Source organism: Pseudophryne corroboree, assembly GCF_028390025.1.
Source record: "Pseudophryne corroboree isolate aPseCor3 chromosome 3 unlocalized genomic scaffold, aPseCor3.hap2 SUPER_3_unloc_2, whole genome shotgun sequence".
Taxonomy (NCBI): domain Eukaryota; kingdom Metazoa; phylum Chordata; class Amphibia; order Anura; family Myobatrachidae; genus Pseudophryne; species Pseudophryne corroboree.
Genome location: NW_026967508.1, coordinates 2,294,508 through 2,366,596, shown reverse-complemented (window position 1 = coordinate 2,366,596; position 72,089 = coordinate 2,294,508). Strand labels below are relative to the sequence as shown.

Sequence of the window (72,089 nt, the reverse complement as noted above, 5' to 3'; positions counted from 1 at the left end):
GAGAGACAGAAGGGAGATGTCTGGGGCTGGAGTAATACTAGGCACTAGGGCATACCTCCCAACTTTATTCTTGTCAGAAGCGGGATGGGTGATGCCGCGATTGTAAGTCATGCCTCCCCTGCCTATCACTGAAAGGAGCATGTCCAGCGCTCTGTGAGCTGCTGGCATGCCCCGTCTCCCTCTGTCACTCGTGAATAGACGGGAGCCTCCCAACTGCCCCCCCCCCCCTTCCTCGGGACACCCATTTTTTGGGGACTGTCCCACGAAAATGTCTGCTGCAGCAGACACTGGGGGCTGGATGTTATGCACACCAGTGCCTGCAGGAATGTACTGGTGTCAGAACTGTTATGCACTCCAGTGTCTGCAGGAATGTACTGGTGTTTGAACTGTTATGCACACCAGTGCCTGCAGGAATGTACTGGTGTCTGAACGGATAGGTATGCAAAACAAATGAACTCACAGACAGACTGGGGAATATGACATAACGTACACAGAAGGTGATAGGGTAACAAAATACACACAAAGTGAACAGAGAAGCCCAGAGGCTAAGGAACTGGGTGTCTCCCTAGTATTAGTAATGCTCAGATGGGAAAAGCAAGATGTTGTGTTTTAATACGTAGAGAACCTGAAATGCTGTTGCTAAGGGCAACAGCAAAACCCTAAAGGGTTACCAACGGGTGTGGCAGTAAACTCCTTGGTCAGAGATGGAATGATAGACACAAGGAGAGTCTCCACAATCCTAATTCTCACTTGCAGTGTACAGGTTCAGCTTACTGCCACTAAACTGACACCTGACACCTTGCACTGTTAAAAAACAGGTTTTAGGCAGGCAAGTCTTAGAATACAGCCGCAAACTTGCTAAGTTCACAGAGTAGTAAAAGAACCCCAGCAAGCTAAACGACTGACTCCAGTCTTACTGCTAGGTCTGGATTGGCAGAGTGTAGTACCAAATCCCCAGGCCTATTTGCAGTAAGCAACAAGAAATACAAAGCTACACAGTACTGGCTAACTTTCAGGAACTGACTAACCAACAAAGATTCAGCAGCATCTGCTTAACCTGAGAAGAGGCCTTATAAAGCAGGTGCTGTCCACGCCCACTCAGACCTCACAGACTGTGAGCACAAAAACCAGCACCGGATCCCCTGCCGTGCACAGAGCCTGTAACCACTGCACAGCAAAAGACCCGAACCGGAGTATCAGCTGCGCTCAGGTTACTCCGCTAGCACTTGTCTCCCGGTTGCCATGACGACGTGGCAGCACAGGGCAGGAGACCCTAACAGTACCCCCCCTCTGACGAGGGGTCAAAGAACCCCTACCACCGGGTTTATCGGGGAACTGCGAGAAGAAAGAGCGTATCAGTCTGGGGGCATGAAGATCACAACTGCGCACCCACGACCGCTCCTCCGGGCCATACCCCTTCCAGTGCACCAAAAATGACAGCCGACACCGAACCATCTTGGAGTCAAGAATCCTTTCAACAACAAACTCCCTCTGGCCACGTATCAGAAGAGGGGAAGGTCTTCCACTGGAAGAAGGATTACTAATTGCCCGTTTTAAAAGGGAACAATGAAATGTTTTATTGATACCCAAAGAACGGGGCAGATCTAACTGAAATGCCACCGGATTGATAACCCTGGTGATCTTATAAGGGCCGATGAACCGGGGGCCTAACTTATGAGATGGCTGTCTCAACTTCAAATTCTTGGTAGACAACCAGACGAAGTAACCTAATTTGAAGCTGCAGGGTCTTTTCCGCTTATCAAAAACCCTTTTGGTCACTAATGACACAGACACAAGGGCTTTCTTCACTTTCCGCCAAATACCTCTAAGGACCGAAACCACAGAGGAACCACCAGGCGTGGAGTCCAGGGGGTCAAAAGAATTGGCCTTAGGATGATGTCCATACACACAAAGGAAGGGAGAGATCCCTGTAGCAGAGTGAGCCGCGTTGTTATAGGCAAACTCCGCCATGGACAGATGAGCAACCCAGTCAGTCTGACACTTGGAGACATAACACCTGAGGAACTGCTCCAAGGACTGGTTCACCCTTTCAGTCTGCCCATTAGACTGCGGATGGTAGCCTGACGACAAGCTGACAGAAATCTGGAGATCGGAACAAAATGCCCTCCAGAATTTGGCCACAAACTGGGATCCGCGGTCAGAGACCACATCAAGTGGCAACCCGTGGAGACGCACAACATGCAGCATAAATAATTCAGACAGGCGTCTGGCCGATGGCAGCCCAACCAGTGGAACGAAGTGCGCCATCTTCGAAAACCTGTCAACGACAACCCAGATGGCTGTCATCCCCGAGGATTTGGGCAAGTCCACCACAAAATCCATTGAAATGTGGGTCCATTGCTTAGATGGGATAGAGAGTGGATGTAATGGGCCAACAGGAACCCCTCTAGGAGTCTTATTTCGGGCACAGATGTCACATGCCCGAACCCACTGATCCACATCCTTAGCCACCGAGGGCCACCACACCGCCCTAGATAGCAACTCCCGAGTTCTGGCAATACCCGGGTGACCTGCCGACTTCTTGGCATGGAATTCCAGGAACACTCGCTGTCTTAACCTAGGAGGCACAAACAAAAGACCTACCGGAAGGTCTGGAGGAGCCTGCTCCTGTGCTCTAAGGACTAATGACAAGAGGTCCTGGGTAATGCCCACTTTAATACATGATGGGGACACAATGGGCAACGGCTCCTCGGTGGTCTCCTGGATTGGAGCAAAACTCTGCGAGAGCGCATCAGCCTTGATGTTTTTTGACCCAGGGCGATATGTTATCAAAAAATTAAAGCGAGCAAAAAACAAAGCCCATCGTGCCTGCCTGGCATTGAGACGCTTCGCTGACTCTAAATATGCCAGATTCTTATGGTCGGTGAGAATTGAGACCACAAACTTAGCCCCCTCAAGCCAGTGTCTCCACTCCTCGAGTGCATCCTTAATAGCCAACAATTCCCGGTTACCCACGTCATAATTCATCTCGGCAGGCGAAAATTTACGGGAAAAGTAAGCACAGGGATGAAGGCGATTATCAGACACTCCCATCTGAGAAAGCACTGCCCCAATACCCATCTCAGAGGCATCCACCTCCACCACAAAAGGACGCTCTGGATCTGGGTGTCGCAGCACCTTGGCCGATACAAATGCCCTTTTGAGACGGGCAAAAGCCGCTTTAGCCTCACAAGACCAGTGAGCAACATCCGCCCTTTCTTAGTGAGTGCCACCAAGGGCGCCACTATAGACGAAAATCCAGCGATAAATCGTCTATAAAAATTCGCAAAGCCCAGGAAACGCTGAAGCGCCTTCAAACTAGTGGGCTGCACCCAATCCAGGACTGCCTGTACCTTGGAACCCTCCATTTGGAAACCTTCTGGGGAGATAATATATCCTAGAAATGCGATTTGCTGAACTTCAAATTCGCACTTCTCCAGCTTCGCCCCAAGCCGGTGGTCTCTGAGTTTCTGGAGGACTAAGCGTACATGCTTCCGATGTTCCTCCAGGGAATGGGAGAAGATTAGGATGTCATCTAAGTATACAACTAAGAATCTATCCAAATATTCCCTGAGCACATCATTCATGAAATCCTGGAAGACTGCCGGGGCATTACAGAGCCCAAAAGGCATCACCAAATATTCATAATGCCCTGAGTGGGTATTAAAGGCAGTCTTCCATTCATCCCCCTCTCTTATTCGGATTAGATTGTACGCACCGCGTAGGTCAATCTTAGAAAAAATGGTGGCAGTACGAAGCTGGTCAAACAAGACCGAAATGAGAGGCAGTGGGTATGAGTTTTTAATCGTGATACGGTTCAATTCCCTGAAGTCGATGCAGGGTCGCAACGAACCGTCCTTTTTACCCACGAAGAAGAACCCCGACCCAACTGGAGACTGTGAAGGTCTGATAAATCCCTTAGCCAAGTTCTCCTGAATGTACTCTGCCATAGCCTGAGTCTCAGGACGTGACAGGGAGTACAACCTGCTCTTGGGAAGCTTAGCATTTGGCAACAAATCAATGGCACAGTCATAGGGGCGATGGGGAGGTAGTACCTCTGCAACTTTTTTGGAGAACACGTCCGCAAAATCTGCATAACACCCTGGCAATCCTGGCAAACTTAGCTGCGAGAGCCTGACTGGAAGGCTCAAGCAACTCCTGAAACAATCAGTACCCCCAACTAAGAATCTCCCCAGAGACTCAGTCAAATTGAGGATTGTGGGCCCTTAACCAGGGTAACCCCAACACCAATGGGGCAAAAGTACAGACAGTCACATAAAAGGACAATTTTTCAGAGTGTGTGGCTCCAATAAACAAAGAAATCTGGCTAGTGCAAGAGGTAATTTTACCTTGGGATAATGGTTCCCCGTTTAACCCACAAATCTCAATTTCCGATGCCAATGGTACTAAGGGAACAGAGTGTTTCAGGGCGAATTAGCGGTCCATAAAAACCCCGTCGGCCCCACTGTCCACAAAGGCCTCAGTCTTGACAGTTTGACCGAGGATCTTCAAGGTCACCGGAATGATAAAAGTCTTCTTGGGAAATTCTGACTTCTGGCCTGACAGGATATTTCCCATCACCCTCAGGCCCTGAAGTTTTCCAGCTTTTCTGGGCATGATACTACCACATGACCTTTATTCCCACAGTACAAACACAACCCCTGCTGTCTCCTCCGCGTCTTCTCACGCGAGGAGAGGCGGGTAGCCCCAATCTGCATAGGCTCCTCGGAAAATTCCTCAGAGTCTGAGGTTCCCTTGGGAAAGAAGGAAATCTCAGTCTCCCTTTCAAGCCTACGCTCTCTCAGCCGTCTATCCACCCGGATGGATAACTGCATGAGCTGATCCAAGCTATCAGGCAAGGGATATTGTACCAGTTGGTCCTTTATCTGGTTAGAAAGACCTCTTCGGTACTGGTGTCTCAGGGCTGGGTCATTCCACTGGGTATCATGGGCCAACCTCCGAAACTCCGTACAGTAAACCTCAACTGGCCTTCGCCCTTGGTTAAGGATCGAAATCTGAGCCTCGGCTGAGGCCGTCTTGTCAGGGTCATCATACAACATGCCCAGTGCCGTAAAAAAAGCATCAACACTTTTAAGCGACGGACAGTCAGGATGCAACCCATATGCCCAGACCTGTGGGTCTCCTTGTAGCAAGGAAATCACTATGCCCACCCGCTGAATCTCCGACCCAGAAGACTGAGGCCTAAGCCGGAAGTATAGCTTGCAGCTCTCCTTAAAACAAAAGAACTGCGAGCGATCTCCAGAAAAACGATCCGGGAGATTTACTTTCGGCTCCTTAACCCCTGAAGGTGCTGCTGCTGCGGGAGCTCCGCCAGCGGCCTGGGAGGTGTGCATTTTAATGGACAAATCATTAAATTGTCGAGTCAGGACCTGCACCTGATCGACCACCTGTTGCAACGTATTTTGAGGGGTATGCTCCATATTCCCACAAAATGTCAACAGGAGTATTTGGCTGCTGAATATGTTATGCACACCAGTGCCTGCAGGAATGTACTGGTGTCAGAACTGTTATGCACTCCAGTGCCTGCAGGAATGTACTGGTGTTTGAACTGTTATGCACACCAGTGCCTGCAGGAATGTACTGGTGTCTGAACAGATAGGTATGCAAAACAAATGAACTCACAGACAGACTGGGGAATATGACATAACGTACACAGACGGTGATAGGGTAACAAAATACACACAAAGTGAACAGAGAAGCCCAGAGGCTAAGGAACTGGGTGTCTCCCTAGTATTAGTAATGCTCAGATGGGAAAAGCAAGATGTTATGTTTTAATACGTAGAGAACCCGAAATGCTGTTGCTAAGGGCAACAGCAAAACCCTAAAGGGTTACCAACGGGTGTGGCAGTAAACTCCTTGGTCAGAGATGGAATGATAGACACAAGGAGAGTCTCCACAATCCTAATTCTCACTTGCAGTGTACAGGTTCAGCTTACTGCCACTAAACTGACACCTGACACCTTGCACAGTGAGACAGGTTTTAGGCAGGCAAGTCTTAGAATACAGCCGCAAACTTGCTAAGTTCACAGAGTAGTAAAAGAACCCCAGCAAGCTAAACGACTGACTCCAGTCTTACTGCTAGGTCTGGATTGGCAGAGTGTAGTACCAAATCCCCAGGCCTATTTGCAGTAAGCAACAACAAATACAAAGCTACACAGTACTGGCTAACTTTCAGGAACTGACTAACCAACAAAGATTCAGCAGCATCTGCTTAACCTGAGAAGAGGCCTTATAAAGCAGGTGCTGTCCACGCCCACTCAGACCTCACAGACTGTGAGCACAAAAACCAGCACCGGATCCCCTGCCGTGCACAGAGCCTGTAACCACTGCACAGCAAAAGACCCGAACCGGAGTATCAGCTGCGCTCAGGTTACTCTGCTAGCACTTGTCTCCCGGTTGCCATGACGACGTGGCAGCACAGGGCAGGAGACCCTAACACTGGATAAATAGAATAAGGGGCTATATTGAGCTGGAGGAGACACTGGGGGGCTGGAAAGATAAGGGGGTTGGCTGGAGCTTGAGTAGACACTTGGGGGGGGGGGGGGGGGGCTGTATTATACCACAGTCCTGCAGATTATGATATAGTATATAGTACATACTTGCCTAGCTGACCCTCTCCATGAGGGAGAAAATGCTCTGTTCCTGGACGTTCCTGGTAATGTGTGATTGCCATCACCTGTGGTGAAACACCTTTCTTATCAATTAACTAGCTCACCACAGGTGATGGCAATCATACATTACCAGGAAAGTCCAGGAACAGAGCATTTTCTCCCTCATGGAGGGGGTCAGGTAGGCAAGTATGATATAGTATAATCCTCACCTCAGCTCCTGCAGGGTACAGCCCGAATGTCTCAGTCCCTCACACAGAACTTTAACTCTGCAGTCCTGCAGATCATTACATGCCAGGTCCACTTTAATTAGAGATGGATTTGTAGCAATAAGAGACCGTAGATCATCAGAGCAGGATGAGGTCAGACCACAACTGTTCAATCTGTGTAGATATGAAGTTACTCTTATTAGAGAAAGCTACTGTACGGCATACTTGCCTACCTGACCCTCTCCATGAGGGAGAAAATGCTCCGTTCCTGGACTTTCCTGGTAATGTATGATTGCCATCACCTGTGGTGAAACACCTTTCTTATCAATTAACTAGCTCACCACAGGTGATGGCAATCATACATTACCAGGAAAGTCCAGGAACAGAGCATTTTCTCCCTCATGGAGAGGGTCAGGTAGGCAAGTATGCTGTACGGGACTATAGTTTGACTTATTAAAGTCAAATTCAAATGACTCATTTTTTTTTTTTTATTGACATTTTTTCTATGGTACAGGGCTTAAATGAAAATCCTGCTGGTAACACTGTTCTGCTGTAGTGAAAGCTAGCCCTTCTTCAGCTGGCTCCTTGTTCATTCTACAGAACACAGGTACATCTGGCACTTTTGGCAAACGTCAGAACGGCCGATGACCTGATGGATCGGTCTGGCTGAACGGCACACATAGAGACCGGGGCTGGCCGAGAAGCTCCACTTTCTGGCACTCTGATCGGCCGCCTGGAATACAGAGAGACGGGGGCTTGTCGTATGACCAGGCCCCAGTGACTCATGGCATGCCCCCTTGAGTCTTGACCATGCCCCCTTATTATGTGTGGAGTTCCGGGGGCCCATGCAACTTGCAGAAATCCAGGCAATTTCCTGTTCTGCTGGGGATGGGAGAAATCTAACATTTTGGATTTCCCCAACTCCCCAATTCTGGCCGAAAAATAATCAGTTATAGGTGAGTCAGGGATTTTAACGTGATGTTTTTCCCCAATCTTCTGACAGATCACCAATCATGAATGGGCAATCTGCAAATTGGATCACTGGTCTTTAGAACAGGGGATTGGCGCCATAGATGTCTGGCCGTATTAGCTGTTATATCAGATTGCGTGAGACCTGCTAAACTAACATGGACTTAAGCTTAGATAGAATCTTCAGGACTTCACATAGAACATGAAAAATAGAAGTACACAATCCATGTTCAACATTAACAAGACGTCAGGCATTCTAAGCACGGCAGAGTTTATACCACGTAGATCACAAAATAGTTGGATCTCCAGTCATCACTCACAGGAGTTTTGTAAGTATGACACGCACTTACCGGATGCTTGTACATTTGTGTGAAGCAAGAGACAAAACAGAAAACATGTTTGGTCCCATTTTATATTCTTTGAAAGTAATGGCGTGCAAGCTCTTGCTATTCATCAAACAGTAAACTTAAGTTCTGCAGCTGATGTAGTCAACGTAAAACATAGGTGGTCATTCCAAGTTGTTCGCTCGTTATTTTTCTTTTGCAATGGAGCGATTAGTCGCTAATGTGCATGCGCAATGTCCGCAGTGCGACTGCGCCAAGTAAATTTGCTATGCAGTTAGGTAATTTACTCACGGAATTACGAGTTTTTTTCTTCGTTCTGGTGATCGTAATGTGATTGACAGGAAGTGGGTGTTTCTGGGCGGAAACTGGCCGTTTTATGGGTGTGTGCGAAAAAACGCTACCGTTTCTGGGAAAAACGCGGGAGTGGCTGGAGAAACGGGGGAGTGTCTGGGCGAACGCTGGGTGTGTTTGTGACGTCAAACCAGGAACGACAAGCCCTGAACTGATCGCAGATGCTGAGTAAGTGTGGAGCTACTCAGAAACTGCTAAGAAGTGTCTATTCGTAATTCTGCTAATCTTTCGTTAGCAATTTTGATAAGCTAAGATTCACTCCCAGTAGGCGGCGGCTTAGCGTGTGCAAAGCTGCTAAAAGCAGCTTGCGAGCGAACAACTCGGAATGAGGGCCATAGTCGGGTCATTAATTTCGAGACTCAAAAAGCGAGGCATTACTCTCCCAACCAAACCTTCATCCTGAGCCTCGTATAAACAGGAGAGTTTTTTTTTAAATGACATTGAGGTTTCTTCAGCCATTCTTCCAAAACCTGTTTCTTCCTTAATGCTACACCTGACCCTGGGCATCTGGTAGTTCTTTGCATTTGAATTTCACTCGAGAGCCCGAACAGGAATTGTACGGTTAATGTTAAGTGTGGGTCATGTTCTGAGCACAGGAGTAAATGTGCTGGTGCAGCGGATGCATCGCCGCTTTTAGGTTTATCTACCAGCAGGTAATGGAGAGCGGCAAAAAAATCCTGGACACTCAGGTGGATGAAACTGTAGCATGTTTGGGTCTCAACGTCTCTTTGGAAAATGTTCCTGTCCAGAAATACAGACTCGGGTTCTGGATTGAAGAGTCCGTGTCTCTTCAAATTGACAATATTTTGTGTTTTGGCTCCCTCTCATTACGATGTTTCTTTATGAGAAGCAGTTTGGTGTTCCTGACCTGCAGATTAACAGGCCTCAAGCAAGAGTCTTCAAAACGTTGATATTTTCTCTTCATAAAAGCCAGGTATTCCATCCTGCAATCTGGTTAGCATAAACAAAACTTTATTAATATCTATTGTAACAAACTATACAATACTTACATTTGCAAAATGCAGAATGAACAAGTGTGTATACTGTAATATGTAAGTGATGATTGTGTGAATAATTGTGAAATTTGTCAACAGAATGACAAACATAACATCTTTCACTTCAGTGTCCACAGGCCCACCCTCAGGCGGTACATCTGTAAAGGGCCCAGATCTCCTAGGAGACCCACTCAGTGCCCCGGACCTTTCACTTTTTCCTTTGAGCTGCTACACAAAATAATATTATAGGCATACTTGCCTACTCTCCAGGAATGGGTGGTTGTTATGCACACCAGTGCCTGCAGGAATGTACTGGTGTCAGAACTGTTATGCACTCCAGTGCCTGCAGGAATGTACTGGTGTTTGAACTGTTATGCACACCAGTGCCTGCAGGAATGTACTGGTGTCTGAACGGATAGGTATGCAACACAAATGAACTCACAGACAGACTGGGGAATCTGACATCACGTACACAGAAGGTGATAGGGTAACAAAATACACACAAAGTGAACAGAGAAGCCCAGAGGCTAAGGAACTGGGTGTCTCTCTAGTATTAGTAATGCTCAGATGGGAAAAGCAAGATGTTGTGTTTTGTCAAAGTCAGAAAAATATCTCTATGCACACTACCATATTTGCACCTCACACAGGTCCGTGCTGCGCATGCGTGCGCTCTCCCGTACGTGCGCATACTCACAGTCGCGGGCACCCGCAGGCGCACGGTATGCGTATTTACGGTAGAGTTTATGTGATCGTAGCGTGCGACTCAATCGTTACATATTTTCACTATATAATGTATTTTGTAGATCATGGTCCCTTTGATAGATTCTGAAAGTTTAGGTAACATAGCATGTTCCTGAACAGAGAGATCCCTCTTTGTATTGTACGAAGGGTCTAACAGGGGTCATACAGTGGTGTTTGATACCCATCGGAAGAGTATTTAAATAGCAATATTCCGGTGTTGGTTTGGAGCGGATTAATCGCTCGTGCGAATAGTTATGGACATAAGAAGTTTATGTCCATTTACTATTATTTGTTCTTATTTAGTCATGCGGCGGGAAACTCAGTGTCCCACCCACCTGAACAGTTGGAAGCAGTCACAGCCCACCTGTATGAATCAACCTATGACCTTTTGTTATAATGCGAAGCCGAATTCCTGTGTCCAATGAACAATGAGATTGTAGGGACCATTGAATTGCATTGTGTGTGGGGCATAAATAGGCAGGCCGACCATATCCAGTTCACTCTCTTCAACGGTTCTCATTGCTGATAATCGGGAGCTGGATATCGAGGCGCATGCGATCGTTTCCCCTTGTGCGTAAGTGTTTCTCCGCAACTATATTGATCTTCTTGTTATTGTGGGCCAATTTCTCTCTCTCTCTCTCTCTCTCCTCCTCTTTTTTTCCTATTTTCTCTTAAATAGTAATTGTATTATATTTCCTGTGTAGTTATCTGGTTAGGTAGTCTATGTTATATTGTAGTGTATGATTTGTATTTGTATTAATTCTTTTGCAAGTATATCATTCAAAATATATACATATTAGGCGTTGGACCCTAAGCCCAGGTATCTGTGTATTTCTTATAGTGTTTAGTATTCCCAGAGCGTCGGTGACGCTCAAACAGCTTTTAAGTTAATAAGGTTACACTAGGTTGCATCTACACCCTATCTCTACACTAAGGTTTTACAGCATATTTCATTGTTTATGGTTTAGATATAAAGGTTTAACATTGTGAGCGTCAGCGCCGCTGGTGATCTCCTCGTGGTCCCGAGCGTCCGCTACGCTATAGCGAATCATTACGTTAGTCAGCAGCCAATAGCGTGCCTGCCAGTGATCTCTTGGCCGTGAGCGAACGTGACGCTTGAGCGTCTCGACTACGGCCAAGCGATTGTTACGCAACGTGCGTACCCTTACGGTACTTCATACGTAAACAGCGTACAGTGTTCTTAGACCTCATAAAGGGTTTTATATAAGATAAATATTTAGCTTTATCAATTGCGGGCTCGTCCTGTCCTTCACACATCTGCACTAGGTAATTTCAGCAGACATTATCCAGCAGCAAAGGGCGGGAGATCATATTCCTCGTAGTGCTGTTTGGATAAGCTTCTGCTTCTCTTAGTAAAGGGTGCTGAAGGAATCCGGGAACCGGAGGTAAGAACAACACGCTAGTCTCTTTTAAAACTGTTTATTTTTCTGTCTTGCGTACACACGCACGCACACATATATATCTGCATTTCTTTTTTTTCATTTGTGTATTTTCGTATATCACTCTCCTGTTTGCCAGTTTTATAGTTGATAAACGTGCTAAGAGAGATTTGCCGCTATTTCATAGTTGAAGAGTAAAGGTAATATAGTTAACATATAGACAAACACAGCTGTGCCTGAGAGACAAGGCGAAGTCAGTGTGGTGCGTGGTAGATGATAAAGGATCATCTACATTGATAAACGTATAAATTGTGTTACGGTGGATCTTTGCTTTGCGTACACGTGTCTCTAACAAAGGACTGAGATTTGTGTACGCAATCCAAGGGCCGACGCACGCAGCGTATATTACGCAACGGAGCGTACGGGTACGCCCACGTAACTCAAATCACAAGCGTTAAAAAAATTTTCAACACGATAAATAGCGCAACGCGGTAAATAACGCAAGGCGATAAATCGCGCAAATCTATTTTAAAATTCGAAATTTAAATTAATAGATCCTTCTCCTAATTTGTAACACATCTGGTCTAAAGAGAAATTTCTGCGCAGAAATAGAAATAGAAACAAAAGTGTATATGTGGTGAGTGAGTGTTTGTTTTTACAATTTTTGAGGTTGAACCACAAGAAAAGTCGAGTTCTCGTGAGGTACATGCGTGTAAGTGACGTACATGGTGGCTAGGGAGGCATCCCTGGTTAAAACATACAATTTGAGCATTAGAGTGTAGCAGACCAGGAGGTCATACTGTAACAGACCAGGAGGTCATAGCAGACCAGCAGGTTCAGGTACAGCAGACAAGGAAGTCCGCTATACAGTCCACAGGCACAACACCAAGAAAGGGTTGGTGCAACACCCATATAGGCCATACAAGCTCTGGCTGAAGGAATTCGCAGCCGCAATTTTCGATTCCACTGGTCGCTCCGTACATAAGATTAGTTGCTTATGTGCTGAACGATTGTACCGCACGTAATTGTGTACATTAGTAAACCTGACCGGTACTATTTGTGTATGAAGGTCATAAACGCTATTTGTACATTCTAACGTGATTTGTGTAATTTTTTTTATTTTAAGGGAGGTTCGCTGCTCACTCAGGAACTATCCAACAACCAATAGTTACTGGAAAGAGTAAGTGTTCTTCGGATCACCCTCACAGGTTCCAGTAAATAGAGGTTCAGGTCGCAGGGGCCCTAGGTCGAGTACGCCAGCACCATATCGGTGTGATCAGGTCGTATTGGTCGGCGTGGGCGAGTGAGTGGGGTACTCGGTAAACCGCCACCGTCAGCCTATTTTGAACATTTTGGTTTGCGTAAGGGTTGGTTGAATAAAGCAACACCTTCGAACTATGGGGGCCACTTGTTCAGGTAGGGGGCGATCAACCTCGGTTCGGGTTGATTCAGTGAACCGACCAGTCGGGTCGGCAAGATACGTAATGTGTGAGAAATACGGAAGTCACACAGAAGCTTTATGTGATGAATGGGAGAGAATGACGGTACATGACGGGGAGAAATTCCCAAGAGTAGGTAGCTTCAGCACAGAAGTGTTAACGAATTTAAGGAGAAGGATATGTCTCATTAAATCAGCCAAGAGACGAATCAAACATTATGATTATTTACAGTTGTGGCAACAGGAGGGTGACATACAGAGAGGATTGGCTCAGGCGGCGGGATCTGGCTCGATCAGAAAACTGATAGCCACGGCCCCACCGCCACCATATATATCGGGAGAAAAATTGGTTGCGGAGAATGACGCATTAAGGTGTAACAAACAAACACTTAGCAACTGTGTAAATGTTAAAGATAATGTTAACCAATTAACCAATGCAAGTATTAACCCGTGCAAGTTGTACCCTGTTTTGAACTTTCCTCAGGAGTGTGATCAAGAGGACGAATCGGCAACAATTTCAGCGCTCTCTCTAGCAGCCACCATAGCAGAGACCACTGTAGGCACAGCTCAACCCCCGAGATTAGTAACGAAAGCCCCTAGCGGAGGGATAGGTGAGGTCGTATCAACGGGTAAGTACGCACCATACACTATGCTGAAACTATTTCACCACAGCCTGTAGAATCTACACAGGATGAGGTTGTTAGAGTTAATCCTGTTAAGGTAATAGTAGTTCCAAATGGGAAAACAGACACTTCAGGAGTCACTCCTGTTAGGAACATTGCCATGTACAGCCCATTTTCCCGAATGGAATTAAGGACCATAGTGTCGGAATTCCCTGACCCTAGAAAAGACTTAGTTGCCAGCCAAAAATACATCAGAGACCTAGGTAACACGTTAGAGCCCAACAATAAAGACTGGCAGATATTGCTGAGAGCATGTTTACCCTCCAATGTCGACGCAGCTCAATTTTTAGCTGACTGTGGATTAGATCAGGATGTACCTCTTACAGATGTATACAACAAAGACAATGTAAAAAGAATAAGCTTACAGTTAAAAGAGTATTTCCCAGCCGTAGTTAAATGGAACAAAATATTCTCCATTAAACAGAAGGAGTCAGAAACAGCTGCAGAGTATTTTCACAGAGCATTATCAGAAATGGCAAAATACACAGGCATAGAGGACATTAAAACAAACATAAACCATCGAGAAGTAGCAGTATCGGTACTGATGGATGGTTTAAAAGAGTCATTGAAGACTAGGATACAGACCACACAACCATGTTGGCGAGGTCTGTCTGTGGCTACTTTGAGAGAGGCTGCTATTGATCACGATAGGAACATCACCAGACACAGGGAACAACAAGGTGATAAGTTAATGGCAGTAAGTATACAGGCCCTGACCACAAGGCAGCCTTTGTTTATATCACCAAACCCTGTGGGTAAGTCAAGTGTGGTTACTTGTTATTCTTGTCATAAACAGGGACACATGGCACGAGATTGTAGAATGAAGAATTCACGAAATTCATACCAACCCCCTAGACAACGACACGACACACGACATTGGGAGCAAGGTCCGCAGAAACGGAGTTATGAGCCACATACAGGGGAAACAAAAAGATACCCCCCGAACAGAGACTGGCAAGCCTCTGGTAGCTCCCAATTAACTCCATCACAAGTAGTTGCTGCCAGCGGGATTCAGGGAGGTCACCATACCCAATAGGGGTGTGGCCATACCTGTAATCTGCAGCCAGTAAAATTGATTGCAAGCCTTGGAAGTGAACCAGAAATTGCAATCAATGTAGCTGGTAAATCATTAAACTTTCTTGTAGACACAGGGGCGGCCAAATCAGTGATAAATTCGACAGTGGGCATGAGAACCACTGGTAAGACAATTCCAGCCATAGGGGTAACGGGAGTAGTCCAGCACTACCCTGTTAGCAAACCAGCCGAGATTACAATAGGGCCTTTACATACCAAGCATTCCTTTTTGCTGGCTGCATCGGCACCGACTAATCTCCTGGGAAGAGACTTACTGTGTAAAATGGGGTGCGTCATTTATTGTACTCCTGAAGGTGTATTCTTGGACATACCTGAGAATCACGCTCAGGAAGTGCGAGACATGTTAGACTCCCCGTCAAAATTAATATCACATACCATTATGACAAATAGGACTCCCTCCCAAGTAGAAGAAATGACATCTCAGATACCAGAGTCACTTTGGACTAAAGATGGACAGGACACTGGATTAATGGCAAACGTAGCTCCAGTAGTTGTACAAGTAAAAGATGGTAGGATAGCTCCAAAAATCCCACAGTACCCTCTGAAACCAGAGGTGGAACTAGGAGTGTATCCCGTAATAGAGCGCTTGCTACAACAGGGCATTCTGGTAAGAACGTCCAGCACTGCCAATAGTCCCATCTTCCCTGTTAAAAAGAGTGGGGGGAGGGGTTACCGGCTAGTGCAGGATCTAAGGGGGATTAACAAAATAGTTGAGAGTCAGTTCCCCGTAGTGCCAAATCCAGCTGTCATCCTAATGCAAATCCCTCCCACTGCGAAATTTTTCACTGTTATTGACCTCTGCTCCGCTTTCTTTTCGGTACCTCTGCACCCTGACAGTCAATATTTGTTTGCATTTACATACAGAGGAGTCCAATACACATGGACTCGATTACCATAAGGATTCATAGATAGTCCAAGTATATTTTCTCAGGCTTTGCATGATTGTTTACAGTCTTTCCAACCAGTGAGTGGATCAGTATTAATACAGTACGTGGATGATCTACTACTGTGTTCTGATTCATTGGAAGCATCCCTGAAGGATACGAAACAGCTCCTGTTTCATCTTTCAGACACAGGACACAAGGTTTCCAAAGACAAGTTGCAATTATGCCAAACTAAGGTAAAATATTTGGGACACTGTTTAACACAAGGACTGAGACACCTGACCGCTGATAGAATTCAAGCAATTAGAGACATGACTCTGCCACAAACCCAGCAGCAGATCAGAACATTTTTAGGAATGTGTGGGTATTGCCGTAACTGGATCCCAGGGTTTTCCATCCTAGCGTTACCCTTGCAGGAGATGGTCTCCTCAAACAAACCTGATCGGATTTCGCATACAGACGAGTCTGAGACAGCATTTGAGAGACTTAAACAGTGCCTAACGCAGGCACCAGCATTAGGTATGCCTGACTATGGGAAACCCTTTGAACTATACGGAACAGAAAGTGCTGGTTGCGCGGCAGGCGTACTAACCCAAAAGCACGGTGATGCCAGCAGGCCGGTAGCATATTACAGCGCTCAGCTAGATGCGGTAGCACGATCCCTCCCCACATGCTTGCGAAGCGTTGCTGCGATAGCATTGCTAGTAACGAAAAGCGAAGACGTCGTGCTAGGTCACAACCTCACAATTCATACACCACATGCAGTGTCAGCCTTGTTAAATTCTGCCCAAACCAGACACGTCTCATCAGCGCGGTTTACAAGATGGGAATTGGCACTAATGGCCCCCGTAAACATCACCATAAGGAGATGCAGTGCATTAAATCCTGCAACATATCTCCCAGGTGTGCCTGGACAGGCACAAAGGGTGGAGGATGAGAGTGGTGGGGAAGGAGAATTTAACACAAAGGAAGACACTCATGATTGTATGGAATATTTGACCCAAAATTTTACCGCAAGGCCTGACATCAGTGACAACCCACTGGAAGACGTAGAACTTACGTTCTACATGGACGTTAGTTGTCATAGACAGTCAGACTCGGGAGACTTGTGTACTGGATACGCAGTCGTAGATGACCAAGGCACCATAGAAGCGGAACCGCTAGGCCCACCTCACTCAGCCCAGGTTGCTGAACTGGTCGCCCTAACCAGAGCATGTGAATTGGCTAAGGGCAAATCAGCCAATATCTACACCGACTCTAGATACGCATTCGGGGTAGTCCATGATTTCGGAGCCCTATGGCGCCTCAGAAATTTCATGACGGCAGCTGGTACACCGGTAGCGCATGCAGCTCACATAAAAAGGCTTCTAACAGCGATACAGGAACCCGACAGAGTGGCTGTTATCAAATGTAAAGCACATACATATAGCCAAGACCCAGTATCACTTGGTAACAGCCGAGCAGACGAAGCTGCTAAATTAGCAGCTGCTACCCCCAGACAGACAGACACCACACAACTGATGGTATTTAATACCATCAACACACAGAAGTTGTGTGAGATGCAAAATTTGTGTTCCACACAGGAAAAGGCAGTCTGGAAGGCAAAGGGATATGGTCAGGAGTCCTCAGGACTCTGGACGGATGGACACGGTAAACCAGTGGCCCCCAAAGCATACCTTCCATGCTTAGCTGAGGCAGCTCACGGGCTGACTCATCTGGGCAAGGAAGGGATGTGCAAGTTGGTAAGAGCATATTGGTGTGCCCCAGGATTTTCTTCTCATGCGAGTAAAAGGGCAATGTCATGCCTTACCTGTCTGAGAAAGAACATCGGAAAGGCAATACCTACAGAACCATCTCATATCCCACCTGCCGGCGGCCCTTTCCAGGTAATACAGATTGACTTTATTCAATTACCCCCTTGTCGAAATGTGAAATATGTACTTGTTTGTATAGATGTTTTCTCAAATTGGGTCGAAGCATTTCCGGCGGCCACAAATACCGCTATGTTTACTGCTAAGAAAATTGTACAGGAATTTGTATGTAGATATGGTATCCCTAGAATTATCGAAAGTGATAGGGGTACCCATTTTACAGGTGATGTCTTTCAAGGAATGTGTAAATTGATGGGAATTGATAGCAAGCTGCACACTCCATACCGTCCACAGGCGAGTGCGAAAGTGGAAAGAGTGAACAGCACTATTAAAAATAAACTGAGTAAAGTGATGGCAGAGACAGGATTGACATGGCCAGAAGCTTTACCCATTGTACTGTACAGCATCAGAACCACTCCCAGGTCCCCTCTTAATCTGTCTCCCTTTGAGATCTTGTTTGGTCGACAACCGCATGTTATGATTAACCCTCAGGATGATTTGAAGTGTAACAATGAAGTGACTGTAAAATACTTGATTAACATGAGTAAACAGTTGAGGAATCAAAATGATAATCTGAAGTTAGTGATTCCTGATTTACCAGATAGTAATTGTCATGACATTGAACCTGGGGATTATGTAATGATACGGAATTTTCTACGCTCAGATTGCCTTATTGACAGATGGGAAGGACCATACCAGGTCTTATTGACTAGCACTACAGCATTGAAGGTTGCTGAGAGAGAGACTTGGGTTCATTCGTCCCACCGTAAAAAGGTTGCTGATCCAGAGAGGTCCCGTGATAAGGAACAGACGGTAGAGGTTGTATCACTGGAGTGTCTGTTCCAGGAGGATTAAGGCGGCACCTGAGCATTGAAAATCACAAGACCAAAAGCAGTTGTCGATCCCCTGTTCCCTTTTATTGTTTTTCTCCAACTTCCCATCCCCTCTCCTTCAAATTATTTTTTTCCCCCTTCTCATTCTTCTCCGTTTCCTCCTACAAGATGGACTTGCCCCAAGAGACTGTGATCCGGATTGTCCTGTTGACCATGATGTTGACCAGAGCAGTCTGTTCCGGCAAGAGTACCATGGAGGTCGAGAGAGGTTCTGGAATGGGTTCTGATGACAGAGATGGAGGCGTAGTTTTCCAAGAACAACATAATCAACAAGCAAAGGCGAGTATCAGAAAACGATCCGATAGCATTGACCATAGAAGGAATTGTGGAGGATTGTTAGCTGAAGAAACTGTATCTGTCGGCTCTGTAACAATGTCATTGAGGATGGGTGCATAAAGAAATGCCAATCCAGTTTTAATATCCATATGGACCGGCATCCATTGAGTGACTATCACTCCTTAGTGGGTAGTGTGTTAAATAAAACAGATTGTTGGGTATGCTCTCAAGTACCTCAAGGTCATAGCAAATCAGGGCTAGTACCATTTCCTTTAACGTTAGGGGAGGTACTTGAGTTAAGTGGTGGGAGACCGGTGGACAGGAGGTTTAATATCTCCAGCCCTCCTAGTTTGAAGCTCCACCAATACCATGTGGATAGGTCCCTATTATGTTTTAACATCTCCAATCCCCGAAAGCCGGGAAATTGGGAAGTGTCATGGAGTAATCAAACCATGACCTTTTCGCATAGAGCAGATAGAATGCCTACAGATACAGAGCTTATACGCCACATAGCCAGTAGAGGAAAATCTTTCCGGTATAGGTATACCTTAGGAAATAGGATTACGAGAGTTGGAGAGGTATCACCAGGATACTGTGCACATATCGTACAACCTGATACGTGTACTAAGCAGATGGAAGAATTAGGGTTAGGAGATTTCACATGGAAGGTGTGTAATATGGTTATGTCCTACTCCGTCCCATATGTTCTCCCCGATGATGCATATTTCATATGCGGGAGAAAGGCGTATAAGTGGCTTGCCCCAAACTCTGAAGGATTGTGTTATATTGGAAAAGTACTGCCTGAAGTAATGACTGTATCACATGACAAAATGAAAGACATACACCGTGTTGCCCAAACTCCTTATACTCACACCCATTACGAGCACGTAGTTAAACGGCACCTGATAGAAAGAACAGAGCATCCGGCCTCTGACATGATCCATGAATCCACCGGGATTCAGTTTCTAATCGCGTTAGATATCACTCGCACCGCTAGAGGAGTGTTGAATTATAAATACATATCTGCGCTTGCCAATTTGTTAGATAATATCACTGAAATGTATGATGACACGTTTAGGTATACTGGAAGGGAACTTCAAGCTTATAAAACAGAACTGGTACAGCATAGAATGGTTCTTAATTACCTCACAGCAGTGACAGGCGGATATTGTGTCACACTGGCAACACAATATGGCGTGAAATGTTGCACATATATTACGAATAGCACCGAGGACCCGGTCGAGGTCATAGACCAAAAGATGGACGATATTCTCCAACTGAAGTGGGAATTTCGCAGAAGACACAATCTCACTCTTGCTGCTGTAGGTAATGAGCTGACTGGTTGGGTGTCATGGTTGAACCCGCGAAATTGGTTCTCTGGTTTAGGAGACTGGGCTCAAGGAGTCATAATGGATGTTGGGAAGTTTCTCCTATGTATCTTAGGTGTTATCATAACGATTGGTTTGATATTTAGATGCGGTCAGGCTTTAATGAGGTGCAATCGTCGTACTAGGGTAATGAGTTTAAGGAGCAAGGAAACTGTAATTCCAATGGACTTGATTTATGACCCAAATGTAGAAACAATGATGTGATGAAAATGAGATTTCTACGGTCCGTTTCTTTCACCTGTTTTTCCGTTTCCTCCAAGGTAAAAAGACCCACTTGGACGAGGAATTTGATGAGCCGATATACAGACAACAGAGGGATTAAAGAAGAAGTTTTGACAACCTGATACACAGATTTTTGATGAACTATGCCATGGATCCCCAGTTTCCCTAGAAATTTTAAAATTACGCTAGCCCAACACTTTTGTAAATCTATGGACATTGACAGCTTTTGCTCGCACCTTATGGGCAAAAGCACAAAGAAGACTGCATTCAACAGACACCAAACAAGACCTCAATCGACGAATGTACATTTACCTGACATAGAATACCACTGCATTTACCGTAATTATGTCTTTTCTTCATTTCGACAACCCTCAGGTAATAACACACATAGTCGATAGGGAATACAGGCACAGATATCAGCAATCACATATCACCCCCATTCATGTATCATCAACTAAAATGTGCTCCCCCATTTTGTTACAACCAAAGCCGAAAAGAGCTCGGTAAAGTTTGACAGCCCATCCACAGACCCGTACCACGGGATAAGAAGGAATTCAAATGTATACTTCGCAATACCTCGAAGCTTGATGTACCACACGTACGGCACGATGATACATGACCCCCCAAACATGGACTCATACACACATGCTTCTGCTATCTCACTAGGTCATACCCTTTTCCTACCTTCTCCTCTCCTCCCCTACCCAACCATGTAAATGTATTAACCCCTGACATATATTTTTCTCTTTTGAAATGTTTTAGAAGGTGGCAGTTATTATTGACTGCCAAAGGGTGGACTGTCAAAGTCAGAAAAATATCTCTATGCACACTACCATATTTGCACCTCACACAGGTCCGTGCTGCGCATGCGTGCGCTCTCCCGTACGTGCGCATACTCACAGTCGCGGGCACCCGCAGGCGCACGGTATGCGTATTTACGGTAGAGTTTATGTGATCGTAGCGTGCGACTCAATCGTTACATATTTTCACTATATAATGTATTTTGTAGATCATGGTCCCTTTGATAGATTCTGAAAGTTTAGGTAACATAGCATGTTCCTGAACAGAGAGATCCCTCTTTGTATTGTACGAAGGGTCTAACAGGGGTCATACAGTGGTGTTTGATACCCATCGGAAGAGTATTTAAATAGCAATATTCCGGTGTTGGTTTGGAGCGGATTAATCGCTCGTGCGAATAGTTATGGACATAAGAAGTTTATGTCCATTTACTATTATTTGTTCTTATTTAGTCATGCGGCGGGAAACTCAGTGTCCCACCCACCTGAACAGTTGGAAGCAGTCACAGCCCACCTGTATGAATCAACCTATGACCTTTTGTTATAATGCGAAGCCGAATTCCTGTGTCCAATGAACAATGAGATTGTAGGGACCATTGAATTGCATTGTGTGTGGGGCATAAATAGGCAGGCCGACCATATCCAGTTCACTCTCTTCAACGGTTCTCATTGCTGATAATCGGGAGCTGGATATCGAGGCGCATGCGATCGTTTCCCCTTGTGCGTAAGTGTTTCTCCGCAACTATATTGATCTTCTTGTTATTGTGGGCCAATTTCTCCCTCTCTCTCTCCTCCTCTTTTTTTCCTATTTTCTCTTAAATAGTAATTGTATTATATTTCCTGTGTAGTTATCTGGTTAGGTAGTCTATGTTATATTGTAGTGTATGATTTGTATTTGTATTAATTCTTTTGCAAGTATATCATTCAAAATATATACATATTAGGCGTTGGACCCTAAGCCCAGGTATCTGTGTATTTCTTATAGTGTTTAGTATTCCCAGAGCGTCGGTGACGCTCAAACAGCTTTTAAGTTAATAAGGTTACACTAGGTTGCATCTACACCCTATCTCTACACTAAGGTTTTATAGCATATTTCATTGTTTATGGTTTAGATATAAAGGTTTAACATTGTGAGCGTCAGCGCCGCTGGTGATCTCCTCGTGGTCCCGAGCGTCCGCTACGCTATAGCGAATCATTACGTTAGTCAGCAGCCAATAGCGTGCCTGCCAGTGATCTCTTGGCCGTGAGCGAACGTGACGCTTGAGCGTCTCGACTACGGCCAAGCGATTGTTACGCAACGTGCGTACCCTTACGGTACTTCATACGTAAACAGCGTACAGTGTTCTTAGACCTCATAAAGGGTTTTATATAAGATAAATATTTAGCTTTATCAGTTTTAATACGTAGAGAACCCGAAATGCTGTTGCTAAGGGCAACAGCAAAACCCTAAAGGGTTACCAACGGGTGTGGCAGTAAACTCCTTGTTCAGAGATGGAATGATAGACACAAGGAGAGTCTCCACAATCCTAATTCTCACTTGCAGTGCACAGGTTCAGCTTACTGCCACTAAACTGACACCTGACACCTTGCACTGTGAGACAGGATTTAGGCAGGCAAGTCTTAGAATACAGCCGCAAACTTGCTAAGTTCACAGAGTAGTAAAAGAACCCCAGCAAGCTAAACGACTGACTCCAGTCTTACTGCTAGGTCTGGATTGGCAGAGTGTAGTACCAAATCCCCAGGCCTATTTGCAGTAAGCAACAACAAATACAAAGCTACACAGTACTGGCTAACTTTCAGGAACTGACTAACCAACAAAGATTCAGCAGCATCTGCTTAACCTGAGAAGAGGCCTTATAAAGCAGGTGCTGTCCACGCCCCACTCAGACCTCACAGACTGTGAGCACAAAAACCAGCACCGGATCCCCTGCCGTGCACAGAGCCTGTAACCACTGCACAGCAAAAGACCCGAACCGGAGTATCAGCTGCGCTCAGGTTACTCCGCTAGCACTTGTCTCCCGGTTGCCATGACGACGTGGCAGCACAGGGCAGGAGACCCTAACAGTGGTAGGCTGCTGAAAATCAGGTGGAGCTCCCGGTTTCCCACTAAAATGGGCAAGTCTCTTGGTGCCGGCCGCTGCAGCTAGATAACCGCTTACAGAGTGAAGTGGGTGGTCCCTGAAGCTGATGACATGTCATCGTAGCCACGCCCCCCCCCCTTCCCCGCTGTACACGGCCGGTAATCTAGGCATTGTATAGAGGGGGCATGGCCACAATGTGATCATGGCCATCATGCCCGTGTACTGCCTCCAATGCCTTGCCTCACTCCATATGACACGCCATGCCACCCTGTTCTGCCCCCCCCCCACCACCACCACCAACACCACCACTGTGCTGTCCAGAAAGTTGGCAACCATGATTATAATCTGCATTCTGAGTCGGACGTAGAGACAATGGCGGATGCAGATGACCGTTTTTCTTCTGCGCATGGATTTGGATAGATACAGCAGTACCGATTAGAAACTGTATAGGCAGTGTATAGGGGATCCCTGGATGGAAACTAGGAGGTAACAGAGGGGTGGCTAAACAGATGCACACTGATGTTGTGTATTAAGTGTCACTTAAAGCAGCTGCGTACACAGATGTCGAACTAAGCACACCCTGCCATATTCAGATAGATACTCTGTACCTTAGTTTAATGGTGCAACTAATGATGCATCCAAATATGCACCAGCCGATAATTATCCACCCCAACGCTGTGAGTGGTCTTCTCAGTTCTTGCACATTCGGACGCAGGACTGCACAGCATGGCAAGAGACTGAAGAAAGTGAAAGAGGCAGGCTGCAGTCCTTGTTGAATATCATAGGGCATTTCTATTGGCTGTGCAGGGCCGCATCATCAGGATGGGGGACCTGTCTGTTTCATTTATCCTGGACCCCACAATTTTGATTGCAGCTGTGAGTGTCTATTTCAGGACATAACCCATCCATGCCTCATCTATGGTTGATAGTAAGAAAGATAACAATATAATCTCCCCCCCCCCCACCCCCACCCCAGAGGATACTTATCCGCTTTTTCAATATTGTCTCCAAGAGCTAGCAGATGGTGACCATGAGGTGGGAAGTGCCGTGTATTGCGTCACCATGACCCTACCCCCTGCTGTACAGTGATGCTTTTTGTGGTACTGTGCAGCAGGGAAGAGCCATTATGACACAAATGCTTCATTAGGCAACAGGACTCTCTACATTGGGGATGTGGGAGCCTGACTTACTCTCTTGGGAGACTGGTAGAGCACTTGGAATGTCTGGAGCGTTCCTGGACATCCCAGGAGTTTTGGAAAGTATCCTCACATATCCTTCCCCACAAATGTACCTGGGGGTTTAAGCTTCAACTTCAACTCAGTCTGAACACTAACAATAAGTGGTGCTATGAATAGCTTGTGGCCTCGCAGCACTGAGGTCTTGAATTCAATTCCCACCAAGGCAGCATTTATGTGGAGTGTGTACAGTATGTTCTCACCATGTTTGTGTGGGTTTGTACTGTGTACTCCGGTTTCCTCCCACACTCCAAATACATACCAGTAGATTACTTGGCTTCTGACAAAATTATATATGTGGTAGGGAATATAGATTATGATCACCATTGGGGCGGGGGCTGATGTTATTTACTAAATGATCCTTCAACTTTAGGCCCAGTATTTCAGATATTATCAAGGACACTCACTTGCCCTCTGAATTCAGAATCTTTATACATGAAGGGGCAGAAGATTCCATTGTACCACACGTCTAGAAGGAATGACACTGCAGATTACCTGAGACATAGACATAGAGGATTTTTAGGAAATTAAATATTTCTATTCAGATTATTATAATTTTTTTTAAGATGTGAGTTTTCTGCAATAGTGAATTTGCCCAAACAATTGTCCTTATCACTATTAGAGAATCACTCAGTCATGTTAATCACTGGATAATCATATTTATGCCACATCAGGTACAGCGCATACCATTCAGCAGACACAAGGGAAGTGATACTGTGCATTTGGCCATACACAAATCTCTTATGGCGCATGCGTTACACTGAGTGGACCTAATTCATGTTTCTATGTGTGATAGCCTGGCAGCGGCAGGTCCATCATTGATTTTAAAAGCATTGCACACCAGGCCGTGTCATCACATAAACAAGCAGTTTATTCACAGTTCAGACAGAGTTATCACGACAATAACATTTAATTTCTTGCTCTCCTCTCTCCAGCGTACTATTCATATGGGTTACATCAGGTTACATTTCTTTTCATTTGCTTCACTGGCAATACCAGCATTAACAATGATGTGACAGCATTACAGTACAGTACATACCAGCGCAGTCTCTGGGAATCAGTAGTGCGGCTTCCGCAAACTGAGATTCATCTCAGTGTGCTCTCCCCCATTCGCTAGGGGCTCTATCTAAACGGGATATCTAATGGACACGTTACGGGGGGGCCTTCCACCAAACGTGGTTTCCTACTACTCACCCAAGTAGTCCTCTCCCGAAGACTCACACTTCCCGTCCTGCTTCTTGGGTACTCCTGAAGTTGGGGATCCCCTTTGTTTCTTCCACCGATTGCTCATGCTGTTTCTGCTCTCACACTGAAAATCTGGATATCTTTTGCTCTTCCTAGCAGCACCTACATGCTGTTCCATAATGTCAGGGACTGTGGAGTACCATGCTTGTTCCACAGTCCCCAGACTGCGTTTCTCCTGGACACTAGCCTGTGTCCTCCATATCAGTCCTCAGCTCACACTGCACTGTGTATTTTCCTTGTCCTAAAAACCTCCTACACTTCCTGTCGTAACCTCCTACATGTGGCATTGTCTGCCAGAACTGGCTTTGAGGCCATAAACTCCCCCACTCACTGATAAGAATTAAATAGCTTTTGGAACTTTCCAATATCTGCTAACATTCCAGTATGCCACATATGCACTTGCCTATACTGCTACGATTTTGTAGGCATTGGGATTGCCCACCAGAGTAATCTCAAACTAATTTGCAGCTGCATACACCTTTGCAGTCTATATGCAAAAACAGGGAACAACGACTATAAGGGTAAACCTATGGCTACTGTGATAAAGAAGCTGTGTAGTGGTAGGACACACTACTGGGGCAGATGTATTAAGCCTGGAGAAGTGATAAAGTAGTGAGAAGTGCAAGGTGATAACGCGACAAGCCAATCAGCTCCTATATGTACATTTACATATTGGAGCTGATTGGCTGGTGCATTATCACATCACTGCTTTATCACTTCTCCAGGCTTAATACATCTGCCCCACTGACTGACTCTAGATTTCTTCACCACGGTTTCAGGGGCTGGCTGGGCAGGGGGGCAGGCTGCCATCCAGCGTCGGACTGGGGAATGAAGGGCCTACCGGGGGAATGCTGTTGTAGGGGCCCATGCTTAAGGGTGTGGCAGAGGAGGAGGAAGGCCCACAGGTAGTTGGGCCTACCGGCGGTTTCCCCTATTCTCCTGTGGGCCAGTCCGACTCTGGTGCCATCTGCCCCCCGGGCCAGTGCAATTTAGGTGTTCCAGGGCCACATGACTGCAGATTCCCTGAGAGAAACTGGGCCGCTTGCTTGAGTCTGCCCCCAAGGCTGAAAGTTGCCAGCCAGCCCCTGACGGTTTTATTGCATCAGGACGACTGCAGACCAGTTACTCCCTAGTCACCGGCCAGTCTTTCCGGCATCGGTCATACAGACAAATGACCCACATGTAAATAGATTACATTCAAATGTTTAATATGTATAGTGTAATAGAAGAGAAGGGATAGATCTTGCTGCTCTTACCTCGGCTTGTCATACTCTGTATAGTGATTTCCTAATTCACATCATTTACTCAATATTCTAACTGTGCACCCTTCCCGGTCTCTGTTGTGCAAGACATATTTATTCTAATCAGGTGGCCTCCTACATGTAATCACAGGTATAACAAAACTGCTTACACATACATACAGTCACACCCAGATGTACAAAATAAGGCGTTAACAGAAACGGAAAAGTCCGACCTGCACTTAGTATAAACATGAGTTAATGCAGAGTGTCCCAGTTATATTAAGGCAAACACCAACAATAAAAACTGCACGCTAATACCAACTTGTATCTATAAATATATTGATCCTATATCGTACTCTTAAAAGAGTTACACGATTTTGTCCAAATGCGCACGCGTCATGGTCGCCACTGCACTTTAGTAGTAAGGATATATTCTCAAAGTGATTGACAGGCAGGGACTGCTTGGAGTAGGTATCGGAGTGTGTCACGGCTGTGTTGGGGGGGTTTAAGGCTACAACCCTGATCCCATACATAGCTGCAATGTCTCCTGGGGAGAAAGCTGACGATTAACTGGGATCAGAGGAGATAATTCCGAGTTGACCGCTAGCTGCACAAAAACTGAACTTCTGCACATGCGTGTGCGGCGCAATGCGCACATGCGACGTACTGTTACAACGAACTAAGGCCCTCATTCCGAGTCGTTCGCTCGTTCTTTTTCATCGCATCGCAATGAAATTCCGCTTAGTACGCATGCGCAATATTCGCACTGCGACTGCGCCAAGTAATTTAACAAGTTATTTTACTAAGAAGAAAGTATTTTTACTCACGGCTTTTTCATCGCGCCGGCGATCGTAGTGTGATTGACAGGAAATGGGTGTTACTGGGCGGAAACATGGCGTTTTAGGGGCGTGTGGATAAAAACGCTACCGTTTCCGGAAAAAACGCAGGAGTGGCCGGAGAAACGGGGGAGTGTCTGAGCGAACGCTGGGTGTGTTTATGACGTCAAACCTGGAACGACAAGCACTGAACTGATCGCACAGGCAGAGTAAGTGTGGAGCTACTCTAAAACTGCTAAGTAGTTTGTGATCGCAATATTGCGAATACTTTGGTCGCAATTTTAAGATGCTAAGATACACTGCCAGTAGGCGTAGGCTTAGCGTGTGTAACTCTGCTAAATTCGCCTTGCGACCGATCAACTCGGAATGAGGGCCTAAGTACTTTCACACAGGGTCTAGCAAAGCTTTTCAGTCGCACTGGTGGCCGCAGAATGATTGACATGAAGTGGGCGTTTCTAGGTGTCAACTGACCGTTTTCAGTGATCGCAAGCACTGAGTAGGTTTTGAGCTACTCTGAAACTGCACAAAAAAAATGTTGTAGCCGCTCTGCGATCCTTTCGTTCGCACTTCTGCTAAGCTAGAATACACTCCCAGTGGGAAGCGGCATAGCGTTTGCACGGCTGCTAAAAACTGCTAGCGAGCGATCAACTCAGAATGACCACCATAGTCCAGGTCAGAGATGGAAGACCCTGGCAGTGACCAAGATGATGGCCCAGCTGCAACCACAGAGGGACCTGCAAGACCTTCCTAGAGCCCCATGCCTCCTCACAGCAGCTGATGTATCAAGCAGTAAAAACAGTGGCCCGGTGTAGCGGTTGCCCATATCAACCAATGAGTTTCTAATGATCAGTTTATAGGATTTACATGATAAATACTACCTCAAAGCTGATTGGTTGCTCTGGGCAACTCCACTCTTTTCACTGCTTGATTGGTCAACCCCATGGTGAAGTGGAAGCACTCCTAAATGACATCATAGCTGCGTTGCTAAGGATGCAGGTGGAAGTCTTAGGAGACAAGGCATCGCCAGAGGATACACTTATCCAGAAGATGGGCAAAGATAGGGTGCGACTGTCTGCATTGGCCAGCGAATAGTTTCCAGCTGAAGGAAGTTATCAGTTTGTTGACACTCAATGTTGACAAGCCACATGACACCCATATTCTGAATGAGCACTATTACTTGTTGTATTGTCTAAGTAAAAATAATCAAGTTTTGAACCCCCATAACCTCATACGCGTGTCAGTGTCCGGAGTCTTACCGGTACGCTGGGGCCGCGGGGCATCGGCGGAGGTGGGCTGCTGCGCCGGGTCCGAGGGCAGCAGTAGCGGCGGTGAGGGGGCCCGCTCGTGGCGGCAGGACGCCGCTGCAGCAGGTCGCTCTTGCTGAGCCGTTGCTAGGAGACCAGGGGCAGTGATCTGTGCGGCTATGCAGAAAGGTCTGCATTACTGGGCACTGCCTTGTTGGAGACCAAGTTTGAGGCATAGTTCCTGTTTCTTGTTTCTTCCAGCCAATCCAGGTGAAGTTCTCCTTATAAAAGGGGGCTGGTTTAGGACAGGGACGCCAGTGCTTCAAGTTACAACCCTGTTGTAGGTGCTTCAGCCTGTGCTCCCAAGATTCTTGCCGTATTCTGGTTACTCCTGACCCTGCTTGGCCGGTTCTCTGTTGCTGCTGCAGCCCTGCCGTTCCTAGCCTCCTGCTGCCTGTTGAAGCGCTCCTGGAAAACCCGGTCCAGTAAGACTCTTTGGGCACGGTCGGTTCCGGGTCTTCTGCCTCGTCTTTCTATCCACACTCCACAGACCTTCATCTCCAGCCACGCCTTTAACCACCATCCACAGTTCCGCAGTTTATCATCTACAGCCTCGTCTTTCAAGCCACAGTCCTTTGTCTCCAGCCACATCTTAACCACCATCCACAGTTCCGCAGTTTATAATCTACAGCCTCGTCTTTCAAGCCACAGTCCACAGTCCTTTGTCTCCAGCCACGTCTTAACCACCATCCACATTTACGCAGTTCATAATCTACAGCCTCATCTTTCAAGCCACAGTCCACAGTCTTTTGTCTCCAGCCACGTCTGTAACCACTATTCACAGTTCCGCAGTTCATTATTCACAACCTCGTCTTTCAAGCCACAACCCGCAGTTCCTTGTCTACAACTATATCTTTAAGTCATCATTCACCAGCTACAGTTCTCTACCTCAGCCCTGTCCATAAGAACTACAATCCACTGACTCTTAGCTCCGCCTACGTTCTTCATTGCCTCTTGTCCCATGAGAAGGAACTATATTCAACCCCCTCGTCTCGTTCATCCACAGCCAACTACCTCCTTGGGCAAGTCTCAGCTGCCGGATCCTCAAACCTCGCGACAATACGAACAGAGGTGTGCTGTCATAAGTCCAATTGAGGACCAATAATATAATAACCACATTCCCGCTATCCCTGCCGCACATTTATCTATACTGATATTCATCAGTTCACTTTTAATCTGTTTCTACAAGAGACTATATTTTAAACCAATTTAATAAAAGGTAATTTTTATATTTCCACAATATTACAGACTCATACAATTTCAGTATGTCTTCTTTTTTTTCATGAGTGCACCAAACAAAAAGTCTTCTTTCTTTTCTTTGTTTGTACTTTAAGTTAAATATTGACTTTTTGGTGCACCACCAGCAGGGTTAATAAAGACAGCCTAGTCATATAATGTTACGAATGCTGGTTCTCTTCTTATGTACTTGGTCATTTTATGACTCATTTCTATGCTGACTGGTGCCGCGTCACACCTGTTTTTCTAGTATTCACATGGGCAACCCTGCAGCCAAGCCTTACTGCTGTTTTCCTCATCTTCAAGATAAACGTTGCTAACATGGATCAGACATGAGAAGGAAACCTGCAGGGGAGCCATCATCATAGTAGGACATGGCTTTCCTCTAGCAGCTAGCTGGAACACAGTATTACCTGTCGCTGAGTAATCTTTCTCCACGCTAGGCAATCTCATGGCGTTTACTGAGCTTGCATTCTCCAGCAGAGTACTATCATGCGTCTGCCAAGACTTGGGTCCTGAGTACTTCTCACAGAAGATGTTCTACTCACTTCTACATCTGAGGCCACCTCACTGTGGTTTTCCCCTTGGTTGGATTCCTGACCAATAATGATTACTGCTTGTAAGCTGTACACACCCTCACCAAGACTTTACCTATGCGGGTCTAAACTCTGGCCTACCGCTGAAGTCCTCTAACCAAGATCTTCCCAGCCCTAGCCAATGCTGAGCTCACCTTTTAAGGACAGCTACTTATGGGCCACCTCCCAATTCGCTTTGAAGCTTGTAGCATGAACACATAATCACCAAGCCAGCATCTAGTAACATTAAACCACAAATAGCAGTTTAAACATGCTTGGGATAGGCATGTGAATATCCTTACAAGGAATTAAGGTTCAAAGAGGGTTGCGATTACCTAAAGGATAAAAAAAATGGGCAGACTAGATGGGCCAAGTGGTTCTGCCGTCAAATTCTATGTTTCTATGTTTCTAAATAAAGTTAGTATATAGAGTCAAACTCATATGCATTTAAATAAATACAATTGATACATGTCTTGGCAAGATGTCTTGGCAAGTAGGTGTATAAGTTGCATATAGGAATGGGAAAGGCATTTATGGAAGGCTAGGGTGCATTGAGCAGAGGATGGCACTGGTCATTAATATTTGTCATGCATTCTATATGGTGCCATCACTGGGAGACACCTCCAGGGGGCGCTTCTGTAACATATCATACCTCCCAACATGACCCTCTCCAGGAGGGACACAATGCTCTGCTTCTGGGCTTTCTCTTTCTCTATGATTGCTTGCATATGTGTTGAACAGGTTAATGGATAAGAAAGGTGTTTCAGCACAGGTGCTGGCAATTATACATTGTGAGAGAAGTCCAGGAGCAGAGCATTCTGTCCCTCCTGGAGAGGGTCATGTTGGGAGGTATGTATGACATATACAGAACCATTGTGGCTGTCTCTGAAGTATCAGTCATAGTGAGGCAGCTGCTGGACAACTACAAGTCTCAGCATGACTGCTTGCTTGCTGGGACATTTACACAACAGCAGCAGGAATGCCCTGCAAATAGTTGCTCCCGCAATGCATCCTGGAAGATGCAGTATTGTATTGTAACTATGAAACGCACATGGCGGAAGTTTGGTGGAACGCACAAGGCGGAAGTCAGGTGAAACGCACAGAGGGGAAGTCATGTGGAACGCACAAGGCGGAAGTCAGGTGAAACGTATAGAGGGAAAGTCATGTGGAACGCACAAGGCGGAAGTCAGGTGGAACGCACAGGGCGGAAGTGGTTGAAAAAAAAAATCTTCCGAGTGAGAGGAGAGATTGATGTGACTGGCAGCGGGTAATTATGTTATATTATACTGTATTGAAGTTATTATATGATGTCTTTTTAATATTATTCCCTCCTACTCTGTATAATACAGATGGGGCAGACTCTGGTGTCTTATTATTCCCTCATACTGGGTTTAATACATATGGAGCAGACTCTGGTGTCTTCTATCTGTAATACACGGTAAAATAGAGAGGGAGCAGACTCCTGTGTCTTTTGTTTGCGTAATGTTATTCTCTCATACACGCTATAATACATATGGAGCAGACTCCGGTGTCTCCTAATCTGTAATACATGGTATAATACTGATGGAGCAGACATTTGTGCCCATAAGGACCGCGTTTGAGAACCTCTGGTACAGACAATACAATGCAATGCCACAGCTTCTGGCTGACCACTGCTCTGACTTCTAATGCCTGTTTTTCTTTTATAGGTGCTGTGCGCAGGGATCTATCTGTGTGGTGTTTATATGTTCTCCCTGCATATTCAGGGACTTCCTCCAGGGACGCTATTTCTTCCCACAGTTTGAACGCATACTGGTAGGCTGGTCAGATTCTGACAGACTTAACCCTAGCGTGTGTATATGCGTGTGAGCTTATATGTTAGGGAATTTAAAACAGGTGTATTCCAGCTGCTGTGGGACTGCACATCCCAGCACAACCTGATACAAAGTTTTAGCATGCCCTAATAGCAAAATGGTGGCAGGTAATGCTGGGATGTGTAGTTCCACAGCAGCTTAAGGGCTGCATGTTTGCCTGTTCCCTTTGTATGTTCCTTCTGTGTGTTATTTGCGTCCTTCCATTCCTGTCTCTTCATGGTGTCCCTAATTCCCTCCCTTGTGTGATCCCTGTTTCCCATGCCTTGTCTGCTCTTTGTACCCTAATTGCTTTCCATCTGTTCCCTGGTGGTGGTGCAAGGGGAGAGGGCTCCCAAGATATTTTTTCGTTGCCTAGGGTAACTGTCACTCAAAAAGACTGCGTAGTGCCAAATTTTGGTCTAGTGCTCCCAGAATCCTCTGCACCAACATTTCTCACATGTGGACTTGGTGGCATCAGGGCCTGATATTGCTCAGGCACCGCTGCGCTGGTAATAATACCCTTGAGCCAGAGAGCGTTGCAACTTCTCATGTACTGGTGACGTAAATGCCCCAACCAGGAGGATAGTTCTATGATTTCAAGTATATAATTTTTATTCATATATAATTTATCTCATATATTCAGGCCTGTGTGTTATACTGATAAATAGTTTGCCTTCACTATATTTTCACTAATTGGTTATACTATACCATGACTGTATCATTGTGTGTCTCAGGTCCCTATAAGGTGTGAGGACGTCACTGTCTATTTCTCCATGGAGGAGTGGGAGTATATAGAGGAACACAGGGGTCTGTACAAGGACGTGATGATGGAGAATCACCGGCCCCTCACATCACTGGGTAAGAGGAGACTGTCATGTAGTGTAATGGAGAGAGCAGCTATGGGGCCACCTAGATACACATCATCTGATAATCACATATATACAATGTACTCAGTCACTGTGTGTCTCCTACAGATGGGGCCAGTAACAGGAATACCCCAGACAGATGTCCCCGTCCTCTTTATTCCCAGGATCATACAGAGGAGAATCACAGTGTCCCACAGGAGGGTCTGGTAGGTGGAACCAAGGGTCTCGCCAGATACCAAAATACAGATGTGACTACACTATATGATCCGTAGCGAAGCCGTGTGAATCCTTTGCACACTGATAATTTTCTGATTATCTTAATTAATTAAATCAGACATTATTCCATGTTATCTTATTGCTTTGTGGATTACTTAGGATAAGGACCTCATTGATATTAAAGTAGAAGATATAGATGGAGAAGAAGAGACGTATGTGATGGGTGATCAGGAGGGTAAAGAGGAAGGAATCCATACAGATAACAGCGCAGGTGAGTAATAATCACTAAATGCAGAAAAATAATACTCCACATTCTCATATTAGTTAGAAGCCGTCCAAATCAATATATGCATACTATGTCCAGAATAGACTTTGACTTTCCTGTCATCTACCTGGGGTCTTAGGAAATTATATGTGGATTGTTAAACCCTCAGGAGGCTTGGCAACTCCCCCCCACATAAGCTTCCAGCAGGAGTGCATGAGTACGTCCTCCTAGTAGTGACTGTGAAGGGCGTTCTGTGCGTAAGCCGGGCAGCGCTGATTCCTGCAATGGCTTCTGTATATGCTGAGATGCGTGTGGATGTCACAGTCATCAGGACATGCTCACAGAGGGCACCGTTCACCCAGTGGGAGACTAGATGGGAACCTTTTTTTTTCTTCTTCTTCTTGGCATGTCTTCTACGCAGCATGGGCCTTGGGAATTGTGTGGCGTGCCAGCGACAGCTGTAGGAGCCTGGCAGAGCCTGGATTTCCAATAGAAATGATCCATGTATGGATGTTGGTCACTTTGGTGTCCTCCTCAGACCAGATCTTCCAACCACAGATTCCACAGATTTGTGTCACTCCAGTAGAATAGGGATGTGAGACCTGCTGGGCCAAAAATAGGCCCGTTTGTATAGGTTAGCCCTCTCTGTTCTGGGGCCCTGCCTTCCCAGGTGGACCAAGTGCTACCTATGGCTCCAGTTTGAGTTCTATTAGCATCTGAGTAGCTCAGCATGTACAGCGGAAATACAGTGGGGCAAAAAAGTATTTGGACAGCCACTGATTGTGCAAGTTGACCCACTTAAAAAGATGAGAGAGGTCTGTAATTTCCATCTTAGGTACACTTCAACTGTGAGAGACAGAATCTGGGGAAAAAAACTTATGATTTTTAAACTATTAATTTGTATATTCTTGCAGAAAATAAATATTTGGACAATCAAAAAGTTTAACTCAATACTTTGTAGTATAACCTTGGTTGGCAATTACAGTGGTCAAACATTTCCTGTAGTTCTTGACCAGGTTTGCACACACTGTAGCAGGTATTTTGGCCCACTCTTGCATGCAGATCTTCTCTAGAACTGTCATGTTTTGGGGCTGTCTCTGGGCAACATGGACTTTCAACTCCCTCCACAGATTTTCTATTGGGTTGAGGTCTGGAGACTGGCTAGGCCACTCCAGGACCTTGAAATGCTTCTTACGGAGCCACTCCTTAGTAGCCCGGGCGGTGTGTTTGGGGTCATTGTCATGCTGGAAGACCCAGCCATGTTCCATCTTCAATGCGCTTACTGAGGGAAGGAGGTTTTTGCCCAAAATCTCATGATACATGGCCCTATTCATCCTCTCCTTAATACGGATCAGTCGTCCTGTTCTCTTTGCCAGAAAAGCAGCCCGATAGCATGATGTTTCCACCCCCATGCTTCACAGTGGGTATGGTGGTCTTGGGATGCCATTCTTATTCCTCCAAACACGGCGAGTGGAGTTTATACCAAAAAGTTAGATTTTGTTCTCATCTGACCACATTACATTCTCCCAATCCTCCTCTGGATCATCCAGATGGTCACTGGCAAACTTTAGATGGGCCTGGACATGTTCTAGCTTAAGCAGGAGGACCTTTCGGGCGCTGCAGGATTTCAATCCATGACGACGTAGTGTGTTACTAATGGTACCCTTTGTGACTGTGGTCCCAGCTCTCTTGAGGTCATTGACCAGGGCCCCCCGTGTAGTTCTGGGCTGATTCCTCACCGTTCTCAAGATCATTGATACCCCATGAGGTGAGATCTTGCATGGAGCCCCAGGTCGAGGGAGATTGTCAGTGATCTTGTATATCTTCCATTTTTTTATAATTGCACCAACAGTTGATCTCTTCTCACCAAGCTGCTTGCCTGTTGTCGAGTAGCTCATACCAGCCCATACCCTCCAACATGACCCGCCCCACTAGGTACAAAATGCTCTGTTTCTGGACTTCCCTCTTAATTTATTATTGCAATCACCTGTGAAGAAACAGCTTTCTTATCATTTAACTAGTTCAACACAGGTGATGGAAATCATAAATTAAGAGGGAAGTCCAGAAACAGAGCATTTTGTACCTAGTGGGGCGGGTCATGTTGGAGGGTCTGCCAGCCTTGTGCAGCTCTACAATTTTGTCCCTGGTGTCTTTAGGCAGTTCTCTGGTCTTGGCCATGGTGGAGAGGTAGCAGTCTGACTGTTTGAGGGTGTGGACAGGTGTCTTTTATACAGATAACCAGTTCAAACAGGTGCCATTAATACAGATAACGAGTGGAGGATAGAAGAGCTTCTTAAAGAAGAAGTAACAGGTCTGTGAGAGCCAGAAACCTTGCTGCTTGGTAGGTGTCCAAATATTTATTTTCCACAAGAATATACAAGTAAATTGTTTAAAAATCATACAATGTGATTTCCTGGGTTTTTATTCAGTCTGTCACAGTTGAAGTGTACCTATGATGGAAATTACACACCTTTCTCATCTTTTTAAGTGGGTCAACTTGCACAATCGGTGGCTGTCCAAATACTTTTTTGCCCCACTGTATCTAGTGGCAGCAAGGGGCCGCAGCTCGGGCGAGAAGTGCTAGACCACACAAGATCACAGAATGGAATCAACGAGCACTGCAGCATGTAAAACTGGTCTGTTGAGATACCAGCAGCCTCAGGAAGTAACGTCAGCACTGGAACTTTAGTCTGTATTTATATCTGCGGTGACCTATGACTGCCTAAAGACTAATGGTCTGTGATGCAGGCCCGTGTAGTCTTTCCTTATACCGTGACCAAAAAGCACAAAGAATGTGTATATAAAAATCATATATTTTATTATATCAACCCCTTGAATCGAAAGACAAAAGTGTCAGGCCAAATCGGCAAGTGGAATAGATATAATTAGGAACACTACACTAATCTTAGGAGAACCAGTCCTTAACGATGAGATGTTCCAATATCCAAGCAGTAAGTTCTCTTAGACCGTTATAACCACTAAATTAATTATTTTCCGGGAGCACCAAGGGTTAGGTTTCCATGGCCGAGCTCCACACACAAAGTCTCCAATCACCGGACCTTTCTCTTCTGTTCAAGATCTCTGTGCGACTCTCATTGTTCAGTGTTGAATTCAAAAACCAAGTTATCGGTCCCCATATTTTGTTGGGTCAGGTAAATGTGAGGTGTGTCTGTGCAAGGGGTAGGTGACAAGCGTCAGGCCAGCTGCTGGGGAACTACATATCCAAGCATGCCCTTCCACAGTTTTCCTTTTGGGCGGGCTGAAACCGTGGCAGGGCTTTTCTGGAATGTGTAATTCCACAGCAGCTGGAGTTGCACACATTGCCTACCTATGGATTCCATGTGCTCTTAATCCACAGCAGTGCCACTTTATAGGTGGGCAGTGAGGAACCTCCTGCTGGCTGGGGTTACACCACATTCTATAATGCGTGATTTAGTTTTGTATTACGGAGTTTCTGTTGGCTTCAGAGAGGACGTGTTCTTAGCGAGCAAAGTGATGTCTTTATCCGGTCACTGCGTGTGTCTTACAGATGGATCCAGTAACAGAAACACCCCAGAGACGCCGTGTTCTCCTTACTACCAGGACCACACAGACGACGATCACAGTATCCCGCAGGACTGTCAGGTAGCTGGAACATTTGCTTGTACTGGCAGGCAGACACCCGGGCCCATAGACTTTGAAATTCCCAGCTCGAAAAGCCATTATTAATACTGGCGAGGTGGCTTGTGGGCAGAAGGTGGCTAATGAGGGAACGTAGATAGACAGAGACTTGTATAAATCACCATGAGTTCTCTCTTTTATTTTTTTTAATAGATTCTATTGTGCAATTATAACGTCTACCTTATAGATAATCAAATTCTATATAAACTCTTTAGTGCATTATACATAGCTCTTGCCTCAAACGATTATGCCATAGTCGGCTGCCTGTCTATAACCAGTTCTCTCTACCGTCTTATCTTGCTGCTGCCAGGGCCAGATTGAGTGCCACATGGGCCTGGGGCTGAAAATGATCAAGGGCCTATTGTGGGAAGTGGAAGGAGGTGTGGCTAGTGCTGTGTGGGTGTGGCCAGTGTCGTGTGGGTGTGGTCAGTGTCAGGTGGGCGTGTACACCCCATATTCTGTCGGCTCCAATTTCTCATACATCCTAGAGGATGCTGGGGATGCTTCAAGAACTATGGGGTATAGACGGGATCCGCAGGAGACATGGGCACTTTTAGACTTTAATAGGGGTGTGAACTGTCTCCTCCCTCTATGCCCCTCCTCCAGACGCCAGTTAGATTCTGTGCCCAGTGAGACTGGATGCACACTGAGGAGCTCTCCTGAGTTTCTCAGAAAAAGACTTTGTTAGGTTTATTATTTTCAGGGAGACCTGCTGGCAACAGGCTCCCTACATCGTGGGACTGAGGGGAGAGAAGCAGACCTACTTCTGTGAGTTTCAAGGCTCTGCTTCTTAGGCAACTGGACCCCATTAGCTCCAGAGGGTCTGATCGCTAGGTACGCCTAGATGCTCGTTCCCGGAGCAGCGCCGTCACCCCCCTTGCAGAGCCAGAAGTCAGAAGACGGGTGAGTATGAGAAGATCAGAAGACTTCAGTGACGGCAGAAGACTTCAGTGTCTTTGAGGTACCGCGCAGCGGGCGCGCTGTGCGCCATGCTCCCACACACACACAGCGGCACTACAGGGTGCAGGGCGCAGGGGGGGGCGCCCTGGGCAGCATAATACCTCATAAATACCTGGCAAAAGAGGAATACAGTGCTTTGGCACTATGCCCAGATCCCCGCCAGTATAAAGAATATGAAAATTAGCGGGACTGAAGCGCGCCATTAAGGGGGCGTGACTTAGCCCTCACAGCTCTAATCGGCGCCATTTTCTTTTCACAGAGCTGCAGAGACGCTGGTCCTGACCTCCTACACTGCTGTACAAGTAACCGGGTGCAAAACAGGGGGGGGGCAAGTATTTTGGTGCTGTTTTATTAGTATAAAAAGCGCTAACAGGGCTGAGGCATTATTTTAATCGTTTCAGTACCGGGATAGGCGCTGGGTTGTGATCTGGCAAAACTCCCTCTGTGTCTCTCTTACAGGCTTTGTTGTGGGTCTGTCCCCTATAGCCCCAGTGTGGTTGTGGGTGTCGGTACGCATGTGTCGACATGTCTGAGGCTGAGTGCTCTTCCCAGGAGGAGGCTGGTGTGGGGACAGAAAAGACTGTGGGAGTGACCATGTCGGCACCGCCGACTGCTGATTGGGTAAATATGTTGAGTGTTTTGAATGCAAATGTAGCTCGGTTAATTAAGAGATTAAATAAATTTGAGTCTCAGAACCAGACATGGAGAAAATCCATGCAGGATGCATTGTCGCAAGTTCAGACCCCCCTGGGGTCACAGAAACGTTCATTTACCCAGATAGCGGATACAGATACCGACACGGACTCTGATTCCAGTGTCGACTATAGTGATGCCAGATTACATCCAAAACTGGCTAAGAGTATTCAGTATATGATTGTGGCGATAAAAGATGTATTTCATATCACGGACCCTGCTGTTCCTGATACAAGGGTCTGCATGTTTAAGGGAAAGAAACCTGAGGTGACGTTTCCTCCCTCATGAACTGAACGCTCTTTTTAAAAAAGCTTGGGAAAATCCTGACAAGAAGTCACAGGTTCCCAAGAGAATTCCGGTGGCATATCCGTTCCCCTCTGGGAACAGGGAAAAGTGGGAGTCAAACCCCACGCTGTACAAAGCTCTATCGCGTCTGTCCAAAAAGGTGGCGCTTCCGTCTCCTGACACGGCAGCCCTAAAGGATCCTGCGGATCGTAAGCAGGAAAATACACTAAAATCCATTTATGTCACTACAGGTACGCTGCTCTGGCCTGCCGTTGCATCGGCATGGGTGAGTAGCGCCATTGAAAAGTGGCCAGATAACTTGTCATCTGATATGGATTCCCTGGACAGGGATTGCGTGCTTTTGACACTGGGTCATATCAGGGACGCTGCAGCCTATCTAAAGGAAGCTGCGAGGGATATTGGCCTTTTGGGATCAAGGGCCAATGCCATGGCAGTCTCGGCTAGGAGGGCATTGTAGATTCATCAATGGAATGCTGATGCCTACTCTAAGAAGACTATGGAGTCTCTGCCATTTAACGGTAGTGTCTTGTTTGGTGACGATCTCACTGACCTGGTATCTACTGCTACCGCGGGTAAGTCATCGTTCCTACCTTATGTTCCTGCACAACAAAAGAAAACGCCCCACTATCAAATGCAGTCCTTTCGGCCCAATAAATACAAAAAAGGACGAGGGTCTTCCTTCCTTGCTACGAGAGTAAGAGGAAGGGGAAAAAGGTTACAGGCTGTGGCAAGTTCCCAGGAGCAGAAGTCCTCCCCGGCTTCTACCAAATCCACCGCATGACGCTGGGGCTCCTCTGCGGGAGTCCACACCGGTGGGGGCACGTCTACAACTCTTCAGTCAGGTCTGGGTGCACTCGGACCTGGATCCTTGGGTATTAGAAATAGTAGACCAAGGGTACAAATTGGAGTTTCAAGACGTGCCCCCTCACCGATTTTTAAAATCAGCCTTGCCAGCTTCTTTTCCAGAAAGGGATGTAGGATGCGCTGCAATACTAAAGCTGTGTCAAAATCAAGTCGTTGTCACGGTACCCCCGTCACAACACGGGGAAGGCTTTTATTCGAGCCTGTTCGTGGTCCCGAAGCCGGATGGCTCAGTCAGACCGATTCTGAACCTAAAATCCCTCAACTTCTATCTAAAAAAATTCAAATTCAAGATGGAGTCTCTACGAGCAGTGATCTCCAGTCTGGAGGAGGGGGATTTTATGGTGTCGGTCGACATAAAGGATGCCTACTTACACGTCCCCATATATCCTCCACATCAGGCTTATCTGAGATTTGCTGTCCAGGATTATCATTACCAATTTCAGAAGTTGCCGTTTGGTCTGTCCATGGCTCAGAGGATTTTCACCAAGGTTATGGCGGAAATGATGGTTCTCCTGCGCAAGCAGGGAATCACAATTATCCCGTACTTGGGACAATCTCCCGATAAAGGCGAGATCCAAGGAGCAATTACTGAACAACGTTACGCTCTCCCTGACAATTCTGCAACAACATGGTTGGCTTCTAAACTTGCCAAAATCACAGTTGGTTCCGACAACACGGCTTTCGTTCTTGGGTATGATTCTGGATACAGAATTACAGAGAGTTTTTTTCTTCCAGTGGAAAAGGCTCTGGAAATACAGAACATGGTAAAACAGATTCTGAAACCGGCAAGAGTGTCGATTCTTCAGTGCACTCGGTTGCTGGGGAAGATGGTGGCGGCCTACGAGGCCATTCAGTTTGGCAGGTTCCATGCCAGGGTGTCTCAGTGGGACCTGTTGGACAAGTGGTCCGGGTCTCACTTTCACATGCACCGGAAAATAATCCTATCTTCCAGGACCAGAATCTCTCTCCTGTGGTGGCTGCACAGCACTCACATCCTAGAGGGACGCAGGTTCGGGATCCATGATTGGATCCTGGTGATCACGGATGCAGGTCTCCGAGGCTGGGGAGCAGTCACACGGGGGGAAAATTTCCAGGGAAAATTGTCAAGCCAGGAAGCTTGTCTGCACATAAACATTCTGGAATTAAGGGCCATTTACAACGGCCTTCGGCAAGTGGAACATCTTCTTCGCGGTCTGCCCGTCTTGATTCAGTCAGTCAACGTAACAGCAGTAGCGTATATAAACCGCCAGGGCGGAACAAAGAGCAGAGCGCCGATGGCCACAAAAGTTCTTCGCTGGGCAGAGAAACATGCAAGCGCTCTGTCAGCAGTCTTCATTCCAGGAGTGGACAACTGGGAAGCAGACTTCTTCAGCAGACACGATCTCCATCCAGGAGAGTGGAGTCTTCATCAAGAGGTCTTTGCAGAAGTGACAAGTCGTTGGGGAATTCCTTAAATAGACATGATGGCGTCTCGCCTCAACAAGAAACTTCAGAGATATTGTTCCAGGTCGAGGGACCCTCAAGCAATAGCGGTGGACGCCCTGGTGACACCGTGGGTGTTTCAGTCGGTCTATGTGTTCCCTCCACTTCCACTCATTACGAAGGTGATAAAGATCATAAGAAGAACAAAGGTTCAGGCGATCTTCATTGTTCCGGACAGGCCAAGGAGGGCTTGGTATCCAGATCTTCAAGAATTACTCATAGAAGATCCCTGGCCTCTTCCTCTACGAGAGGACCTGTTACAGCAAGGACCGTGCGTGTATCAAAACTTACCGCGGCTGCGTTTGACGGCATGGCGGTTGAACGCCAAATCCTAGCCGGAAAGGGTATTCCCAGTGAAGTAATTCCCACACTACTTCAGGCTAGAAAAGAAGTAACGGCGAAGCATTACCACCGTATTTGCAGAAAATATGTGTCTTGGTGTGAATCCAAGAAGGCTCCTACGGAAGAATTTCAGCTGGGGCGTTTGCTTCATTTTTTGCAAGCAGGTGTGGATGCAGGCCTAAAGTTAGGCTCCGTTAAAGTACAAATTTCGGCCTTATCTATTTTCTTTCAGAAAGAATTGGCCTCCCTTCCAGAAGTTCAGACCTTCGTGAAGGGCGTGATGCACATCCAACCTCCCTTTGTGCCCCCCAGTGGCACCATGGGATCTTAATGTGGTGTTGCAGTTCCTGCGATCTCATTGGTTTGAACCTTTGCGTAAGGTTGAGTTGAAATTCCTTACTTGGAAAGTAGTCATGTTGTTGGCCTTGGCAGCCGCAAGGCGGGCATCTGAATTGGCGGCTTTGTCTCACAAAAGCCCCTATTTAATCTTCCATGCAGATAGAGCGGAGTTGAGAACTCGTCAGCAATTTCTGCCAAAAGTGGTTTAATCATTTCATGTAATCCAGCCTATTGTGGTGCCAGTGACTTCTAACGCCTTGGCGGAATCGAAGTCTCTCGATGTGGTCAGAGCTTTGAAAATCTATGTCGCCAGAACGGCTCAGATTAGGAAAACAGAGGTTCTGTTTGTCCTGTGGGCTCCCAACAAGATTGGGGCTCCTGTTTCCAAGCAGACTATTGCACGCTGGATCTGTAATACGATTCAGCAGGCTCATTCTACGGCAGGACTGCCATTACCGAAATCGGTGAAGGCCCATTCTACCAGAAAGGTGGGCTCATCCTGGGCGGCTGCCCGAGGGGTCTCGGCATTACAGCTTTGCTGGGCTGCTACCTGGTCGGGTTCAAACACCTTTGCAAAGTTTTACAAGTTTGTTACCCTGGCTGAGGAGGACCTCTTGTTTGGTCAATCGGTGCTGCAGAGTCATCCGCACTCTCCCGCCCATTCTAGAGCTTTGGTATAAACCCCATGGTTCTTGAAGCATCCCCAGCATCCTCTAGGACGTATGAGAAACGTCTTTTAAAGTCTTAAAGTGCCCATGTCTCCTGCGGATCCCGTCTATACCCCATGGTTCTTGAAGCATCCCCAGCATCCTCTACGGACTAAGAGAAAGGATTTACCGGTAGGTATTAAAATCCTATTATCTGAGTAAATAACGTAAAGGTAGAAAAATTGCAGCGTTTTATGAGAAACCCTGAAATACAGTAATAATACTTAGATTTATGGCCATCGTGTGCCATGATGATGGGCCTAAATTTTATGTGGAGCCCTGGAGCTGTAGTCCCACCCTCCCCATTGTTAATCTGGACCTGGCTGCTGCCATAAGCTTTGACATGATGTGGGGTTTGTGGTGCAGGGATGAGATCCAGCTGCGCACAGAAGTCTCACTACAGCCATCCCTCGGAGATGGACGGAGCGGTAGTACGCTGTGTTAGTGGGAGTATATAGCAAGCAGGATAGGGGTTATATTTGTAAAAAGGACTCTCACAGCCTATGTGACAAAAGTGGGGTATCAGAAACAAATACTAGGTTAAGACTTGCTGGGACCTCCTGCTGTGCAGAATGCTGGCGGCACTTAGAATCTGTGTTCCTTAACTAAAAGCTGTTTGCTAAAACTGCAAAATTCCTTAACCACTTGCCGGACTACGTCATGTGTCATGTAACCGAGACCAGAAGTGCTTCAGCTGACAAGGTGGCATTACAGGTGACCGCGCTGCCCCGACTTTAGATCAGGAAATCTGTTCTGCACAGTGATTCTGCATCACAGCCGGAATCGATCCCCAGAATGCTGTGCGGCTACGGGAACTTAGAGATCACCTGCAGCAGGAGGGATTTATATCTTCTCTGGGGGGATGGAACCCGAGGGGGGATATATATATATATATATATATATATATATATATATATATACTGCTCAAAAAAAATAAAGGGAGCACTTAAACAACACAATCACAATGTAAGTCAATCACACTTCTGTGAAATCAAACTGTCCACTTTGGAAGCAACACTGATTGACAATCAATTTCACATGCTGTTGTGCAAATGGAATAGACAACAGGTGGAAATTATAGGCAATTAGCAAGACACCCCCAATAAAGAAGTTGTTCTGCAGGTGGTGACCACAGACCACTTCTCAGCTCCTATGCTTTCTGGCTGATGTTTTGGTCACTTTTGAAAGCTGGCGGTGCTTTCACTCTAGTGGACGGAGTCTACAACCCACACAAGTGGCTCAGGTAGTGCAGCTCATCCAGGATGGCACATCAATGCGAGCTGTGGCAAGAAGGTTTGCTGTGTCTGTCAGCGCAGTGTCCAGAGCATGGAGGAGCTACCAGGAGACAGTCCAGTACATCAGGAGACGTGGAGGAGGCCGTAGGAGGGCAACAACCCAGCAGCAGGACCGCTACCTTCGCCTTTGTGCAAGGAGGAACAGGAGGAGCACTGCCAGAGCCCTGCAAAATGACCTCCATCAAGCCACAAATGTGCATGTCAAACGATCAGAAACAGACTCCATGAGGGTGGTATGAGGGCCCGACGTCCACAGGTGGGGGTTGTACTTACAGCCCAACACTGTGCAGGACGTTTGGCATTTTCCAGAGAACACCAAGATTGGCAAATTCGCCACTGGCGCCCTATGCTCTTCACAGATGAAAGCAGGTTCTCACTGAGCACATGTGACAGACGTGACAGAGTCTGGAGACGCCAAGGAGAATGTTCTGCTGCCTGCAACATCCTCCAGCATGACCGGTTTGGCAGTGGGTCAGTAATGGTGTGGGGTGGCATTTCTTTGGGGGGCCGCACAGCCCTCCATGTGCTCGCCAGAGGTAGACTGACTGCCATTAGGTACAGAGATGAGATCCTCAGACCCCTTGTGAGACCATATGCTGTTGTGGTTGGCCCTGGGTTCCTCCTAATGCAAGACAATGCTAGACCTCATGTGGCTGGAGTATGTCAGCAGTTCCTGCAAGACGAAGGCATTGATGCTATGGACTGGCCCGCCCGTTCCCCAGACCTGAATCCAATTGAGCACATCTGGGACATCATGTCTCGCTCCATCCACCAACGCCACGTTGCACCACAGACTGTCCAGGAGTTGGCGGATGCTTTAGTCCAGGTCTGGGAGGAGATCCCTCAGGAGACCATCCGCCACCTCATCGGGAGCATGCCCAGGCGTTGTAGGGAGGTCATACAGGCACGTGGAGGCCACACACACTACTGAGCCTCATTTTGACTTGTTTTAAGGACATTACATCAAAGTTGAATCAGCCTGTAGTGTGTTTATCCACTTTTCTCTATCGTCCTAGTGGATGCTGGGGTTCCTGAAAGGACCATGGGGAATAGCGGCTCCGCAGGAGACAGGGCACAAAAAGTAAAGCTTTAGGATCAGGTGGTGTGCACTGGCTCCTCCCCCTATGACCCTCCTCCAAGCCTCAGTTAGATTTTTGTGCCCGGCCGAGAAGGGTGCAATCTAGGTGGCTCTCCTAAAGAGCTGCTTAGAAAAGTTTAGCTTAGGTTTTTTATTTTACAGTGAGTCCTGCTGGCAACAGGATCACTGCAACGAGGGACTTAGGGGAGAAGAAGTGAACTCACCTGCGTGCAGGATGGATTGGCTTCTTTGGCTACTGGACATTAGCTCCAGAGGGACGATCACAGGTACAGCCTGGATGGTCACCGGAGCCTCGCCGCCGCCCCCTTGCAGATGCTGAAACAAGAAGAAGGTCCAGAATCGGCGGCATGAAGACTCCTCAGTCTTCTTAAGGTAGCGCACAGCACTGCAGCTGTGCACCATTTCCTCTCAGCACACTTCACACGGCAGTCACTGAGGGTGCAGGGCGCTGGGAGGGGGGCGCCCTGGGAGGCAATGAAAACCTATTTTTGGCTAAAAATACCTCACATATAGCCTCCGGGGGCTATATGGAGATATTTAACCCCTGCCAGAATCCGTTAAGAGCGGGAGACGAGGCCGCCGAAAAAGGGGCGGGGCCTATCTCCTCAGCACACAGCGCCATTTTCCCTCACAGAAAGGCTGGAGGGAAGGCTCCCAGGCTCTCCCCTGCACTGCACTACAGAAACAGGGTTAAAACAGAGAGGGGGGGCACTAATTTGGCGTTAGAAATATATAAAAAAGATGCTATAAGGGAAAACACTTATATAAGGTTGTCCCTATATAATTATAGCGTTTTTGGTGTGTGCTGGCAAACTCTCCCTCTGTCTCTCCAAAGGGCTAGTAGGTCCTGTCCTCTATCAGAGCATTCCCTGTGTGTGTGCTGTGTGTCGGTACGTGTGTGTCGACATGTATGAGGACGATGTTGGTGAGGAGGCGGAGCAATTGCCTGTAATGGTGATGTCACTCTCTAGGGAGTCGACACCGGAATGGATGGCTTATTTAGGGAATTACGTGATAATGTCAACACGCGCCAAGGTCGGTTGACGACATGAGACGGCCGACAAACAATTAGTACCGGTCCAGACGTCTCAAAAACACCGTCAGGGGTTTTAAAACGCCCGTTTACTTTAGTCGGTCGACACAGACACAGACAGGGACACTGAATCCAGTGTCGACGGTGAATAAACAAACGTATTCCTTATTAGGGCCACACGTTAAGGGCAATGAAGGAGGTGTTACATATTTCTGATACTACAAGTAACACAAAAGAGGGTATTATGTGGGATGTGAAAAAACTACCGTAGTTTTTCCTGAATCAGATAAATTAAATGAAGTGTGTGATGATGCGTGGGTTCCCCCCGATAGAAAATATGGGCGGTATACCCTTTCCCGCCAGAAGTTAGGGCGCGTTGGGAAACACCCCTTAGGGTGGATAAGGCGCTCACACGCTTATCAGAACAAGTGGCGGTACCGTCTATAGATAGGGCCGTCCTCAAGGAGCCAGCTGACAGGAGGCTGGAAAAATATCATAAAAAGTATATACACACATACTGGTGTTATACTGCGACCAGCGATCGCCTCAGCCTGGATGTGCAGAGCTGGGGTGGCTTGGTCGGATTCCCTGACTAAAAATATTGATACCCTTGACAGGGACAGTATTTTATTGACTATAGAGCATTTAAAGGATGCATTTCTATATATGCGAGATGCACAGAGGGATATTTGCACTCTGGCATCAAGAGTAAGTGCGATGTCCATATCTGCCAGAAGATGTTTATGGACACGACAGTGGTCAGGTGATGCAGATTCCAAACGGCACAAAGGTGTATTGCCGTATAAAGGAAGAGGAGTTATTTGGGGTCGGTCCATCGGACCTGGTGGCCACGGCAACTGCTGGAAAATCCACCGTTTTTACCCTAAGTCACATCTCTGCAGAAAAAGACACCGTCTTTTCAGCTTCAGTCCTTTCGTCCCTATAAGAGTCATATCTGCCCAGGGATAGAGGAAAGGGAAGAAGACTGCAGCAGGCAGCCCATTCCCAGGAACAGAAGCGTTCCACCGCTTCTGACAAGCTCTCAGCATGACGCTGAGACCGTACAGGACCCCTGGATCCTACAAGTAGTATCCCAGGGGTACAGATTGGAATGTCGAGACGTTTCCCCTGCGCAGGCTCCTGAAGTCTGCTTTACCAAGGTCTCCCTCCGACAAGGAGGCAGTATGGGAAACAATTCACGAGCTGTATTCCCAGCAGGTGATAATTAAATTACCCCTCCTACAACAAGAAAAGGGGTATTATTCCACACTATATTGTGGTACTGAAGCCAGAAGGCTAGGTGAGACCTATTCTAAATCTAAAAAAATTTGAACACTTACAAAGGTTCAAATCAAGATGGAGTCACTCAGAGCAGTGATAACGAACCGGGAAGAAGGGGACTATCTGGTGTCCCGAGACATCAGGGATGCTTACCTCCATGTCCCAAATTTGCCCTTATCACTAAGGGTACCTCAGGTTCGTGGTACAGAACTGTCACTATCAGTTTCAGACGCTGCCGTTTGGATTGTCCACGGCACCCCGGGTCTTTACCAAGGTAATGGCCGAAATGATGGTTCTTCTTCGAAGAAAATGCGTCTTAATTATCCCTTACTTGGACGATCTCCTGATAAGGGCAAAGTCCAGGGAACAGTTGGAGGTCGGAGTAGCACTATCTCGGATACTGTTACAACAGCAGGGGTGGATTCTAAATATTCCAAAATCGCAGCTGATCCCGACAACAAGTCTCCTGTGCTTAGGGATGGTTCTGGACACAGTCCAGAAAAAGGTGTTTCTCCCGGAAGAGAAAGCCAGGGAGTTATCCGAGCTAGTCAGGAACCTCCTAAAATCAGTGCATCATTGCACAAGGGCCATGGTAAAAAAATGGTGACTTCCTTCGAAGCAATTCCAGTCGGCAGATTTCATGCAAGAACTTTTCAGTGGGATCTGCTGGACAAATGGTCCGGATCGCATCTTCAGATGCATCAGCGGATAACCCTATATCCAAGGACAAGCGTGTCTCTCCTGTGGTGGTTACAGAGTGCTCATCTTCTAGAGGGCCGCAGATTCGGCATTCAGTTTTGGATGTTGGTGACCACGGAGGCCAGCCCGAGAGGCTGGGGAGCAGTCACACAAGGAAAAAATTTCCAGGGAGTGTGATCAAGTCTGGAGATTTTTCTCCACATAAATATAGCTAAGGGTAAATTTATAATGCTCTAAGCTTAGCAAGACCTCTGCTTCAAGGTCAGCCGGTATTGATCCAGTGGGATAAAACATCACGGCAGTCGCCCACGTAAATAGACAGGGCGGCACAAGAAGCAGAAGGGCAGTGGCAAAAACTGCAAGGACTTTTCGCTGGGCGGAAAATCATGTGATAGCACTGTCAGCAGTGTTTCATTCCGGGAATGGAAACTGGGAAGCAGACTTCCTCAGTAGGCACGACCTCCACCCGGCAGAGTGGGAACTTCATGGGGAAGTTTTCCACATAATTGTAAACCGTTGGGAATTACCAAAGGTGGACATGATGGCGTCCCGTCTGAACAAAAAACGGGACAGGTATTGCGCCAGGTTAAGAGACCCTCAGGCAATAGCTGTGGACGTTCTGGTAACACCGTGGGTGTACCAGTCGGTGTATGTGTTCCATACTCTGCTTTTCATACCTAAGGTACTGAGAATTATAAGACGTAGAGGAGTAAGAACTATACTCATGGCTCCGGATTGGCCAAGAAGGACTTGGTACCCGGAACTTCAAGAGATGCTCACAGAGGACTTATGGCCTCTGCCGCTAAGAAGGGACTTGTTTCAGCAGGTACCATGTCTGTTCCAAGACTTACCGCAGCTGCGTTTGACGGCATGGCGGTGGAACGCCGGATCCTAAGGGAAAAGGCATTCAGGAAGAGGTCATTCCTACCCTGGTCAAAGCCAGAAAGGAGGTGACCGCACAACATTATCACCACATGTGGCGAAAATATGTTGCATGGTGTGAGGCCAGGAAGGCCCCACGTAGAAATTTCAACTCGGTCGATTCCTGCATTTCCTGCAAACAGGAGTGTCTATGGGCCTCAAATTGGGGTCCATTAAGGTTCAAATTTCGGCCCTGTCGATTTTTCTTCCAGAAAGAATTGGCTTCAGTTCCTGAAGTCCAGAAGTTTGTCAAGGGAGTATTGCATATACAACCCCCTTTTGTGCCTCCAGTGGCACTGTGGGATCTCAACGTAGTTCTGGGATTCCTCAAAACACATTGGTTTAAAACCAGTCAAATCTGTGGATTTGAAGCATCTCACATGAAAAGTGAACATGCTCTTGGACCTGGCCTGGACCAGGCGAGTGTCAAATTGGTGTTTTTTTTCTCAAAAAAGCCCATATCTGTTTGTCCATTCGGACAGGGCAGAGCTGCGGACTCGTCCCCAGTTCTCTCCCTAAGGTGGTGTCAGTGTTTCACCTGAACCAGCTTATTGTGGTGTCTTGCGCCTACTAGGGACTTGGAGGACTCCAAGTTGCTAGATGTGGTCAGGGCCCTGAAAATATAGGTTCCAGGACGGCTGGAGTCAGGAAAACTGACTTGCTGTTATCCTGTATGCACCCAACAAACTGGGTGCTCTTGCTTTTAAGCAGACTTTTGCTAGTTGGATGTGTAATACAATTCAGCTTGCACATTCTGTGGCAGGCCTGCCACAGCCAAAATATGTAAATGCCCATTCCACAAGGAAGGTGGGCTCATCTTGGGCGGCTGCCCGAGGGGTCTCGGCTTTACAACTTTGCCGAGCGGCTATTTAGTCAGGGGCAAACACGTTTGTAAAATCCTACAAATTTGATACCCTGGCTGAGGAGGACCTGGAGTTCTCTCATTCGGTGCTGCAGAGTCATCCGCACTCTCCCGCCCGTTTGGGAGCTTTGGTATAATCCCCATGGTCCTTTCAGGAACCCCAGCATCCACTAGGACGATAGAGAAAATAAGAATTTACTTACCGATAATTCTATTTCTCGGAGTCCGTAGTGGATGCTGGGCGCTCATCCCAAGTGCGGATTATCTGCATTACTTGTACATAGTTACAAAAATCGGGTTATTATTGCTGTGAGCCATCTTTTCAGAGGCTCCGCTGTTATCATACTGTTAACTGGGTTCAGATCACAGGTTGTACAGTGTGATTGGTGTGGCTGGTATGAGTCTTACCCGGGATTCATAAATCCTTCCTTATTGTGTACGCTCGTCCGGGCACAGTATCCTAACTGAGGCTTGGAGGAGGGTCATAGGGGGAGGAGCCAGTGCACACCACCTGATCCTAAAGCTTTACTTTTTGTGCCCTGTCTCCTGCGGAGCCGCTATTCCCCATGGTCCTTTCAGGAACCCCAGCATCCACTACGGACTCCGAGAAATAGAATTATCGGTAAGTAAATTCTTATTTTAATTTTGAGTGTGAGTCCAAATCCAGACCTCCATGGGTTAATAAATTTGATTTCCATTGATAATTTTTGTGTTATTTTGTTGTCAGCACATTCAACTATGTAAAGAACAAAGTAATTAATAAGAATATTTCATTCATTCAGATCTAGGATGTGTTGTTTAAGTGTTCCCTTTATTTTTTTGAGCAGTGTATATAGGGGTGTCCAGAAAACAGCGCCAAGGTTGGTAATTACAATTCCTGCTGGACTGTCCAGGAGCATCCCACAGATGAATTGTAAGATTAAAAGGTCATTTTGAGCCCCAGATCTCCGCTGGTTGTGCGCTGGTCCATACCCACTGAGTGCCCTGGGTTAGGCCGTTGCCATGTTGGTAGTAGGAGAGAATTTGGAAACCTCAGCGTTCGGACTTTGATCCATTGGGATTCCAAGAGGGTTGGCCTGTAATACATGGCATATGTCTGCTATGTAGGCTGTAATATAATAATTGCAGCGTCCCTGCTATATGTTCAGAGTTAGTATTTATTTACTTAGAGCCTAAGGACCCGATGGTATGTGTACTACTCCGATGTTGGAAGAGCGGCGCATGTTCAGGATCTATATGGCCTTCTACTGTGAGATCTCTGGCAGTTCCCCAAAGCCACAGCCTGGAAGACGCACTGCGGCCGTTTGGGAGTGGGTTCGAAAGCAGGCATGGCAAGCTTTCTAGACAACACAGGGCGTTCCGCTCCCATTTTCTGGGAGTGCCGTTTAACAGCACAATGGGGACGGGGGTGTAAGCCGAAGGGTACGGCTTGAGTAGTCAGTCCTTGTCTCGTGATCTATATTACAAAACCACCCATGTCTACGCTGCACCAAGCTTCTAAGCTATGTGACTGTCATGGCTGCCCTCATGAACTGAAATGTACAATGCTCACACTATGTATAGAGTTTGTGTTCAGTTAAAATCAAGAATACTCTTACTTTGTTTTCATCCTGATTGAGCCCATGCATTCCAAGCACTTCCACCAATGGGAAACCTTCCTAGTATTTGTTAATCATCTAGTTATTATTATTTACATACTTTTCCATGATCAAACAATTGTGTATTAGCGTTAAACCTCTGTGTATTGACTAATAGTTTCCTACAGATCATTATCCTGTTTTTATTTCACCTTGTTTGCATGCCAGCATTTCTAGTGGGATCTCTACATATTTATCTGCAATGTAATCCCATTCCATCCTGTAACCGCTATGTATCTTGCAACCATTGCTGATATTGATATTTTATGAAACATCTAGGGCGAACACCTCAGTGATTTTAATATTATCATTAAAGAAGAAATAAAAGATGAGGATGAAGAGATAGCTGTGACGATTAAAGAGGAGGAAATCCCTACAGAGATCAGCACAGGTCAGTAATAAGCACCAAATACAGACCATATTCTAATTTTTTCTGTGACTACAGTAATATCATATACTACACCCTCCTCTGTCACTACAGACTAATGAGGACAAAGTATCTGCCCAGTGGGGGAGTCAGGAGGCATCAGCTCCTATTATACTCCTGCTCTCCCCGTAACATCATATCACTGTGTGTTACCAGCCCAGAGATCTGTCCAGTCTCCTCCGTACACTCTCTGGTGTATCTCATACATCAGGAGCCATCAGCCCCTATTATACTCCTGCTCTCCCCCTCACATCATGTCACTGTGTTACCAGCCCAGAGATCTGACCAGTCTCCTTCCCACACTCTCTGGTGTATCTCATACATCAGGAGCCATCAGCCCCTATTATACTCCTACTCTCCCCCTCACATCATGTCACTGTGTGTTACCAGCCCAGAGATCTGACCAGTCTCCTCCCCACACTCTGGTGTATCTCATACATCAGGAGCCATCAGCCTCTATTAACTCCTGCTCTCCTCCTCACATCATGTCACTGTGTGTTACCAGCCCAGAGATCTGACCAGTCTCCTCCCCACACTCTCTGGTGTATCTCATACATCAGGAGACATCAGCCCCTATTATACTCCTGCTCTCTCCCTCACATCATGTCACTGTGTGTTACCTGCCCAGAGATCTGACCAGTCTCCTCCCTACACTCTCTGGTGTATTTCATACATCAGGAGCCATCAGCTCCTATTATACTCCTGCTCTCTCCCTCACATCATGTCACTGTGTGTTACCAGCCCAGAGATCTGACCAGTCTCCTTCCCACACTCTCTGGTGTATCTCATACATCAGGAGCCATCAGCTCCTATTATACTCCTGCTCTCTCCCTCACATCATGTCACTGTGTGTTACCTGCCCAGAGATATGACCAGTCTCCTCCCCACACTCTCTGGTGTATCTCATACATCAGGAGCCATCAGCTCCTATTATACTCCTGCTCTCCCCCTCACATCATGTCACTGTGTGTTACCTGCCCAGAGATATGACCAGTCTCCTCCCCACACTCTGGTGTAGCTCATACATCAGGAGCCATCAGCTCCTATTATACTCCTGCTCTCTCCCTCACATCATGTCACTGTGTGTTACCAGCCCAGAGATCTGACCAGTTTCCTCCCCACATATGATGGTGAAGTGGGTTTGGACTGCACACCCTAATTCCAAATATAATAAGAGGTGCTATCATGCTGAGACTTGTAGTTCCACACACAAAAAAATACAAAATGCAGATGCAAATTTGAGGTGCTTAGCATAATTTTTGGCCAAAAATAAGGGCCCACTAACCGCAACCATTTGGTGGGTCCCTAATACTAAGGTTCAAGTCCAGGGCACGGGAACCCCCAGGCCAGCACAAGTTAGCCGCCCCAAGGTATCACCCTAGTGAGAGGTTTAAGTGTTGAAAAGTGTCACATAAGTAAGGAGCAGCAGCAGCTATGTGATCTCTGGCATTTACAGACTGCATATTGGAAAAGGCACTATGATTGCTAAGTCCTGAATAAATGTATACAATTTGTAAGTTGTAGAGGTGAGTTTGGGACGCGGGGCCCCCTGGGTTGGAGTGGCCTGGCTGCTTTAGGGCATAATATTGTAACAATCTAGCACTTTTTTTAGTACCTGATTATTTATTTTACTCATGTAAAAAATGTTAACATCCCAATTATTACCTTTCACTTAAATAACACTCTTAACACATAGCTGCTGATACTTATTTAACACTTTTCAACACTTAAACCTCTCACTTGTGTGATGCCTTGGGGGCGGTTGGCTTGTGCTGGCCTGGGACTTGAACCTTAGTGTTAGGGACCCACCAGATGAGGTCACCTGGTCATGGTTGGTGGGCCCATATATTTTTGGCCAAAAATTATACTAAGCACCTCAATTTTGCTCTATGTTAGATTGCAGAGCTCATTATAATTATTCTGATTAGCAGTGCTTGGTACTATAGAGTGCGCATCTGCATTTTGTCTTTTCTCAGTCTCCTTCCCACACTCTCTGGTGTTTGTCATACCTATTTCGTTCTGATCTTTATTCATAGTCCCCAGTCACTGACCTTTTGTCAAGAGACATCATGTGACATTACCCATAATACCCGCTGAACACTACGCCTCACGACATTACCCACCATTGATTATACCGGTGGTATAATATAGACGACTGAGCCCAATTATAAAAAGTCTTAATACAATTTCAATTAATTTATCCCATGCAGGTGGATGTAGCTTCAGGAATATCTCAGAGGGTCATCTTATTTTATCTCCCGATTGTAAAGCAGATGATTCTACTGTTACCACAAATGCACGTCCAGTTCTCGACACATCATTTCGCTCTATATCCATACATGAGGATCTTTCATCTGGTAATTCAGATATCGTTACACGTAGCCCGGCAAGCACAGGTGGTAAAATATTTCCGTGCTTTGAATGTGACAAGTGTTTTACCCAGAATGCAGCGCTATCACGGCATCAGAGGACTCATAGAGACGAGAGACCATTTTCATGTTCTGACTGCAGGAAATGTTTTACACGTAAATCAATTCTCGCGGAACACCAGAGAATTCACACAGGCGAGAAGCCATTTTCGTGTACTGACTGCGGCAAATGCTTTACCCAGAGGTCGGGTCTCGTTATACATCAGAGAGTGCACACTGGAGAAAAAACATTTTCATGTTCTGTGTGCGGAAGGCATTTTATACAGAAAGCCACTGTCCATGCAGGAGGGAAAGAGAAGTTGTCCTGCCCTGGCTGCGCCTCCGGTTTCTCCCCACAGCCTCAGAATAAAAAACACACCGTTGAGAAACCTTTTATGTGTTCAGAGTGTGGGAAATGTTTTAAACACAGATCAAAGCTGAAAACCCACCTGAGAATTCACACAGGTGAGAAGCCCTTTCCGTGCTCTGAGTGCGGAAAGTGCTTTGCCCAGAAATCCGATTTTGTTAAACATCAGAGAGTGCACACAGGTGAGAAGCCTTTCAGATGTCCTGACTGTGGGAAATGCTTCACACAAGAGACAAATCTGGTTTACCATCAGCGGCTTCACGCAGGAGAGAAGCCGTTTCCCTGTGCTGAGTGTGGGAAATGTTTTACGCAGAAAGCCAGTCTTGAGAAACACCAGAGAACTCACACTGAGGGGAAGCCGTTTCCCTGTTCCGAATGTGGGAAATGTTTTACACAGAAATCCATCCTGGTTATTCACCAGAGAATTCACACGGATGAGAAGCCATTCTCGTGCTCCGATTGCGGGAAATGCTTTAAGCAAAGATCGGGTCTCATTCACCACCAGAGACTTCACACTGGCGAAAAGCCGTTTCCGTGTCCCGAGTGTGGGAAGCGTTTCAGGTTGAAATCAAGTTATATTAAACATCAGCGAATTCACACGGGGGAGAAGCCATTCCCTTGCTCGGAATGCGGCAAGTGCTTCACGCAGGAATCCATCTTGGTTATTCACCAGAGAACTCACACGGGCGAGAAGCCGTTTTCCTGCGCTGACTGTGGCAAATGTTTTAAACAGAAATCGAATCTTGTTGACCATCAGAGAACTCACACCGGCGAGAAACCGTTTTTATGTTCTGAGTGTGGGAAATGCTTTGCAAAGAAATCCACTTTTGTTAAACACCAGATAAGCCACACACAATTGCACGGGTGAAACGCTACAATTAGTGTTGTGAAGTGTTAATTTTAAATATCATTAAACAGAGATTTTTCCCCGCCCCTGATATGGAGACTACGTTAATCTCTCTTAGAAATTCTCTTTCCATATAAGAAGGCTTCAAGATATATGAAGGTTTGCGCTGACACACTGTGAACTATTATAATTTTTTATCATTTTTTTAATTTCTAATTGCTGTATTGCATGTCATTAAGTTTACTCTTGTAAGGTGTCTGAATCTTTAGTGTTTATATTTCATATGTCCGTCTGTATAACTGTATTGATGTCACTATATATGTGTCCTCTTTTTAAGTCTTGTAGCATTTTAAAAACATTTGTATGCTACATAGGTGTTTAGCTCATAGAAATATATTGTAATACAATAAATAATAAAAGTAACATGCAAAGAAAAAAAGATTTGTCGGTCATAATAAAAGGCATACCTATACTAAGACTGTTGTATGGAACAGTTTGACGTGATTATCTATGAATCACTGTAACTTATACCACAATCCATTAACCCAGTCCTCACTCTAGTCCAGAGGTTCCCAAACTTTTTTGAATCACGGGGCTCACTAGAGCATCAGAATTATTTTCACGGCACCCCAAGGCCAAAAGTTTCTTATTGAGAAATTTGGAAAGAAATATTCAATTAAGCAAATTGTGTTTATATGTCATCCTTAGGTTCTATTGTGTGGTGAGGGATAAGATTTGCTTCTGTTTGTCCACATATTTTAGGATTGGCAGGCACCAGCACTGGTTTTGCCTATTACATTTAACATAAATAATTTTAATTGGTCCTGGACCATCAATCCAAGGCACCCCTGCAAGTGTCCTGAGGCACCCCAGGGAGCCACGGCACACAGTTTGAGAACCACTGCTCTAGTCACATCCTGTCATCCATCTTGTCCTGGATGGCACTCCTCTGCTCTCTAAGTTTGATGTCTGGGTGACACCTTTGACTGAGCTATTTTTCTCCTTCATCCACTAGGGGCCACTGGAGTGTAGTTACAATGGGGAAATAGTAGGTAGTAATTGGGAGCTGGCACTTTAAAAATTCTCACACTGTGGCTAGCTCCTCCCCTACTATCTCCCCTCCAAGCCAGTCTTAGTTTAGTGCCCGAGGTGAGCTGGTTCACTTGGGTTTAGCTGAAGAATTTTTTCTTTTTCTTTATTATTTTATTTTTCTTTCACACACTCACAGACTGGCAGCTCTGCCACTGCCAGTCTGCACCGCGGGAGCTGCCGGCGGGGTCCCATCGCAGCTGCGTGCGGCTCGGGATGGGCCCTGGCTGAGGGAGACACTGAGCTCTCCTGAGTTGGCGGACACCGCTGCGTGCGGCGCGTGTCGGGACCACTCCATTCAGCAGAAGATTCCGGCAGCATGGCAGCGGTGAGTATCAAAAATGGTCGGACACCGCTGCGTGCGGCGTGTGTCGGGACCACTCCATCACAGAAGATTCCTGCCGGACACCGCTGCGTGCGGCGCGTGTCGGGGCCGCTCCATCAGAAGGACAGCGGTGAGTACAATCTCCCCCCCTCCAGACTGATGTGTGATTTTACACATAACCTATCCCCTACATCTAGCAAAGGCGCAACCACTCAGGGTAAAAAGGCTGAAGCAGAGGTTCAACATCCTCGGTCCAGTCTGATTTTATGTCATCCTATACACCCATTACACAGACTTTCCTACCACCTGGAGGGTCCCAGGGTAGGCGCAGGTCGATGGGAGAAGGCTTGGGTGGTTACAACCGTCTCAGGAGTCCCTCGGCATGGGTCGGCCGATTTACGATGACAAGAGAGTCATACTGCAGGCTGCGCTCCATAGGTTTCTAACCGCAAAGGGTGTTGATCCCTGTTTTTCACATATCATTTGAATTAGGACAGTTCTCAGGCCTTTGTTTTCTTTTCACGTTCCGAAGCCAAGTGGCTCGGACAGGCCTATTCTGGCCTTACAATCCTTTTAGTCTGTGATTGCTAGTTTGAACAAGAAAGGGAGTTTTACGTGTCCCTTGTCTTCAGAGATGCCTGTTTACTGATTTCCGTTGGACAGGCTTTTCTCAGATTCCCCCTTAACAGGATTCTCATTTTCACTGTCAGTCCTTTCCTCTTCTCTCTTCCGCTCCCACAGTGTTTAGGAAGATCACAGAATAACTCTTTTTCAAGGGCAGTGGGTGACGTTGGTTCCCTAATGGGACAATTTACTGCTACTATCCCACTCTGTACATTAGGTGGCTTCTGAATATCCGGAGGATCCAGGAGCTTCTGATTCGACACAGATCCAATTTATGCTCCGCATAGACGTTTCTCAACACGGTCCGTTAGAGGATTTTTCATTCCTCGGCACCAGATACTCTATTCCTTCAGTCAAGTTGCGACACAATGAGTGGTCGCCTCCATTCCTCTCTGACCGGGGGACAACAATCTTCTTTCCAGATCAAGCCACCAGGTCAGACTCCTGGGTGAGGGAACATTCCCAGGAGTTTTGTCAGCTGGTCCGCTGTGGGCGGAGATTTCGGATCGACCTCAGGGCGTTCTGACTGACTCTTTAACCCTTTATTACTCTCGGACGTGAGCTCTGGCGGCAGTTGCCGAGGAGGCCCTCAGGGCTCCGGGGAGTTTTCTGGTTATTCTATCCTGCCTCCTTTTCTATTTCTACCTCATGTTCAGTAACACAGGAGGGGATTATGCGTGCTAGTCCTCTCGGTGGCGCTGGTTGGGCCACGCATGACTTGAAGATGCAGATACGCCTGTTGTCAGTAGAGGAGCCTTGGTTCCTACCTCGACTGGACTGTCTACTTCAACAGGCTCCTTTTTTCTCCTTGTTCAATCTTACACTGGTTTCGTTTACCCGTGTGACTGTTCACGAGACCTCAGAAGGGAGGAGTTCCCTAGTTCGGTTAGGCCTACTGGGCCCCGATTTCAGAAGTCTGTTACCTCTTCTCGCTTTTACCACTTTTGGAAAACTTTATGGGACATAATAAGGATAAAAGGGTTTTTTCCCCCATCTTCCAGTTACCATTCATCTTTGGTTTCTCTGGGAGGTTTTGCTCCGCTGCGCTTCAAACCACACTGACCGGAATTTTAGGTCTCTGCCTTTTTCGCTTTTCTTCCAAATGAGATTAGCCAAGCGGCCGTAAGTTCGGCCTCTTTTTCAGGGAGTACTCTATTGGCAACTCCCCTGGCTGTGCTTCGGCCTCAGCGGTCGTTTCTTCCAGAGGGGATGTCCATTTTTCATATAAATCTGACACTAGTGTTTTTCAGTCCTCTCTGAATGTTGTCAGGGCTCGCCAACTCTCTCTACAGAGGTCTCAGGCTGTTCGATGAAGTGTTTTTCTTCTTGGTTCTGTACGATGCTCCCGTACTAAATAGCCGGGGTCCCAGCATACGCTGGGCAGTTGGATACATCTGACCATCAGACAGTCTTCTTGGCGGTTACTAGGGAGCCTCCGTTTTCCATTTCAGCGCACTTTACGCGCATTGTAAGACCTTCGTGGGCAGCTGCCCGCGGGGTCTCCATGAATATTTTGTCGGGCAGCTACTTGGTCAAACCGACATTCGTTTTGTCAAATTCTACAAGTTTGACACTTTTACGGCCTCTGCATCACTGTTTGGCCGAGCAGTTTTTACAGGACTCTCAGCGCTTTCCCACCCGTTTTTGGGAGCTCTGGGACGTCCCCATTGTAACTACACTCCAGTGGCCCCTAGTGGATGAAGGAGAAATCAGGATTTTGGTACTTACCGATAAATCCCTTTCTCCGATTCCACAGGGGCCACTGGACGCCCGCCCAGCGCTGTTCCTCCTGGTTTTTTGCTTAACGGTTTTCAGATCACCATATGACTGCTTGTTGAGTTCAGGCTAGCCTGGTTTTTTGTCAGGTTCTGTTCCAGGTTTAGTTTGTGTTCGCCTGGTTTACAGGGCGACGCTAACCTCCTCTACCTTACGGTTTGGTTACTACAGCTCTCCTCGGGCACAGTTTTACGTAGACTGGCTTGGAGGGGAGATAGTAGGGGAGGAGCTAGCCACAGTGTGAGAATTTTTAAAGTGCCAGCTCCCAATTACTACCTACTATTTCCCCATTGTAACTACACTCCAGTGGCCCCTGTGGAATCGGAGAAAGGGATTTATCGGTAAGTACCAAAATCCTGATATTTCTCTCTCTCCACATAAAAGTGAATATTTATCAAACCTTGACGATAGATAAAATTGTGAGAGGTGGGGGCCTGGCCTGGCAGCCTAGAGGAGAAGACGTGCCTTGGAGTTGCTCCTGCCCAGCGTCTGCTAAAGTTTAGCTTTCATCATCACATTAGCCTGCCTGGTCCTCCCATCTTATCTTGCTCACCTTCCGCTTTCCGTAGTGCCCAGGGATCAGAGGGAGTTGGTTATGGAGTTGGGGGATGCTGACAACGTCCTTGCGGGTTGCAGCCTACCATCCTCGTGAAAGCCGGATATGTGCCCTTCCTTCAGGTGGTTCTCCCGGCTGCCATCTTGCGCGCTCTACCTCTTGAGGCCGCTGCTGTCTGCTGCTGACGGTCTTCCTGGCTGGCGGCAGTTACTGGCTGGCCCGTTACTGGTGCCCCTCACCCTCAGCAGAGAATCTACTCATCAGACTGCCTTTCCTGTAAGCTCTGTGGTGGTGAATTCATAAGAGGGGCGCCATCGTGCTCCTCTCACTCCCTACATATCTCCATTCTCTCTCCAACTATATTGGGGATACAAGAAGCTGGAGCATATTCCCCTATTTTCTTTTTCTACTCTACTCTTTCTATTTGTTTCCAACATCATTTTGAGACCGTGGAAGGTATATTTGTCAGCCTTACATCTTTATCTACAAATTTCACATGGTGTAGTGGAAAACACCTATTGAGCATTATTCATATTGCATAGACTCCCTCTACTGGCGGACCATTGAATTGCAGTCTCTACCATACATGTTTACTTTATGTCATCTCATCTTGTAAGTGCTGCCACTGCTGTGTAAACATATATTGCTTTCACGATGGACAAGTTTGTGGCTAAACCGCCCAGGAACCACCTTGGCAACCAGTCGGGTAAAAGTCGGGGTCGTGATAATACTTCTGCTGATAGCCCCCCTTCCCCTGCGTCTGGCCATAGCCATCAACGTATATCTGAGGCCAAACAAAATATGTAATTTGGAAGATGCCACTCGCGGAACAAGACAAATTGGTGATATCTATTCAAGACAAGCTTGAAGAAGATCTTGAAAACAGAAATAAGAGAAATAATGTATGACCTATAGGGCTTCCGGAGTCAGTGAAACCCCACAATCTTATGAATCTTGTCTCCCAGTGGCTAGCCAGGGAACTTGGGTTTGTCACGGACACCAGCTCCTTATTGGTGGAACGTGTCCACCGCATCGGTCCCGATGGACAATCCACCAGAGATAGGCCTTGGCCTGTTATCATGAGGATTCTCAGTTAAGCTGACAAGGTTCGGCTATTGGAAGCATACAGAAAACATTCTGATGTCTTATATCAAGATTCCAAGATTTTGTTGTTTCAGGACTTTTCTTATATGGTTCCTGCAAAGTAGAGAGAATTCTCACCAGTGTATAAACATCTTTTTGAGCTGGGTCATCGTTTTGCCTTACTTTATCCTGCCAAGCTGAGGGTTTCCCATGGGGGGGTGGGGGAGGGAATCCTATTTCTTTGACTCTCCTCATGCTGCAAAGAACTTTGTGGACTCAACCTCTCAGCACTCTTCCAGTATGGACGATGCAGCTTGAAACACTTGTATCCAACTCGTTAACTCTTCAGGTTGATGGTAATTACTGTTTGTTGGATAACCTTATGGTTTATCACTCATAATATTGGACCTGCATATGCAGGGATAACTTACTATGGTTACTGGTGTTCCACACCAGACAATGGGGGTCATTCCGAGTTGATCGCTAGCTGCCGTTGTTTGCTGCGTAGCGATCATTGGAAAAAACAGCTAATCTGCGCATGCGTATGTACCGCAATGCGCACTTGTATCGTACGGGTACGAAGTCCTTTGTGGTTTGCACTGGTTCTAGCGATGATTCCAATCGCACAGCTGAACGCAAGGAGATTTACAGGAAGAGGGCGTTTATGGGTGTCAACTGACCGTTTTCTGGGACTGTTTGGAAAAACGCAGTCGTGGCTGGGCGTTTCCTGGGCGGGTATCTGACCTCATTACCGTGTCACTCGTCGAAGCAATCATCGCACAGGATAAGTAACTACAGGGCTGGTCTTGTTTTGCACAAAATGTGTTTGCAGGCGTTCTGCTGCACAGGCGTTCCACTCCTGCAAAGCGAAAATACACTCCCCCGTGGGCGGTGACTATGCGTTTGCAAAACTGCTAAAAACTGCTAGCGAGCAATCAACTCGGAATGACCCCCAATGGGCCTAATTCAGAGTTGATCGCCGCAGAAAATTTGTTAGCAGTTGGGCAAAACCATGTCCCTCATTCCGAGTTGTTCGCTCGCAAGCTGCTTTTAGCAGCATTGCACACGCTAAGCCACCGCCCTCTGGGAGTGAATCTTAGCTTCTTAAATTTGCGAAAGAAAGATTCTCAAAATTGCGATTACACACCTCTTAGCAGTTTCTGAGTAGCTCCAGACTTACTCGGCATCTGCGATCAGTTCAGTGCTTGTCGTTCCTGGTTTGACGTCACAAACACACCCAGCGTTCGCCCAGACACTCCTCCGTTTCTCCGGCCACTCCCGCGTTTTTCCCAGAAACGGTAGCGTTTTTCCGCATACACCCATAAAACGGCCAGTTTCTGCCCAGTAACACCCACTTCCTGTCAATCACATTCCGATCACCAGAACGATGAAAAAGCCGTGAGTAAAAATCCTAACTGCATAGCAAATTTACTTGGCGCAGTCGCACTGCGGACATTGCGCATGCGCGTTAGCGATTGATCGCTCCGTTGCGAAAAAAACAACAACGAGCGATCAACTCGGAATGACCCCCCATGTGCACTGCAGGAGGGGGAGGGGGGGGGCAGATATAACATGTTCAGAGAGAGTTAGATTTGGGTGTGGTGTTTAAACTGAAATCTAAATTGCAGTGTAAAATTAAAGCAGCCGTATTTACCCTGCACAGAAACAATATAACTCACCAAATCTAACTCTCTCTGCAGATGTTATATCTGCCGCCCCTGCAGTGCACATGGTTTTGCCCAACTGCTAACATTTGCTGTTACGATCAACTCTGAATTACCCTCCCATGATTCTTCATGCTTCTACTGGTTTCCTTTTGCCTGCTTTTTTCTAGCCCTCTTGCTATCTTTCCTTGCTCCACAGCTTTCTCCTCCTCTTCTTTTTCCCCTGTCTGCTCGGTCATTATTCTTCTTTTCTCCATGGCGGTCTCTTGGCTTGCATCATCTAATTATACGCTTTTATATTTGGGCTCTGTTACTTTTGTTATGCTGCGACTCAGGGCATTGCCTTTCTGGGTTCATGTAATGTTTAGTCTACACACATGGTATACTGCTGATATCGGTGTTATGTTTCTTTTTATGCTATCCTGGCTTTCATATGTCTCCCATTTGCCCGCTTGCTGGGATGGGCAGGGAAATATTGCCTTTGCTTACTGCTTATGTATAGCGACCATAACTTCTTCTACTAAAGTACTTAAACTGGTGACCCGGAATGTTGAAGGGCTGAATACTCATGTGAAAAGGAGAAAAATTCTCTCCCCTCTGAAACGCCTGAAAACAAATATTGCCCTTTTACAGGAAACATATTGGAAAGGCTTCTGATCATAATGTGGTGAAAGACTCTTGGAGAAGTGAATTTAGAGCTGCTTCCTATACAGCCAGAGCCGTAACTAGGTGTGTGCCGATGGTGCCTTGCCCACAGCGCAAATGCACTGAGGGCGCACTGAGGGCATCACACCCGCACGGCCACTAGCTCAAAGCCCAGACTGCTGAAGGCAGTGCCGCCTGTGTCCCGCTGACGGCGCCATCTGCGTCTTGCTGAAGGCGGCGCCGCCCGCCCGTGTTCCTCTGAAGCCACCGCCACCCGCCCGCTTTCCTCTGAAGCTGCCGCCGCACCCGCCTGTGTCCAGCTGAAGCCGCTGCTTCTGTAAGTTCCCGGCAGCGCCCTGCGGCTGAGGCGTCTGTGTGACAGGCAGGCTGCTCTCTTCTCATTGGCCCAGCGGCAGCCCAGCCCCCTTCCCCTGCAATTCAGGAGAGGCGTCATGTAATGACATCAGACCTCTCTCCCATACTGCCCTGCGCCTTGCCCCTACTGCAGCACAGCGGGGAGCTAGTGAGCCTCTGGAACTTGGAAGAGCCTGTGCTGCTGACCTGTCTGTCTGGTTAGTAAATTATATTTTACAAAGAGAAAAAGACATCCATTTGCATTTGGATGTACAGTATTTTAAAGGTTGTTTACAAAGCTATTTAAAAAAATAATAATTTAGGGCTGGATGTACTAACCTCCCCCGGCACGTTATTTTGCTTTTCTCAGCACTCTCTGTATTATCTTCGCGGATACTGGTCACCGCTCCGCTGCCCGTTCCTCCTCTGGCGCGGCGCCTGAATGCGGCGGCCGGGTAGGAATTACCCTCCCCCCTTCGTTCCTCCTCTGGCACCTGCTCCGTCTTCACAGCCAGCAGCAGCACTCTCCCCTGTCTGTGCTCCAACGTCCTCCCGCCTCAGTGAGTGCATAATATTCATTAATTTTCTCTCTCTCTCTCTCTCTCTCTCTCTCTCTCTCTCTCTCTCCCCTTTCCCCTCTCCTGTGGATTACCTTGTTTATAAGTATAATTTCATTTTTACAGGTGCTCCTATTGGATTCTACATGGACAAGTGGATGTGATCGGCGTGGCATGTAGGTGAGTAATCTCTCTCTCATTTTTAGAGGTACCTCTATTGGATTCTACATGGACAAGTGGACGTGACCGGCGTGGGATGTAGGTAAGTATGTGTGAGTGTGTTTTAATAAATTTTTACTGTCACGGTGTGTGTGTTGTGTTTTTATTTGGGTATTTTTTGTTGTTGTAGAACTACAGGTACCAGCGGGCCTGTTATTTCCCTGCATGCTGGTACTTGAGGTTTTCCAAGTACCAGCAAGTGGGGGAGGCTTGCTGGGCCTTGCACTTCCACAACAAAAAACAATATTCTTTTTTTTTACACACTTATGGCTATCAGTCCGGCACCCATCGCCCAGGGGTGCTGGGGACAACCTCGGGCTTCACACCTGACCCTTGGGTGCCTGGAGGGGGGACAATGCTTGATTTAAGGGATCCCCACTCCTCCATGGAACCGCGACCAGGGGTGTCTAGTTGGGGGGGGGGGGGGGTAATGCCACGGCTGCAGTGACCTACATAAATGTGTCCACCTGCTGTGGCATTATGTCCCTAGCTAGTGGAGCCCGGTGCTGGTTTTAAAAATACGGGGAACCCCTAAATTTTTTGTCCCCCGTATTTTTGGAACCGGGACTGGCTAAGAGCCCGGTACTGTCTAAATATGGGGAACCCATGTCCAATTTTTTCCCTGGTATTTAAACAACTAGGACCGGCTCAAAGAGCCTGAGGCTGGTTATACTTAGGAGGGGGCACCTCACGCATTTTTGTCTACATTTTTTAACCCATTTAGACCCTTCTCCATTAAGTTAATGGAATCCCTGGACAACACAATTGCATTCATGTGCTCCTCCCACTCCCTTCCCAGTCCCAAACTCTATTTTTTATTTTATTTTCTATAAAAATTTACAGTATATCACAAGTATGATGAGCAGGCAGGCAGCGGGCATTGGCGGCATCGGACTGAGATGCAAATTAGTGGCGGAGGGCTGGGTCAGTTGGTGGTGGGCGAGTTTGTAAACCATTAGCGGTGGCAGCGGGCATCGGCTCAGAGACAGTAGCGGGCATTGACTCGGCGGCGGTAGGGGTCATCAGCAGGATTCGGCGGACATTGTGGCTGTAGTGCCTCACCAGCCACTGATCTCACCGTACGCCACTGGCACGGAGGGTGGCCTAACTCTAACCTCCCGTCTCCGCAGCCTAATTCTAACCTCCTGAGATGCAGCCTAACCCTACCCTCCCTGGGATGCAGCCTAAACCTTACACTTGCATTTTCTTGGGCTCACCCAGGCAGTTCTGTGGATGTGGTGGTGTGTTTCCATCGGCAGGGCCGCAGTCCTGTTGTGTATTCTCCATATTGTTTTCCTTGGAAGTGGAAGGGAGCGCAGAAATCTGTCCGCAATGTAGCGCTTGGAGGCTCAGGACTAGTGGACAGCCAGCGGTGGATGTGTTTGGAGACCGCGGGTAAGGTAACGCCCGGTGGAGAAGGGACATCATAAGACATCAGCGTCCTAAGGGTCCGGTGAGCTCCCCTGTGATTACACCTAAAAATCCAAGATTGTATACCGCCACGCTCTGCTTGTTATATTCTGCACCGTGCGGGAAAGAAAGTCTTTTTAACTTTTTGTAATAAACAGTGTTATTTTTTTACCTTGCTTATGTTTGGGTCCTATGGATTGATCAGGAATTTGGAGTCTATTAGAACCTTATTTTATTTAGCATCTGCTGTGTGGATTTGGAAAACGGTTCCTTATTGTGGAGAACATTTGAGAACTTGGACTTCACTTGAAGTAGATATCTTGTGGAGAATAAAGTTTATGGAGAAGGACTTATATGACAAATAATAACATCCCTGAATTTGAAGGAAACTAATTAGGAACAGCGCTGTGGATTCCTTTTGGTCTTATATTTTTAAACCTAACCTCAACCCCCTCACCCCCTTTGCATCCTCAACCCCCTCACCCCCTCTGCATCCTCATTCGGGATTCCGGTTTTGTTGGGATTCCCATGCCAGGATGTTGCTCTCTTTCTGGATGCCGGTGTCGGCGTTCAGACAAGTGTTGGGATCCCGGGGGTGGTAGTCATGTGACCGCCGGTCGGCTGACCGACGGTCACATGACCTCCGTGAGCCCGATGGCTCACTATCCCGATGGTCGGCATGCCGACCAACAGGGACTATTTCCACTCGTGGGTGTCCACGACACCCATAGAGTGGGAATAAAACCCGTGGCGGCCGCAGTGTGGCGAGCGCAGCGCGGCGAGCGCATCAAGCCCGCAAGGGGCTTGCTGCACTCGCCCCTCCCCGCCGGGATCCCGGCGTCGGTAAGGTGACCGGCGGTCAGGAGACCGGCGGTCACCCGTACTACACCCGATCCCGGCGTCTGTATTCTGACTGCCGGGTTCCCAACAGCTGGGACCGCAATAGCCAGGATCCAGACTGCTTCCCATTTTGAGGTATGTCCTGATGATGGGCGGTTCCAACACATGACTGCCACTGTTTTTTCACAGCAGCCCTAGGCCTAAAGATTCTTATTCAGAAATTTAGAAAGAAATATTAAATTACCGTAAGTAAATTGTCTTTATATGTCATCCTTAGGTTCAATTATGTGGTTAGGAACAAGATTCACTTCTGTTTGTCCACATCTTTTTTGCCCATTACATTGACCATAAATAATTTGAATTGTTCCTGGACCACCAATCCAAGGCACCCCTGTAAGTGTCCCGTGGCACCCCAGGGAGCCAAGGCACACAGTTTGAGAACCACTGGTTTATCCTCTTAATTGAAGCAGCTGATGCACTAATCAATGCCAATACTGTAGTGGATGCTCTGTAGATAGAGTGAGGCAAAGTGAGGGATATTGGGGGGTGTGGAGTATAAATTAGAGATGTGCACTTGAAATTTTTCGGGTTTTGGGTTCGGTTCCGCGGCCGTGTTTTGGGTTCGACCGCGTTTTGGCAAAACCTCACCGAATTTTTTTTGTCGGATTCGGGTGTGTTTTGGATTCGGGTGTTTTTTTTTCAAAAAACACTAAAAAACAGCTTAAATCATAGAATTTGGGGGTCATTTTGATCCCAAAGTATTATTAACCTCAAAAACCATAATTTCCACTCATTTTCAGTCTATTCTGAATACCTCACACCTCACAATATTATTTTTAGTCCTAACATTTGCACCGAGGTCGCTGGATGACTAGGCTAAGCGACCCTAGTGGCCGACACAAACACCGGGCCCATCTAGGAGTGGCACTGCAGTGTCACGCAGGATGTCCCTTCCAAAAAACCCTCCCCAAACAGCACATGACGCAAAGAAAAAAAGAGGCGCAATGAGGTAGCTGTGTGAGTAAGATAAGCGACCCTAGTGGCCGACACAAATACCGGGCCCATCTAGGAGTGGCACTGCAGTGTCACGCAGGATGTCCCTTCCAAAAAACCCTCCCCAAACAGCACATGACGTAAAGAAAAAAAGAGGCGCAATGAGGTAGCTGTGTGAGTAAGATAAGCGACCCTAGTGGCCGACACAAACACCGGGCCCATCTAGGAGTGGCACTGCAGTGTCACGCAGGATGTCCCTTCCAAAAAACCCTCCCAAAACAGCACATGACGCAAAGAAAAAAAGAGGCGCAATGAGGTAGCTGTGTGAGTAAGATAAGCGACCCTAGTGGCCGACACAAACACCTGGCCCATCTAGGAGTGGCACTGCAGTGTCACGCAGGATGTCCCTTCCAAAAAACCCTCCCCAAACAGCACATGACGCAAAGAAAAAAAGAGGCGCAATGAGGTAGCTGTGTGAGTAAGATAAGCGACCCTAGTGGCCGACACAAACACCTGGCCCATCTAGGAGTGGCACTGCAGTGTCACGCAGGATGGCCCTTCCATAAAACCCTCCCCAAACAGCACATGACGCAAAGAAAAAAAGAGGCGCAATGAGGTAGCTGTGTGAGTAAGATAAGCGACCCTAGTGGCCGACACAAACACCGGGCCCATCTAGGAGTGGCACTGCAGTGTCACGCAGGATGGCCCTTCCAAAAAACCCTCCCCAAACAGCACATGACGCAAAGAAAAAAAGAGGCGCAATGAGGTAGCTGTGTGAGTAAGATAAGCGACCCTAGTGGCCGACACAAACACCGGGCCCATCTAGGAGTGGCACTGCAGTGTCACGCAGGATGTCCCTTCCAAAAAACCCTCCCCAAACAGCACATGACGCAAAGAAAAAAGAGGCGCAATGAGGTAGCTGTGTGAGTAAGATAAGCGACCCTAGTGGCCGACACAAACACCGGGCCCATCTAGGAGTGGCACTGCAGTGTCACGCAGGATGTCCCTTCCAAAAAACCCTCCCCAAACAGCACATGACGCAAAGAAAAAAAGAGGCGCAATGAGGTAGCTGTGTGAGTAAGATAAGCGACCCTAGTGGCCGACACAAACACCGGGCCCATCTAGGAGTGGCACTGCAGTGTCACGCAGGATGGCCCTTCCAAAAAATACTCCCCAAACAGCACATGACGCAAAGAAAAATTAAAGAAAAAAGAGGTGCAAGATGGAATTGTCCTTGGGCCCTCCCACCCACCCTTATGTTGTATAAACAGGACATGCACACTTTAACCAACCCATCATTTCAGTGACAGGGTCTGCCACACGACTGTGACTGAAATGACGGGTTGGTTTGGACCCCCACCTAAAAAGAAGCAATTAATCTCTCCTTGCACAAACTGGCTCTACAGAGGCAAGATGTCCACCTCATCATCATCCTCCGATATATCACCGTGTACATCCCCCTCCTCACAGATTATCAATTCGTCCCCACTGGAATCCACCATCTCAGCTCCCTGTGTACTTTGTGGAGGCAATTGCTGCTGGTCAATGTCTCCACGGAGGAATTGATTATAATTCATTTTAATGAACATCATCTTCTCCACATTTTCTGGATGTAACCTCGTACGCCGATTGCTGACAAGGTGAGCGGCGGCACTAAACACTCTTTCGGAGTACACACTTGTGGGAGGGCAACTTAGGTAGAATAAAGCCAGTTTGTGCAAGGGCCTCCAAATTGCCTCTTTTTCCTGCCAGTATAAGTACGGACTGTGTGACGTGCCTACTTGGATGCGGTCACTCATATAATCCTCCACCATTCTTTCAATGGTGAGAGAATCATATGCAGTGACAGTAGACGACATGTCCGTAATCGTTGTCAGGTCCTTCAGTCCGGACCAGATGTCAGCATCAGCAGTCGCTCCAGACTGCCCTGCATCACCGCCAGCGGGTGGGCTCGGAATTCTGAGCCTTTTCCTCGCACCCCCAGTTGCGGAAGAATGTGAAGGAGGAGATGTTGACAGGTCGCGTTCCGCTTGACTTGACAATTTTCTCACCAGCAGGTCTTTGAACCCCAGCAGACTTGTGTCTGCCGGAAAGAGAGATCCAAGGTAGGCTTTAAATCTAGGATCGAGCATGGTGGCCAAAATGTAGTGCTCTGATTTCAACAGATTGACCACCCGTGAATCCTTGTTAAGCGAATTAAGGGCTCCATCCACAAGTCCCACATGCCTAGCGGAATCGCTCTGTGTTAGCTCCTCCTTCAATGTCTCCAGCTTCTTCTGCAAAAGCCTGATGAGGGGAATGACCTGACTCAGGCTGGCAGTGTCTGAACTGACTTCACGTGTGGCAAGTTCAAAGGGCATCAGAACCTTGCACAATGTTGAAATCATTCTCCACTGCGCTTGAGACAGGTGCATTCCACCTCCTATATCGTGCTGAATTGTATAGGCTTGAATGGCCTTTTGCTGCTCCTCCAACCTCTGAAGCATATAGAGGGTTGAATTCCACCTCATTACCACTTCTTGCTTCAGATGATGGCAGGGCAGGTTCAGTTGTTTTTGGTGGTGCTCCAGTCTTCTGTACGTGGTGCCTGTACGCCGAAAGTGTCCCGCAATTCTTCTGGCCACCGACAGCATCTCTTGCACACCCCTGTCGTTTTTTAAAAAATTCTGCACCACCAAATTCAAGGTATGTGCAAAACATGGGACGTGCTGGAATTTGCCCATATTTAATGCACACACAATATTGCTGGCGTTGTCCGATGCCACAAATCCACAGGAGAGTCCAATTGGGGTAAGCCATTCTGCGATGATCTTCCTCAGTTGCCGTAAGAGGTTTTCAGCTGTGTGCGTATTCTGGAAAGCGGTGATACAAAGCGTAGCCTGCCTAGGAAAGAGTTGGTGTTTGCGAGATGCTGCTACTGGTGCCGCCGCTGCTGTTCTTGCGGCGGGAGTCCATACATCTACCCAGTGGGCTGTCACAGTCATATAGTCCTGACCCTGCCCTGCTCCACTTGTCCACATGTCCGTGGTTAAGTGGACATTGGGTACAACTGCATTTTTTAGGACACTGGTGAGTCTTTTTCTGACGTCCGTGTACATTCTCGGTATCGCCTGCCTAGAGAAGTGGAACCTAGATGGTATTTGGTAACGGGGGCACACTGCCTCAATAAATTGTCTAGTTCCCTGTGAACTAACGGCGGATACCGGACGCACGTCTAACACCAACATAGTTGTCAAGGCCTCAGTTATCCGCTTTGCAGCAGGATGACTGCTGTGATATTTCATCTTCCTCACAAAGGACTGTTGGACAGTCAATTGCTTACTGGAAGTAGTACAAGTGGGCTTACGACTTCCCCTCTGGGATGACGATCGACTCCCAGCAGCAACAACAGCAGCGCCAGCAGCAGTAGGCATTACACTCAAGGATGCATCAGAGGAATCCCAGGCAGGAGAGGACTCGTCAGAATTGCCAGTGACATGGCCTGCAGGACTATTGGCATTCCTGGGTAAGGAGGAAATTGACACTGAGGGAGTTGGTGGGGTGGTTTGCGTGAGCTTGGTTACAAGAGGAAGGGATTTACTGGTCAGTGGACTGCTTCCGCTGTCACC

The 72,089-nt window shown here is 47.0% G+C and overlaps 1 protein-coding gene across 1 annotated transcript; it reads left to right on the top strand.

Annotated features, from left to right (window-relative positions):
• Positions 1 to 32,062: 32,062 nt before the first annotated feature.
• Positions 32,063 to 56,788, top strand: LOC134983633 (zinc finger protein 260-like). Its single transcript, XM_063949309.1, has 8 exons — positions 32,063 to 32,205; positions 32,627 to 32,732; positions 33,505 to 33,628; positions 33,745 to 33,842; positions 34,012 to 34,123; positions 37,647 to 37,741; positions 52,577 to 52,688; positions 54,935 to 56,788. Exons 1-8 carry the CDS (start codon positions 32,102 to 32,104, stop codon positions 56,365 to 56,367), a joined length of 2,184 nt encoding a protein of 727 aa, XP_063805379.1. The 5' UTR covers positions 32,063 to 32,101; the 3' UTR covers positions 56,368 to 56,788.
• The last annotated feature ends 15,301 nt before the right edge of the window (positions 56,789 to 72,089 follow it).

Bases quoted from the DNA above. Each gene is read 5' to 3' on its own strand.
- LOC134983633 (XM_063949309.1), top strand. From the start codon at position 32,102: ATGTGGAACGCACAAGGCGGAAGTCAGGTGGAACGCACAGGGCGGAAG. The intron at 32,206-32,626 runs GTAATTATGTTA...TTTCTTTTATAG, and splicing joins ATTGATGTGACTGGCAGCGG to GTGCTGTGCGCAGGGATCTA. The intron at 34,124-37,646 runs GTGAGTAATAAT...TGTGTCTTACAG, and splicing joins CCATACAGATAACAGCGCAG to ATGGATCCAGTAACAGAAAC.